The sequence below is a fragment of the Salvelinus alpinus genome, chromosome 4 (assembly GCF_045679555.1).
Source record: "Salvelinus alpinus chromosome 4, SLU_Salpinus.1, whole genome shotgun sequence".
NCBI lineage: Eukaryota > Metazoa > Chordata > Actinopteri > Salmoniformes > Salmonidae > Salvelinus > Salvelinus alpinus.
The window spans coordinates 72,884,197-72,956,285 of NC_092089.1; the positions used below are offsets into that span (position 1 = coordinate 72,884,197).

Below are 72,089 nucleotides of genomic sequence, written 5' to 3' on the forward strand. Positions count from 1 at the left end.
CTCAGTACTGCTTGTTTTAATTTCTCCTATATCATGAATGGGACAGAAAATCTCAATCCCTGAGTAGTGGGAAAGGATGCAAACCAGCAGCGCTGCAGACCGTGTGGCCCAAATGATTGTTACATAAATGAACATAATGCATTTCTAATTACTAGTAATACATTATTAATTACTGGTTAGTTTTTTGGCCAACATAGGTCTCCACCCGCACCTTTTTTGGCCTCTATTCAGATCCATTTTACAACTAGACTGTTTTACATATTCTCACCACTACTTAAACGACTTCTAGTCCTTTGTGCAATATGAGGAACCAGACTGGTGTCACATACCATGCAAACAATGGTAACATGGTGTGGTGGAGGACCAAGAGTTTATGCTCTTTGTATGAGGTCATCACTCCGCACCCAGAGAGAATGCACGAGGTCATCACTCCACACCGACACGCCGTGCTCTTTACTTGTGAACATACTTTGTCTCAAGTGACTCGCAAGCAAAGACGGTGGATAAATGAAGAGTTCACTCAGGCCGTTTTCCTTTTTATATGGTCAGTTCCTGTCTACGTAAGTGGGTGTCTCCCATAGACACCAATGCAATAGCAGCTGGGTCTAGTCTACTTAGATCATTGACTTTCATTGAACCAGAAAAAAACAGCGAGTGGGGCGTCTCGCTTCCTCTTCCGTCACTGTCAATAGTGCGCCATGATGAGTCATTGCACAACATATTTCTCCTCCACAGGCGCTCGTATCTCATAGTTTTGATAAGAGGGAAAGTGGGAAATAAAGAGAAGAGTGAAACTTGTAGCCTTGGATGAGCCAGTTACGTAAGCGAAACGCTGAGAGACAAAGCTGTTCTTTTTTCAAAGAGGTCCTTCAGAGACACATAGACACAGACATCTAATACTCTCATGAGTATCCTCTGCAGTCTGGGGGCTTATCACAAGTCCTTTGATTCCACCAAGACTTCATCAATTATTTAAGTCTGTATTGTTTTACAATGCTCACGATTCAATGTCCATGTCCTAGATTTCTGAAGATTACATGTTATTGTTTCATGTTTTATATTGTTATTTTAGAATTAATAATTCAGTAGTCAAGAGGTTATGAATTTACAATGAGAAGTTGGGTATGGAATTTGGGAACAGTGCTGCAATAGAATCTCAATAAAAAGTGGTTTTGCTTGTTATGAAGGTGCCTTCACATGTTGACTCATACAACCCTTGCTCTAAATTCAATGATATAGCCTATGTGAATACCATACTATCTGTCTCATAGGGAAATAGTAAGAATGACGGCAGACTGCATAAACTTGTAACAGTCCTTTTAAAACCACACATTAAAAGCATCCATTAAAAGCATTACCTCAGAGAATGAATCTTCTATACATTGTCCACTCTGGGATGCATTACATTTAATGCCCCCCTTAAATACTTTAAAATGTATCCTCCGTTGAAGTGCTCACTGATCTGTATGTGGATGGTTAGTGTAGTTTCGATTCTCTTTCTTTGACCAATCAAACCTTGTCAGATCAGTAATTACTCCAAGTAAGGGACGAAGAGTGGATGCATTTTGTATACAGTAAACAGGGCCTTTGTATGACAAATATAGCAATGCTGGGAAGTCACAGGATCTTTAGCATCGATAGTGGGAGATGTAGCCTGAAGGCACAGAGAGAGAGAGAAGACTTCCCCCTTTAGTAATGCATCAGTGTTGTGCCAGTTTTCCATCGACAGCCAACACACACTCTCACTCCAGGGATATTAATATTTCAGAGAGTAGTTGTTGTTAGTTCCAGTCTGCTGGACAACATTGTACAAAGAGTGTCAACTTGGCCCCAGAGCTGTGTGAATCTGTCTTATAAAGTGATTGACAGCATTATTCTCCAATCCACAACTTCTTTGGAGTAGGTGGTAGTTATATATTTTTGGAGGCCAGAAAACTGCAAAAAACTCAAGCTTATTTTCGATAAGAAAACTAAACCCACTCCAGGTAGACAGATGACAGATGACATTTACACTATTAGGTGTTGTTATTAATTGCCTGGCTCAACCTTGGTGTGATTTCTGACATCACGTCAAACCAATTCACATCATTTGAGATGAATTCACACAGAAGAAAAACCCAGCAGCAAAACTAAAAGTAGGTCTATTGTATTGTATTTCTCTGTCCTGAAGGCAGCAGACTCATTATGGTCCTCAAAACCCAATGATATGTCTTAACCTCAAACATAGTGGAGCTCAATGGCCTTGAAATTGCCAACTGCCCTCATTGTTTGAGGGGTCTTAGTACTCTGTTGAACCATGACACTTGAGTTTCTCTCAACTTGTTTCTGTAGCCCTGAAGACATTGTGCTATGAAGGATTTTTCTAACTGACAGTGAGAGGAAAGCGTGACATATGAAACATGTTGAGCTCCAATAATGGTCCAACAGCAAGGGAGTATTGTGTCTAACAGCAACATATCAAGCCTTAAGAAGATAAAATATTAGTCAACATACATGCTCGTATCGAAGTATTTTCCATATCTACAATTAGAGAAGATGTTGGGAGGGAGAAGGTCATGTCAGTGTCACCCCAAATGTCAATAGTCTCTAAATATGTCACTTTAATGGGATATTGATATTTAGACTATATGATTGCTAATTTATTACAGAAGGTGATTCATGCTTTGAGGCCATGATGCAGCAAGCCAAACAATTACTGCTATGCACAATAGTCATGCCCCTAAATTACTTCAATAACTATGCTGTGCCTATACACACACACACACACCTTAAAATACGTATTTGTTCTTGGAGCATACTCAAATCAAAGAGCCGCATTGAGTGATTGCTTAGTATTATTCACCTGCTGTCCTGCTGCTGGGATTTGTAAAGTACACTAAGTGCTATTGCATGTGAAGAAAAAAAAAGAATATGATGCCTCTTATTGTTCATCAATGTTACATTGTCTTCACTGTGGAATATATTGATTTGCATGTATGCTTTTATACAATACATGTTTGTTTTGGAAAGCATGCTGTAATATTTGTGAGGAATAAGCTTGCAGTGGATACACTCAAAATGTTGGATGCACATTGCAGTCCTCTGGGCTTTGTTTGCTGTCTGTAGTGTTGAAATAAATGATATATATTACAACTATTTTTTACCCCAGATCTGCAAAACACATCAGCAAATGGCCAATATTGTTTTGTTTTGATTGCCATTTTAAAGGTCCCATTCATTATCCTTAAATTGCAAGGCAGGAAGTTGCAATATGAAGAGCCAGCAGTAACACATTAACCTACATTCTCAGGCCCTGAAGAGCTACTGTATGTGTTTTAGATACCTATATACCAACAACCTTTTTACAGGGCAGTAGAGCATCTGCCAACATTTCAGCAAGAATACAAAATGGCAAAGCCATAGATACTCTCTCTACACTATTTTCCCCAAATAAATAACCTGCTGCCAACTTAATACACCAAATGTGTTAAACTGTTGATTTCAAATTGAGGCGTAATATATTGGACATATTTACAAAGGAGAATCATTATTACGGCACACAATGACCCCCCTAACCTGTGTCTTGTTCTGAAATTAACCAGTTGGTATTTAACTGGCACAGAGAGGGACAATTACCCAAATTCCGCAGATTGGCTTGAATGCATTGTTGGATACACCTATTGAGCAGTTTGTGCATGGTATAAACAGCAACATGCAGCTTTACCACAGCTTTAGGGAATGAGCTCGTAACACATCAACTCCAGCTGACATTAGAATCGGGTGCAGTGCACATTAACAACCACTCTCTTCTCACAAGAGTGCCATGCAAATGTTGACTGTATGAAGTGACTAGTACGTTGGAGGTGATTGTGTTTTGTTATTTTCATGTGAACAGCCAGATGGAACATAGATTCATACTTCTCTGTGGGTGGAGACCCTGCATGGCATACTGTATTAGTGAGAGGTAAATGTAGGAGGAGACAGAGAGGGGAGATGAGTGTGTATGTGTGTGTGATTACAGGAGAAGGGCTGGGTTCAATGTATAGATTTGCTTATCTCTCTCTGCCGTGTCCACTGGGGGCAGCTCTATAAGCATACCTTCCCCAGAGGGTAAGGGTCAGACAACACTTTTACAAGAAGGAAAGGTGTTTACTTTGAAATTAAAACACTAATTGACTTTGTGTGACCTGCAGGCACAAGCAACACTGTTTTTAATTACAACCTGTTACAACTGCAACACCATTCTTGTCATTCTTTCATCAAATAGTAAGTGATCTTAGGCAGTTAGTCTGGTAATTCCTGTATTCTGTTCTGAAAACACCCACGTGATCAACTAGTTGGAAAACAATGTGCCTTGAATGATTAATGGTACCTCAATGGTCATCAGTGATTATAAATTGTCTGGAACATTTTTTACTGTCACTTTTTCCTCTATGCAACATTGTCGTAATAACATTAGCACTGTTATACATCTATGTAAAGAAAGAAAACGGCTGGTTTTAACGCTAACACTTTTGACTAATTACTGTTGTTCTATAATGCAGAAATTGTGCGTTTATTAGGCCGTTATAATGGCGGCTTGGGGAGCCAAAACCCCAATTCCCATCAGACTTTGCGTCCATCCTGCGTGTCTGCTCTGTATGCAAGGAGGGATGGAATTTTGAAGAGCGTTTGGAGGAAGAGAATGGTTTACTGGTTACAGTGCTGTGTTGGATAGCAGGAACCGCCGCTGCTGAAATAAAGAATAATGCAAAGACGCGGATGGACGAAGTGGAAGATGGGGCTTGGAAATCGATTAAGGAAATCAATTATTGCTTTTAAAGCATAGCATTTGGTTAGACGACAGATGGTTTTACCACGGACACAGAAACCAAAAGAAAAGGGAGATTCAGCAAGAGGTGAGAAGCCGTAGGCTATACAAGACATTTGAAACTGTAACGTTAACATTGAAAAACGTTATACACATTTGCTTAAAGTTTAAAAAATAGTTGCATTGTATTTTACAAGATTAAGGGCAGCATTCAGTTAATTGACCTATTTGCTCTTTATGGGCATGACATTATCTTTACATAGTGTATGTTTTTAGATTGACTAAAGGTGTTCGATTGTATTCTATTTGAAATGGGTGAGGTTTTTTGTCATACAAAAGACGGTGTAGCCTAACCAGTCTTTGGTCCACGTTTCATCGACACCGATGACAGTTTACCCCTAATAGCGGTTGTCTACCTATTCGTAGGTTTTTTTTCTTGCCGTTGCATTTCGGTAATGAGTTAAAAACTACCTCTGTCATTTCTTTCTAAAATGAGAGCGCTGTAGCAGGCTATAATGTTTACGCGATAAAGTGTGTGCCTAGAAAACTGGAGAAAGGTGAATAATAACATTTACCGGACATAATACATGTGTTTTAAAGTGATATATCTATTACTGTTATGCAGTATAGCGCCCACCTGTATTACAGATATGAATAGAAACCGACACTTTAAGGTTATTGCTTTTAGTCATTATTGCATTGTGGGATAGGGAACATCGATGTAGTAGGAAGAGAAAGGGGGTCCTCTCATTTGGAGTTTTCCCCCGTTCAGGACGGATGTGAATTATTTGCGACACAGCCACATAGGAAGGAAGAAGGATCAGTGAGTAGGCTAGAGAAACTGAAGGAAACCATGCTCAGAATCCAAGTGTGAGGACCATCCGCAATGTCTTGTTAGTTACTGTGTTATAAACACACTCCCCATTCAGCAAACCAATGCTATGCATTTTCGAAATGGGAGTGAACTGTGTAGTTGTATTGCTAGATAGAAGTTGAACCTGTAATCTGATTTATTTTACACCAAACTGTTTATTCCAGGAAAGTGACCAGGCGCTCAATGTTTATGGACAGACCAACGCATCTCTGGCAAATGTAATGGAAACAATGTCTCTGCTCCAGTTTCTCTTTGAAATGTAGCAAGGGAAACAAATAACTGACTCTCAGGGCTAATCAAGCAGTGGTTGAGTTTGATAGTGGATGCACTCAAAGCACTGTGCCCTGTCATGCACAACACCATGTTAAAGCAACAAAACTGGAATAACACTGAGCATTCAGTCCAGCCAATGAGAAAGCCATGGAAAAAGTTAGTGGAAAATGTACAGTATAAGCCTCAATTGTGACTCTTTTTTGCCCCATATATTAAGCGACGTCTCAAAAACTGGTTTTCTTGTCCACAACCATTCTGTGTTTTCTCAGAAGGGAGCCTCAGTTTCACTTTGGCTTTATGACAACACTAAGGACAGCTGCAATCAACTTGGAAAAGCACATGTGGAGCCAACAAAATGGATATTCGATTTTACAGCTGGCCCACTCTGGGTTGAAAATGTGAGGGCAAGGAAAGCCCTATGAGGAATAGTCGGAATAGCAGTATCTCAAAATGGCCCAAACCAGTTTGCTGCAGGGTAAGCGTTTTTACTGCAGGGACTGGGTCTTCCACAAGATCCAGCACTGCATCCGGGAAAAAACGAATGGCCTGAGTGGTGTGACCACCACTCCCAGCAAGCAGTCCTCTGCCTCCGGTACTGGCGCACCCAACCCCAGCGGCAGTTCCGCAGCAGGCTCTGCGAAGGCCACCACCTGGGGGGTGTTGCTGGTGGGGGGGCCTGGGAGTGGGAAGACGGCCCTATGCACAGAGCTCCTGTGGCCCACCTCAGCCCAGGGTGCTCATCGGGGGCTGCAGCAGCAGAGTCTGGCCTTCCATTTTTGCCGTGCGGACGACTCGGACACACTCTGCCTTGGCGGCTTCATCCGAGGCCTGGTGGCCCAGATCTGCCAGAGCGGCCTGGTGCCGGATTACAAGGAGAAGGTGCATGAACCAGAGGTGCAGAGCGCCCTGCAGCCCGGGGAGTGTGAGAGAAACCCCACTGAGGCTTTCAAGAGGTAAGTGAAACCTGCTACGCACCCCCTTCCCTCCTCTCCCCTCCTTGCCTTACCCCCACCCTCCTCTGTCCCCCTACCCATTGATGAAGTGTTTGTGTTGTTCTTTTCCCCTTGTGTGGCATGCTGTGGGACTGTCCCCACTAGCCCTTGGTGGAGGAAAGGTCAGTTATTTTAAGTGGCACCAAAGCTCAGGTGGCCAAAGGGAAGAACATACAGCTTTGAAGTGTTTGACTGACTGCCCTATATCTTATACAAGTACAATTGGACATACAGGATTAAAAAAAATCTGTTAGACTGGGGCTTTAAAAGGGGTTTAAACCTGTATTTTTAAACAAACTGCTATGTGTGTATGTTACTTGCACGACTTGTCTACACGACGTGTTAGCCAGTCTATACTATTACACAGATGGGATGGGTCAGCCAGTCTATACAATTACACACATGGGATGGATTAGCCAGTCTATACTATTACACACATGTGATGGGTTAGCCAGTCTATACTATTACACCCATGGGATTGGTCAGCCAGTCTATATTATTACACACATGGGATGGGTCAGCCAGTCTATACTATTACACACATGGGATGGGTCAGCCAGTCTATACTATTACACACATGGGATGGATTAGCCAGTCTATACTATTACACACATGGGATGGGTTAGCCAGTCTATACTATTACACACATGGGATGGGTCAGCCAGTCTATATTATTACACACATGGGATTGGTCAGACAGTCTATATTATTACACACATGGGATGGGTCAGCCAGTCTATACTATTACACACATGGGATGGGTCAGCCAGTCTATACTATTACACACATGGGATGGATTAGCCAGTCTATACTATTACACACATGGGATGGATTAGCCAGTCTATACTATTACACACATGGGATGGGTTAGCCAGTCTATACTATTACACACATGGGATGGGTTAGCCAGTCTATACTATTACACACATGGGATGGGTTAGCCAGTCTATACTATTACACACATGGGATGGATTAGCCAGTCTATACTATTACACACATGGGATGGGTTAGCCAGTCTATACTATTACACACATGGGATGGGTCAGCCAGTCTATACTATTACACACATGGGATGGGTTAGCCAGTCTATACTATTACATACATGGGATGGGTCAGCCAGTCTATACTATTACACACATGGGATGGGTTAGCCAGTGTATACTATTACATACATGGGATGGGTCAGCCAGTCTATACTATTACACACATGGGATGGGTCAGCCAGTCTATACTATTACACACATGGGATGGGTTAGCCAGTCTATACAATTACACACATGGGATGGGTTAGCCAGTCTATACAATTACACACATGGGATGGGTCAGCCAGTCTATACTATTACACACATGGGATGGGTTAGCCAGTCTATACAATTACACACATGGGATGGGTCAGCCAGTCTATACTATTACATACATGGGATGGGTCAGCCAGTCTATACTATTACACACATGGGATCGGTCAGCCAGTCTATACTATTACACACATGGGATGGGTTAGCCAGTCTATACAATTACACACATGGGATGGGTTAGCCAGTCTATACAATTACACACATGGGATGGGTCAGCCAGTCTATACTATTACACACATGGGATGGGTTAGCCAGTCTATACAATTACACACATGGGATGGGTCAGCCAGTCTATACTATTACACACATGGGATGGGTTAGCCAGTCTATACTATTACACACATGGGATGGATTAGCCAGTCTATACTATTACACGCATGGGATGGGTTAGCCAGTCTATACAATTACACACATGGGATGGGTTAGCCAGTCTATACAATTACACACATGGGATGGGTTAGCCAGTCTATACAATTACACACATGGGATGGGTCAGCCAGTCTATACTATTACACACATGGGATGGGTTAGCCAGTCTATACAATTACACACATGGGATGGGTTAGCCAGTCTATACAATTACACACATGGGATGGGTCAGCCAGTCTATACTATTACACACATGGGATGGGTTAGCCAGTCTATACAATTACACACATGGGATGGGTTAGCCAGTCTATACTATTACACACATGGGATGGGTTAGCCAGTCTATACTATTACACACATGGGATGGGTCAGCCAGTCTATACTATTACACACATGGGATGGGTCAGCCAGTCTATACTATTACACACATGGGATGGGTTAGCCAGTCTATACTATTACACACATGTGATGGGTTAGCCAGTCTATACTATTACACACATGGGATGGGTCAGCCGGTCTATACTATTACACACATGGCATGGGTCAGCCGGTCTATACTATTACACACATGTGATGGGTTAGCCAGTCTATACTATTACACACATGGGATGGGTCAGCCGGTCTATACTATTACACACATGGGATGGAATGCAGTGTTGAACACACATGCCTCATGTCTGGCCATCTGGTGATGCTTATTGCACCATCTCTACATCACACACTGGGAAAGTAGGTCAAACGTTCAGCGAGGTAAATCATTTTTAAATGGTCAACAGACTCATTGATTTCCCTTGGGTTATACACCTTTCCCAACGGAAGTTGAGGAAGTAGCCCTGTGTCAGTTAGTATAGTAATAAGGCACTATTGATGCCTGGGACTTGACTGTGAACTTTGAGATTGAAGACAGGTTAACATGGGGACATGGACAACCTGTGGAAATACAGAGGTCCATTTCTGGTCAGTGTCAAAGGAATGGAATGCTTCTCACAGACTGCATCACCAACTAATCCTGGCCTAAACAAGGGTATTTCTTTACCACTTGAGGTTTGGTTTAGACTCGGTGGACAACATACAGAATTCTTATCCAATGGAGATCACAGCCTTTTGTTTGTGGAGTAAATATGAACTCTGAAGAATTTCTTATCACCATCTCAGGTGTAAAAGTGTCGTGGATGCTGTTGTACACAAATCATTTCACGGCCCCTTGGCCATCTACTAGATGTTGTCAGGTTGCAGAACGTTGGAATGTGGAAGATCTGTAGCCAAGATCCTACAGCTTTATTTTTGCAGACTGGCATTTAAGTTGGCAAAGCAAGTAATGGAGGAATATAAAAAAGTTTATTATTCTTTCAAAATGATGGTTCCCCTAATTGACTTTAGGGATATCATTGCACAGTGGGTGGAAAACTCATCTCAGGTGTTCCAATAACTAGGCTATATTCTCGATCAATAAATGAAAAAGAGTGTGTTCATTTGTTCCATTTTTGTCATTTAGCTGATGCTCTTATCCAGAGTGACTTACAGGAGCAAATAGGGTTAAGTGTCTTGCTCAAGGGCACGTCGACAGATTTTTGGGCCCCCACTCAGTTTTAAAACCTTACCGGCATGTGAATGCCAGAGAGTTTAACCAAATTCTTTGTCCTCGTCAAAGCCAAACAAGCGTGTCTGTTGACCGTAATCACCGGTTGTGTGTCAATACATTAAACCTGGTTCAGACGTTGGTTGACATCTCCATCCTATGCACTGCCTTCCTCTCCATTCACCATTGTGTGCTTTTCTAGTCACCAGAGTAAGCTTTATCTTGAATAGGATATCTTGGATAGGAACAACAGCAACATGAAAACCTGGGAGGGAGGGGATCTAACTACAATATGCTTTCCCTCTATTAATGGCCTCTACCATGTTTTGACTAGAGCACTAGCAGTGGAATTAAATTTGGCCTTGTTTGAAACTATCCAACAACATTCTCTCTCTCCCCAACATGTCTTTTTTTCCTCAGGACAAAAGAGCATACATAAATAGTTGGAATTAACTCAGTCATGTGGGCACTCTAAAAGCTGAAGGCACTGGGAAATGTGCTGAGAGGGCAGATTACTTTTTTGTTTAGGTGAGAGCTTTTGGGGTTTGTTTGTAAGTCTAATTTTCAAATGAGCGTGCAGTTGTTTGAATAACTGCCAGGCAAATCTGTACGTGGTAGCAAAGGGAGCTTGTAGAGTGTTCATGGCTTGAATCTGAAAACCAGGTTTGAGTTTCTTGGCAGAATTCTGTCTGCGTTCTTGCCTTTATGACCCTTTTGCTTCGAAAGTTGATTGAGGTTTTTCCAAATGGTCTATATTTGCTCCAAATCAACATTAGCCACTTAATTGAATTGACTCATGAATTAAAATAAAAAACATTGTTAAATACATAGGCCTACAGCTAGCATAACAAGCTAATGTGTCACGATCGTGTGGTTGAGAGACGGACCAAAACGCAGCATTTGGAAAATAAGCCATCTTCTTTTATTAACACCACGAAGATGAACACGACACCAAAACTCTATACAAACTAACAAAACAACAAAACGACCGTGAAGCTACAAACGTTGTGCACATACATACAGGCTACAAACGTTCTACATAGACAATTTCCCACAAATACCTAAAGCCTATGGCTCCCTTAAATATGGCTCCCAATCAGAGACAACTATGACCAGCTGTCTCTGATTGAGAACCAAATCAGGCAGCCATAGACTTTTCTAAACACCTACACTCAACCATAGACTATACTAGACACATACACTAAACCATAGACTATTCTAGACACATCCACTCAACACAAACCCATACACTCTAACAAATCCCCCTAGACACTCCAAACCACCCAAGACAATACAAAAACCCAAACCTAACCCCATGTCACACCCTGACCTAACTAAAATAATAAAGAAAACAAAGAATACTAAGGCCAGGGCGTGACATAACCCCCCCCTTAAGGTGCGAACTCCGGGCGCACCAGCACATAGTCTAGGGGAGGGTCTGGGTGGGCTTCCGTCCACGGCGGCGGCTCCGGCACTGGTCGTGGTCCCCACCCCACCATAGTCACTACCCGCTTTCTTAGCCCCACTGGAATAAGGGGCAGTACCAGACTAAGGGGCAGCACCGGACTAAGGGGCAGCACCAGGATAAGGGACAGTACCGGACTAAGGGACAGTACCGGACTAAGGGACAGTACCGGACTAAGGGACAGTACCGGACTAAGGGGCAGCCCCAGGATAAGGGGCAGCCCCAGGATAAGGGGCAGCTCCGGACTGAGGTACGGCAGCTCCGGACTGAAGGGCTGATCCTGGCTGGCCGGCACTGGCGGATCCTGGCTGGACGGCTCTGGCGGATCCTGGCTGGACGGCTCATGGCTGGCTGACGGATCTGGCTGCTCATGGCTGGCTGACGGATCTGGCTGCTCATGGCTGGCTGACGGATCTGGCTGCTCATGGCTGGCTGACGGATCTGGCTGCTCATGGCTGGCTGACGGATCTGGCTGCTCATGGCTGGCTGACGGATCTGGCTGCTCATGGCTGGCTGACGGATCTGGCTGCTCATGGCTGGCTGACGGATCTGGCTGCTCATGGCTGGCTGACGGATCTGGCTGCTCATGGCTGGCTGGCGGATCTGGCTGCTCATATCTGGTTGGCGGCCCTGGCAGATCCTGTCTGGTTGGCGGCCCTGGCAGATCCTGTCTGGTTGGCGGCCCTGGCAGATCCTGTCTGGTTGGCGGCTCTGGCAGATCCTGTCTGGTTGGCGGCTCTGGCAGATCCTGTCTGGTTGGCGGCTCTGGCAGATCCTGTCTGGTTGGCGGCTCTGGCAGATCCTGTCTGGTTGGCGGCTCTGGCAGATCCTGTCTGACGATCGGCTCTAGCGGCTCCTGACTGACGATCGGCTCTGACGGCTCGGGACAGACGGGCGGCTCTATTGGCACTGGGCAGACGGATGGCTCAGATGGCGCTGGGGAGACGGATGGCTCAGATGGCGCTGGGGAGACGGATGGCTCAGATGGCGCTGGGGAGACGGATGGCTCAGATGGCGCTGGAGAGACGGATGGCTCAGATGGCGCTGGAGAGACGGATGGCTCTGGCCGGCTGAGGCGCACTGTAGGCCTGGTGCGTGGTGCTGGAACTGGTGGTACCGGGCTGGGGACACGCATCTCAGGGCTAGTGCGGGGAGCAGGAACAGGGCATACTGGACCCTGGAAACGCACATTAGGCCTAGTGCGTGGTGCCGGAACTGGTGGTACCGGGCTGGGGACACGCATCTCAGGGCTAGTGCGGGGAGCAGCAACAGGACGCACAGGACTCTGGGAACACACAGGAGGCTTGGTGCGTGGTGTAGGCACTGGTGGTAATGGGCTGGAGACACGCACCATTGGACGAGTGCGTGGAGGAGGAACAGGGCTCTGGAGACACACTGGAAGCCTGGTGCGTGGTGTAGGCACTGGTGGAACAGGACTGGGGCGGGGAGGTGGCGCCGGAAATACCGGACCGTGCAGGCGTACTGGCTCCCTTGAGCATTGAGCCTGCCCAACCTTACCTGGTTGAATGCTCCCCGTCGCCCGACCAGTGCGGGGAGGTGGAATAACCCGCACCGGGCTATGTAGGCGAACCGGGGACACCATGCGTAAGGCTGGTGCCATGTAAGCCGGCCCGAGGAGATGTACTGGTGGCCAGATAGGTAGAGCCGGCTTCATGGCACTTGGCTCAATGCTCAATCTAGCCCTACCAGTGCGGGGAGGTGGAATAACCCGCACTGGGCTATGCACACGTACAGGAGACATCGTGCGCTCTACTGCGTAACACGGTGTCTGCCCGTACTACCGCTCTCCACGGTTAGCCTGGGAAGTGGGCGCAGGTCTCCTACCTGCCCTCGGCCCACTACCTCCTAGCCCCCCCCCCAAGAAATTTTGGGGTAGTACTCACGGGCTTCCAGCCTTGCCTCCGTGCTGCCTCCTCATATCGCCGCCTCTCTGCTTTCGCTGCCTCCAGCTCAGCTTTGGGACGGCGATATTCTCCAGGTTGAGCCCAAGGTCCCTTTCCATCCAATTCGTCCTTCCATCTCCAGAAATCCTGTGTAGGTGGGTCCTGTTGCCGTTTCACACGCTGCTTGGTCCTTTGGTGGGAAATTCTGTCACGATCGTGTGGTTGAGAGACGGACCAAAACGCAGCATTTGGAAAATAAGCCATCTTCTTTTATTAACACCACGAAGATGAACACGACACCAAAACTCTATACAAACTAACAAAACAACAAAACGACCGTGAAGCTACAAACGTTGTGCACATACATACAGGCTACAAACGTTCTACATAGACAATTTCCCACAAATACCTAAAGCCTATGGCTCCCTTAAATATGGCTCCCAATCAGAGACAACTATGACCAGCTGTCTCTGATTGAGAACCAAATCAGGCAGCCATAGACTTTTCTAAACACCTACACTCAACCATAGACTATACTAGACACATACACTAAACCATAGACTATTCTAGACACATCCACTCAACACAAACCCATACACTCTAACAAATCCCCCTAGACACTCCAAACCACCCAAGACAATACAAAAACACAAACCTAACCCCATGTCACACCCTGACCTAACTAAAATAATAAAGAAAACAAAGAATACTAAGGCCAGGGCGTGACATAATGTTCTAAAGCTTTTTACATGCAAGGACTGAAGGCGATGACAAGTTTGTTGCTAGCCTTTACAAATCACATTGACAGCAATATGCTCCTTTTCGTCTACTGTAGTTGGAGCTTCGGATGTTATTAATAACATCAACATTCATAAACTCCATAAATGATGGATAGTGATCTGGATGTATTGAAACTCTGCTGACACTTATGTTCATGGTATATGATTGTCCTAACTTCACAATCCTGTGTCATGATCATCTGATGCAATTCACTATAACATCGCTGGTATCCTGAAAATGCATCTCAACTCTGAGCTTATTTGCATGCCACAAACAGGTGCAACTATGCATCTGCCTACCATCCAAATACATTATTATAAAGGCACAGTTCTTGTAAAGTTAGATCAGTACCTGTACTCTGTTTTTGTACTTTGTAGTACTTATTGTACTTTGTAGTACTTGTTGTACTTTGCAGTACTTATTGTACTGTTGCTAGAAGGTTGGGGACTGCAGAGCGGCAGTCGGGGGGAAAGAAGAGGATGCTAATCGAAGATGAAAGCGCCGCGCGGCCTTCATGTGGTGCACGGCTGCGGAAGACTCACTGCAGATTAGGCCACGTTTTAAAGGATGCCGCTGTGGCGCGTCAGGCTCAGCCCCAGACAGCCAGAGAGATGGTCCCAGTGGCTGCAGCTATGACTCAGCATTCTGGAGCCAGCCCCTCTGTCCACGTCGCTTTAACTTGGCATACAGGGGCGGTGGGTATGGGAGTGGGTGTTATGACGCCAAACAGCCCAAACACGTTCATCGGATCCCCTTTGCGTGTTTGCATGACGAACATATTAAATGTTAACTGAGCTATTGGCTGCACACATTCGGAAACGGGGAGGTCGCTAAGTGATGTGAAATGAAAGCCCCGGCAGATTTTTTTTGTGCTTTCAGAGGATGTCAATTCGGCAATGCCGTGTGGGATATGCCTTCTTCTGTCTCGCGCTGACTGGAGTGAATGGGAGGGAAGGAAGTTGCGTATGCTTTGTCTGGCACATGATGTCTTCTTGTGTGTCCTCATCAGGATGAAATACAGGAGACGCTCTCATTGTCCCCACAGGCTGCTTCGTCAGACATTTACCATGCTGTGTGTGTACTGTGTAGCGTGTCCCAGAGTCCAATTTTAACAGGAGTATATACATAGGGGTAGGAGGTTAAGAAACTAAGATTTAAAGTGGGCTTTTTTTAACAGAAACAGATCTGGTCTCTCTCTTGTCAGCAGGAAGCAGATTTTGCAGTCAACCTTTCCACCTGTTCTTGGTTATGGTGATACTATTTATCAAAGTGAATCTGCCTCTACTATTAAACCCCTGGATGCCGTTTTATCACTGGTCACTGTATTCTTTACCAAAAGATTGTCTGGACCGCTTTGAAGTCACGTAGATCACATCATTACACTCTTTTTATTTACAAAGGCCTGCTCCACAAACTTCCGACTTACCTAACATCACTGTTAAGATTTAAAATGAAAAGTGATCAAACCCGTTCACAGGGTTGATTAACTCCGGAGACTCCTTTGACGTCTAGGGAGTTAGGTAGATCCGTTACGTGTTGAATTATCTACAATAATGATCTACAATAATGATCTACAATGCACTTTAACATTGAAGGAATTGGTGCCTCTAAGGCATTTCAGATGGATCTTAGGGAACTTTTTTACTGAAGAATGTGTCTGTTTTTTTATGATTTTGTTTAGCTTTTTGTGTGTTGTTGTGTATAATAACGTCTAGTTTCATGTGTATATGAATGTGTAGGTTCATGTGTTTATTGTATTTTGATGTGTATCGTGGTGCTGTATCTGGAAAAGAGACGTTGGGTCTCAGCATTGACTCCCTGTCAAAATAAAGGTTTAATCAAATTTTAAAAAATTGGTCTGGGAGTTGGCGGGATGAAATTTCAGATGCCACTGACATTGTTGAATCACTGGCAGCCTGGCCGGGAATGCACACCTTACCACTTAGAAAGTTATATCATTTCAGGGGTTAGTGTAGGGAATAAACCTGTTTGTGATCAATCAACTATCTTAAATAGCTTAAAAGCGCAACATTTAAATACATTTTCTGGTTATTCCAAATTGGACTCATGTTTAGTTTTTTTTGCTTTGTTTGAAATAGATGAATTCCAAAGCACAAAATAAGTTGTTTTTGTGTAGGTTATTGAATTGTATAGGCTAACCACTCCTGTCTTTACCTTGTATTGCATGAACTGTATATAGAGCACTGTTTATGACAGCTCTAGACCTCTCCCTTTTCTAGGATGTCTGCAGAAAATAGATTTTGCAACATCCATTACCTCATTACCAGATTCCCCTTTTGTCTGTCTGTAAGCCAACTAATTTGCCGTTTTCACCTTGAGTCAAGTTACTGCTAAGTTGTAGCCAACTAATTTGCCGTTTTCACCTTGAGTCAAGTTACTGCTAAGTTGTAGTAGCCATTTATACATACATTTAGTCTTCCTTCTTGAGGAAAACGCTTTGTTTAAAAGCCCACAGTCAGTAAATCCAGTCAACCAATCCATTACTCCTTGTTACTGCAGGGAGGAGGGGCGAATCCCACGGAGATATGAATTGTGGGCAGAATAGCTTTATGCCAAAAAAGATCTTGATAAACTGTGCAGTTTATCAGAAAATGTCAGAAATGGTTTTCTACTTGCAGAGGCTTGTGGGTTGTGGAGATGCAGTTGTTTGAGCTTTAGAAATGTTTGGACTTTGTTCTGCAGCACCAGTTGACATGTCTGACATCCCCATTGCTTTATACTATAAATGCTTTGCTGTACTTTCTTTACTCCTCTTCGACAAAATGCTAGTTTTGTTCATTCCAGCATAGTTACCAATTCACCTCTGTATACATACAGTGTGAAAAGTCCTTCATTTTCTTATGAAGCATTCAGCTGAAGTCTCCTAGGGAGCAATAGTAATGGTGTCTTTTTGTAGGCACCAATGGAGGCTCCGCCATGGCTCGTTGGCCAAAGCCTATGGGGGAAATAACGTTTTTGGGGGGAGTAAATGTAGAATCTAAGGTCTGCGGTAAACACAGGCTTAGGAGATCTTATACGTGTTATTCTATGAGATCATCTTCATCAGCTAACGTCATTCTTGTTGGTTTTGTTTTGTAGTCTTTGACCAATGACAAGCTGAGAAAACAAGTACAGTACCAGTCAAAAGTTTGGACACACCTACTCATTCAAGGGTTATTCTTTATATTTTTTAATATTTTCTACATTGTAAAATAACAGTGAAGACATCAAAACTATGTTATTTAAAAATATATATATATTTCACCTTTATTTAGCCAAGTAGGCCAGTTGAGAACAGGTTCTCATTTACAACTGCGACCTGGCCAAGATAGAGAAAAGCAGTGCGACAAAAACCACAACACAGAGTTACACATAAACAAATGTACAGTCAATAACACAATACCATTTTTGGGGGAAAAAATCTATGTACAGTGATCCCTCGCCACTTCGCGGTTCACTTATCGCGGATTCGCTATTTCGCGGATTTTCATAATGCATTTTTTTTTTTTTTTTGGTGCATTGTGCTCTGCATTCTGATTCGCTAAAAACTCACTCCCGCTTCTTGTATCAAAACATGCTACGAATTGTGCTATCATTTTGTCGTCTCGTGCAGTTATGTGTACGTACATAAAACAGCTTGGCAAATTTACATTAAATTGGCCAAATTATCTTGTAATTTCGAACATCTCCTAAACCCATAATGTCGACGAAACGGCCTACACGTGAGTCACTGTATTTGTATACATGTAATAGTTGCTAATTGTACAAAAAAAAAAGTTTTCTATTTCGCGGATTTCACTTATCGCGGGTCATTTTCGGAACGTAACCCCCGCGATAAACGAGGGATTACTGTACAGTGTGCGCAAATGTAGAAGAATAGGGAGGTAGGCAATACATAGGTCATAGAGGTGAAATTATTACAATTTAGCACTAACACTGGAGTGATAGATGTGCAGATGATGATGTGCAAGTAGAGATACTGGGGTGCAAAAAAGCAAGAGGGTAAGTAATAATATGGGGATGAGGTAGTTGGGTGTGGTATTTACAGATTGGCTGTGTACTGTACAGGTACAGTGATCGGTAAGCTGCTCTGACAGCTGATGCTTAAAGTTAGAGAGGGAGATATAAGACTCCAGCTTCCGTGATTTTTGCAATTCATTCCAGTCATTGGCAGCAGAGAACTGGAAGGAAAGGCAGCCAAAATAAGTGTTGGCTTTGGGGATGACCAGTGAAATACACCTGCTGGAGCGTGTGCTACGGGTGGGTGTTGCTATGGTGACCAGTGAGCTGAGATAAGGTGGGGCTTTACCTAGCAAAGACTTATAGATGACCTGGAGCCAGTGGGTTTGGCGATGAATATGTAGTGAGGGCCAGCCAATGAGAGAATACATGTCGCAGTGGTGGGTAGTATATGGGGCTTTGGTGACAAAATGGATGGCACTGTGATAGACTACATCCAGTTTGCTGAGTAGAGTGTTGGGGGCTATTTTGTAAATGACATCGCCGAAGTCAAGGATCGGTAGGATAGTCAGTTTTACGAGGGTATGTTTGGCAGCATGAGTGAAGGAGGCTTTGTTGCGAAATAGGAAGCCGATTCTAGATTTAATTTTGGATTGGAGATGCTTAATGTGAGTCTGGAAGGAGAGTTTACAGTCTAACCAGACACCTATGTATTTGTAGCTGTCCACATATTATAGGTCAGAACCGTTCAGGGTAGTGATGCTAGTCGGGCGGGAGGGTGCAGGCAGCAATCGGTTGAAGAGCATGCACTTAGTTTTACTAGCATTTAAAAGCAGTTTGAGTGTTATATGGCGTTGAAGCTCATTTGGAGGTTTGTTAGCACAGTGTCCAAAGAAGGACCAGATGTATACAGAATGGTGTCGTCTGCGTAGAGGTGGATCAGAGAATCACCAGCAGCAAGAGCGACATCATTGATATATACAGAAAAAAGAGTTGGCCCGAGAATTGAACCCTGTGGCACCCCCATAGAGACTTCCAGAGGTCCAGACAACAGGCCCTTCGATTTGACACACTAAACTCTATCTGAGAAGTAGTTGGTGAACCAGGCAAGGCAGTCATTTGAGAAGCCAAGGCTATTGAGTCTGCCGATAAGAATGCGGTGATTGACAGAGTCAAAAGCCTTGGCCAGGTCAATAAAGACGGCTGCACAGTACTGTCTTTTATCGATGGCGGTTATGATATTGTGTAGGACCTTGAGCGTGGCTGAGGTTCACCCATGACCAGCTCGGAAACCAGATTGCAAAGTGGAGAAGGTACCGTGGGACCGAAATGGTCGGTGATCTGTTTGTTAACTTGGCTTTCGAAGATTTTTAGAAAGGCAGGGCAGGATGGATCTCAGGATGGATCTCAAATCTTTGGGGATCTCAGACAATACGAAAGAGAGGTTGAACAGGCTAGTAATAGGGGTTGCAACAATTTCGTCTGATAATTTTAGAAAGAGAGAGTCCAGATTGTCTATTCCAGCTGATTTGTAGGGATCCAGATTTTACAGCTCTTTCAGAACATCAGCTGTCTGGATTTGGGTGAAGGAGAAGCGGGGCTATCTCTGCAGTAGATTGCAACTCCGCCCACTTTGGCAGTTATATCTTGTTGGAACATGTTATAGTTAGGGATGGAAATTTCAGGATTTTTGGTGGCCTTCCTAAGCCAGGATTCAGACACTGCTAGGACACCCGCGTTGGCGGAGTATGCTAAAGCAGTGAATAAAACAAAATTAGGGAGGAGGCTTCTAATGTTAACATGCATGAAACCAAGGATTTTACAGTTACAGAAGTAAACAAATGAGATCGCCTGGGGAATGGGAGTGATGCTGGGGGCTGCCGGGCCTGGGTTAACCTCTACATCACCAGAGGCCAGATGAGGAGTAGGATAAGAGTACGGCTAAAGGCTATAAGAAGTGGTCGCCTAGTGCATTCGGAACAGAGAGTAAAAAGAGCAGATTTCTGGGTGCGGAAGAATAGATTCAAGGCGTGATGTACAGACAAGGGTATGGTAGGATGTGAGTACAGTGGAGAAAACCTAGGCATTGAGTGACGATGAGAGAGGTTTTGTCTCTAGAGACACAATTTAAGCCAGGTGACGTCACCGCATATGTGGGGGGTGGAGCAAAAGGGCTAGCTAACGGATATTGAGCATGGCTGGAGGCTCTTCAGTGAAATAAGACAAAAATCACTAACCAAAACAGCAATAGACAAGGCATATTGACATTAGGGAGAGGCATGTGTAGCCGAGTGATCCGAGCTTGCGGTAGGAATCCGGAGATGTGGTAGAGAAAAAGCAGTCCGATATGCTCTGGGTTGATATCGCGCTGTGCAGACTGGCAGGAATTGACCTGGCTGAGGCTGGCTGATGTCCGCGTTAACGGTAAATACCGCTAGCAGTGGCTAACTGACTAGTAGCTAGTTAGCTGGCTAGCTTCTGATGGGGGTTCTGGTTCTAAAGTATAAAAAAATAGCAGATCCATACCACATTGGGTGAACAGTTTCATTTCATTCATATAACGTCTTCGTATCTCAAAATCATTGTCATGTGGTTAATAAAAATGATATCCAAATCTAAATGAAAATGGTAAACCTAAATAGTAACTTTTATTGCCATTGCCAACTATGTAGAAATACCCTATAAAGCCAAAAAATAAAAACATTGCAGCCTGCAGATAGAAAATATCCTGATAAAAATGAATATCCTATAAATCACATTTCCTATCATGGCCTGTCTGCAACTAACTTGAAACGTATCAACTATTAACTTGGGTCTGGCCCGAAGCTTGCACTAGCAAACTTGCAACATTGTATAAAGTTTGCCAAAAGGCACCTAAAGACTCGCAGTCCATGAGAAACAAGATTCTTTGGTCTGAATCCCAAGCGTAACGTAAGTGGTGGAAAAAGTACCCAAATGTCATGTTTGAATAAAAGTATACATACCTTAATAGAAAGTTACTCAAGTAAAAGTGAAAGTCACCCAGTAAAATACTACTTGAGTAAAAGTCTAAAAGTATTGGGTTGTAAATATACTAAAGTATCAAAAGTAAAAGTATAAATCATTTCAAATTCCTTATATTAAGCAAAGCAGACAGCACCATTTTCTTGTTAAAAATTTCTGGATAGCCAGGGGAACACTCCAACACTCAGAGATCATTTACAAAAGATGCATTTGTGTTTAGTGAGTCTGCCAGATCAGAGGCAGTAGGGATGACCATGTGTTCTCTTAATAAGTGCATGAATTGGATCATTTTCCTGTCCTGCTAAGCATTCAACATGTAATGAGTACTTTTGGTTGTCAGGGAAAATGTATGGAGAAAAAAGTACATAATTTTCTTTTGGAATGTAGTGAAGTAGGAGTACAAGTTGTCAAAAATATAAATAGTAAAGTAAAGATACCCCCAAAAACTACTTCAGTTGTACTTATTTATTTTTTTTACTTACGTGCTTTACACTACTGCGTAACATCTGGAGGAAACCTGGCACCATCCCTACGGTGAAGCATGGTGGTGGCAGCATCATGCTGTGGGGATGTCTTCAGTGGAAGGATCTGGGAGACTACATTTACATATTTTTTTCTTCTTCGTTTTAGTCATTTAGCAGACACTTTTATCCAGAGCAACTTACATGAGCAATTAGGGTTAAGTGCCTTGCACAAAGGCACATCGGCGGATTTTTCATCTAGTCGGCTCAGGGATTCAAACCAGAGACCTTTCGGGTTACTGGCCCAATGCTCTTACCCGCTAGGCTACCCACACAGTCCAGTCAGGATCGAGGGAAAGATGAACAGAGCAAAGTACAGAGAGATCCTTGATGAAAACTTGCTCCCTAGCACTCAGGAACTCAGACTGGGGCATAAATTCACCTTCCAACAGGACATCGACCCTAAGCACACAGCCAAGACAACGCAGGAGTGGCTTCGGGACAAGTCCTTGTGTGGCCCAGCCAAAGCCCGGACTTGAACCCGATCGAACATCTCAGGAGAGACCTGAAAATAGCTTTGCAGCAACACTGCCCATCCAACCTGACAAAGGTTGAGAGGATCTGCAGAGAAAAATGTGAGAAACTCACCAAATACAGGTGTGCCGAACTTGTAACTTCATACCCAAGAAGACTTGAGGCTGTAATCACTGCCAAAGGTGCTTGAACAAAGTACTGAGGAAAGGGTCTGAATAATTATGAAAAATTTGATATTCCATTTTTTATTTGTAATACATTTGGAACATTTAAAAAAAAACTGTTTTTGCTTTGTCATAATGGGGTAGTGTGCAGATTGATGAGATTGACTATTTAATCAATTTTAGAATAAGGCTGTAGCGTAATAAAATGTGGAAAAGTAAAGTGGTCTGAATTCTTTCTGAATGCACTGTGTGTGTATATGTATATATATATAGTGCTGCTTAAAAGTATGTGAATCCTACAGGGCTGGTCATTATTTTGCTATAAAATATTAAAATAAACATTAAATCCTTATCCAAACCCCAATTCGTAATACATTCCAAGTAAATGACAGAAACAATTTTTTAAAATACATTTTCATTGTTTATTTAACAAAATAGGTTTATTTAACAGAAACTCAGATTTGATATGTTCAAAAAATGTGAACCCCTTCAGTCAATAGCTTGTGGCACCTCCATTTAGCAGCGATAATTTAGAGTAAATGTCTCCTATAGCCAGCATTCGGTCTCTGACAAATGTTTTGAGGGATTTTTGCCCACTCCTCCTTATAGAACTCAGCCAATTGAGGTTTGAGGGGTGTCTCGCATGAACTGCCCTCTTCAGGTCCAGCCACAGCATCTTGATTGGATTTAGGTCAGGACTTTGACTTGGCCAATCCAAAACATCTTTCTCCAGAGACGTTCTTTGGTAGATTTGCTTGACAGCTTTGGGTCGTTGTCTTGTTGGAAAACCTTATTTTCAGCCCAGCTTTAGCTCCTTGACTGATGGCATGACGTTCTGTTCAAGAATATCCTGGTATACCTCAGAATTCATGGTTCCCTTAATGATGTGGAGTCATCCAGGTCCAGACGAGGAAAAGCAGCTGAGATCTTGATATTCCCACCACCATGCTTGACTGTTGGGGTAAGGTTATTTTGGTGGTAGGCAGTGTTGGGTTATCGCCAAACATAGCGATGTTGATTGTGACCAAAAAGGTCAGTTTTGGACTCATCGGTCCAGAGAATGGACTTTCAGAAACCTTCAGGTTTCTCCAGGTAGTCTCTGGCAAAGTTAAAATGGGCAGTTTGGTTCTTTTTTGACAGCAGAGGCTTTTTCCTAGCAACCCTCCCATGAATAGCATTTAGATTCACTGTTCTTATTGTTGAAGCACAGTTACCGGAGATGCAGCAAGGGAGGTCTGCAAATCTCTAGATGTTATGTTTGGGTTGGCTTTTACCTGATTTATTATTGTTCTTGAGGCTCTTGGGGATATTTTGGAAGGGTGTCCACTTCTAGGCTGAGTTTCTGTCATTGTAAATGCTCTATTTTCTATTTGTAAAAAGTGGACTGATGGAGCTCAAATCTTTTTGAGGTGATTTTATAGCCTTCCCCAGACTGATGTGACCTCACTACCCTCGTCCTGATGTCCTTTGAGATCTGCTTTCCTCTCGGCATGGTGTGCTTTGCATTCACCTGGATGGGTAGCGCCAAACTGACCAGGTTTCTTATCTCCCGCCCAAACTCTTTCCTAATGATCTCTCCTTTGATTGGTTCATTATTTACCCACCTGATTCTATTTACCTACTTGATTTAACCAATGCATCTTAGGGTTCACATGTTTTTGCACCTACACTAATGATTTTTTAATTGAGTATTTCTACTGCATGCATGATTTCCTCTCCACCAGAGTTTCCCTAACTTGGTCCTCGGGACCCCAAGGGGTGCACGTTTTTGTTTTTGACCTAGAACTACACAGCTGATTCACTAATCATCAAGCTTTGATCATTTGAATCAGTGGTGTAGTGTTAGCGCAAAAACCAAAACGTGAACCACTTGGGGTCCTGAGGATCGAGTTTGGGAAACGCTGCTCTACACCAACGTATGGTATTGGTAAATATAAACCTCTTATGTCAGATCAAAAAGACTGGTTATGATTAAATTAAGATTTCATGGTTAAGACAAAACAAATATGTAATTGCACAAGGGGTTCATATACTTTCAAGCAGCACTGTGTGTGTATATATATATATATATATATATTAGATCATTAGAAATAAATAGTTACATCAGTAGATAACGTGGCTAATAGGCTAGTTTATGACTGACTTGTGATCATTGCCCTTGCTAGTTGAATTGTATGGACATTAGTTTGTTTTCTTTCCAAAATATTGAGTCATTGAAACTGAATCCCGAATGGCTGGAGGCAGCATACAATGTACCAGGCCAGCTGTGATTTACAACCTGATAGCAATATTTGTTGAACTACCAAAACATTTATTGGTGAATTATGAGTCATGCATTGTACTGCATCCATCTATTCTGCAAACAATGCCTAACTCTACGCCATGGAATGCTGTGTCAAATAGAACCTCATTTTAAAACCGTTATAAAGTTGGTTTTGTAGCATAAACTGGGAATTGTATATTTTGGGCTGATATGATTGTCTGTTTGTTTCATATCTACAAAGTAGTTAAAATGCTGTCAGTTCCACTTTAAGGTATACATTAATAATATGCATTTTCCAAATTGGGGGCTGGTTGCTTTTTCTCTTTTTTTTTTTACCCCCCTGATGGGGCATGAGTCAACTGTTGTCATGCAATCTTTTTCTGCTAAGCTCTCCTGACTCTGCAAAGAAGCTGAGCAGGCTGAATGGACTCTCTAAAGGAAGAAATAAAGGTGTGTAACGGTCGTCGTATGAAGAAGGTGTGGACCAAAGCGCAGCGTGGGAAGTGTTCATGATATTTATTTAAAAAACTGAACACTGAGACAAAATAACAAAATGTAACAACACGAAACAGTTCTGTCTGGTGAAGACACAAAAACAGAAAACAACTACCCACAAAAACCACGTGGGAAAAAGATACCTAAGTATGGTTCTCAATCAGAGACAACGATAGACTGCCTCTGATTGAGAACCACACCCGGCCAAACAACAAACAAATACAAAACATAGAAAATGAACATAGAATGCCCACCCAAATCACACCCTGACCAAACCAAAATAGAGACCGGCTCTCTACGGTCAGGGAGTGACAAGGTGTTCCATTCAAATTGATTCTCCTAATGAAGAGTCGTTCGGTTTCTACTGTGGCACTGTGGAATGATAGTAGCTATTGCTTTTCAATGGGGACTCTGCAGTGAGTCGTAGACTCACCTGCAGCTCTACTCCATTAATAGAATGGTGTCATGGCCGGACATGTATATTGGACTTGAGCCAGTCTCCTGCGCCATTGCATGACGGGGGAAATTTCAGGCTCAGCGCCCACTCCATAAAAGCGACTCAGTAAATTTGTAAGACGCGGGCACGGTGCCCAGTGCTGCCTGTCGGCCCAGACATATTCACTAAACATTACAGTGAAACCCACTTTGCACAATGTGGCCGGGCCGTGGACGATGGGGACCGCAGCATAACAGATGGCTGGAGCATTAGGCTCGTTTCACGTTCTCTTTCTTTCTCAAAATGATAATGGGGCTCAGCTATTGGCATATTTTGAGGATGGAATACAAAAGCCCCAAATAGTTGGTGTTATGGTCTGAGGGACAGGATGCGTCACAAATACACTCATCATTCACTGAGGTACTTAGGAAGGTAGTATGGCACCCATCCCATTGTTGTGTTCATTTCAAGCCCCTGTCCCCTTCCTGCAGGAAAGTCAGTTGTCAACAGTTCTGAAAGCAGTTGATTTTTAGGGAAAGAATGGCTCTTTGTCTCGTAACAAGGCCTGCATTGCTGTCACTGTGAATTTGTTTGTCTCTGCAGTAGTTTGGAGCACACAAACTCTGCAGATGGACATTCCTCTTGGCTGGTTTCCCTGCCTGTACTGCAGATTCGATGTGGGGCTGCAGTCGTCAGAAAGAGCAATCAGCCATTTTTCTCTGAGATGGTGCGATGTAATGATTGAGCTTGCAGGTTGATGACTGCGCATTACCCTCCCTTTCTTGCACTTGAGAAAATGAGCTGCTGGAAAATAGAGGATTGGAGGGCAGGTTTGGCTGAAAAAGTGTTTGCTGAGCCGTTGGAATTGCATTCTGACTTAAAGTAACATTTAAAACGCCCTAATTTGGGGATCAGCGAGGGCATGCATAACTAAGGGCTGTTTTAGCGGTGGTGGGGAATTACAACAGCAAAATAACAGTTTCAACACAGGAATCAGGTTGGGGTAGCAGCTCTGTACACAGGCACTAAAGTCTTGCCAGCACAAACATGTGGTTGGAAAATAACGGGAACAAATACAGGGCTGGCATCATGGCATTTATGCACGTAGTCATACTAGGCATTATCATTCCAGCAAATGGGATCTTCACTTTTCCCTTTGGCTTGCACGCTTATGTTATGTCAATACAGCATTTAAACCCTTTGGGTTTGTGAGTATAGCTGAGTGTTGGTTGTTTAATGCTGTACATTATTCACAGTGCATCCAGGCTGTTTTAATGGGTGTGTGTAGGCTCAAATACTGACATGGATTTGTAACGACTCTTAAATTATTTCCCTGACTATTTCAGACAGTTGTCGTCCATGTAAGCATGGCTTGTCTTCATTTGATTCATGTGGACCTGCTCGGGTCTCTTTTCAATTGAAATTCAGTTATTTTCTCTCACATTTTCTCTCAGCATACGGCTAATAAACAATCGAGAGGATTGAGTCTATATGCAGTGTTATACAGTCTATATGCAGTGTTATACAGTCTATATGCAGTGTTATACAGTCTATATGCAGTGTTATACAGTCTATATGCAGTGGTATACAGTCTATATGCAGTGTTATACAGTCTATATGCAGTGTTATACAGTCTATATGCAGTGTTATACAGTCTATATGCAGTGTTATACAGTCTATATGCAGTGTTATACAGTCTATATGCAGTGTTATACAGTCTATATGCAGTGTTATACAGTCTATATGCAGTGTTATACAGTCTATATGCAGTGTTATACAGTCTATATGCAGTGTTATACCGTCTATATGCAGTGATATCTGTACTGCAGATTTCAATTCCCTAAAGAGGTTTCAGTTTTAGAGATTGCGTTTGCACTGCGAAGGCCTGTCAAGAGCCTGAAAGCTAAACTGTGGATGGAGAGAAAGTTTCTAAGATACAATCAAACGTTTGCTACAGACTGACATTAAATCTATTTTTGTTGTAGGTGGACTTTCATCCTCACCTCTCCTCAACAGTATCAACTTGCCGTGGGAAGCGTTAGGTGCACAGAGAGATTTCTAAATCGTTCCTCTTCTATGTTGCCCTACAGGTGTGTTCTCCTCCCACTCTTGAGCGCCAAGCCGCCTCAGCAGGCCCTCTTCCTCCTGGTAGACTCTATTGACGAAGGCTGTCAGCTGGGTGAGGGGGAACAGAGGTCTTCCGGTTCAGGCACCCCCAGAACCATCGCTGAGCTTCTGGCCAGCCACCATGAGTTCTTCCCACCCTGGCTCCTCCTCATCTGCTCAGCACGCCGACAGAACAAGGCCATCACCAAACTGTTCACAGGTCTGAGTACATTTGTTTGGGTACCTTTCGGGTCGGGTGATAGGGTTTTCATTTCTTTTGGGATCCATATGGTGAGGCTTATATACAGCAGTTGGTATATGTTGTTTAGTATATCCACGTAATGAGTCGTTTTTCACCAAATGGAAAGATGTATCGCAGAACACATTTTACTTCTCTTTAGACATCACACATTGCCACACAAACAAACAATTAATGGGAATGTCGCATCGTGTACTGACACTAGTCTGCCACTTGTGGCTCCTTGAAGAATACAACTTCCTCTTAACTGCTTTTGTTTGCATACATTAAGCATATGTTTCTCAAGAGATATATAGATTTCCTTTGGGTTTTCTGTAAGGCAATCATAGTAAAAGCCTTTTCAGTTATATTTAAACTCTTACTGAGCAGGTTATGCCATTTTCTTCTGGAGTACAGATGATTCTATTCCGTGTCGTGATAAATGTCAGCCTTTTCGGCAGCTATTAAACAAAGCACATGTCATGCTGTGCTTCCAGCCACGTCGGCTCAGCGAATGCTAATTCCATATAGATTTTAACATCATGAAATGCTAAAAAGATTAGGTCCTGCCACAGAACGCCTAAATATCACGGTGTCTTGCGAAAACGACTACTGCTCTATGTGCCATGACAAGCCGAACTAGCGGCCATTATCGAGCTGTCAGAATACCAGCCCACTATTGGGTGATGAGCAGAGAGGCTGGCGTAACATTAATCGAACCAGTAAGAGAGCGTGGGTGTAATACCCGCCGCAGAGCCTGCACTGTTGTGTCCCCTTTAGCTCTTCAAACACTATGTGGGGGATTCGGATGCCCTCCTGTTGCTGCTTGAAACATCATGTAAAACCCTATTTAAAACAGCCCTGTTTATTCTGTGCTCTATTCAGAAAGTGGTTGCCAATTGCAATTAGGGTTTCTGCTGAATAGAATTCCTATGCTATGCTAGTTTAGGTATTACTGCCTGTGGGCAGGGTTAACGCAGGGAAGCTGGCAGTTCTGAACAAGACGATATACTGATTCCTATTCTGCCACATAACTACAAATGTTAGTAAGATGGGCAAACAACTCAAGAAATGTCTAGAGAGATTCAACCATATTTACATGCGCTGTGTGAAAACACACATTTCTTTGAGCACAGTCAAGGACTTTTGGAATCGTGAAAGGACAGGGTTCTGGAAGCCTGCCTGAAGCTCTTCTATGGCAGTGTTTTGTTTTGTACGTCGATAACATGAGCAGGAATTTGAGAGAGGATTCTTCAATCAATATTTTGACCCTTGTGTGGACCAGCCATGCCAATTCCGATGGACATAAGATAGATATGAAATTGAAATGTAAGCGTTGCATCGAGACAATCGAAGGTAACAGTTGCTGGAAGGTCTGCAGAGGCATTCAGTTCCCATTACACCAGTGACCTGGACCCCCTGCCTAACAGTATTGATCTAACCGAACATAGCGGCCGATGAATCGTAGCTCTGTCATGTCTCCTTTCCGTACTGTCCTTAGCCCACAGAACACACAGCTGTAATTGCACACATTGACATGAGTGGAAGGCTTTGTCTGATTTGCATACGATTTTAAACGTTTTGGCTATTCCGTTCATCATGAGCGGAAAGGTATCAGAAATTTGTGATTGCCCCCATCCGTAGATCCGTATTTGTGGATTTCATGAGACATCAATTGTTGGGGATGGAATTACTGCTGGTATATGCCACCAATGTAAATCCTTCATGATGATCCTTATCAGAAAGCATTATCAGCAAGTTGCTTCCTGATAATTAATAGTGATATTAATGATTACTGGTATTTTTACTTACAGGCTTCTCTGTGCTTAAACAGACAGCCCTGTCTTTTGGTTGTTTTGATATGGTTTTATTGAGAGGAAGATTCACCATGGAGCAATCAGATAAATAACAGTTATCTCTTGTGTTTTCTGTTTGACTCCCCTCCTCTCAATCCCTTTAGTTGTCACTTTGATAAGGGCCAAGCCCATGTCATAGCTTACTGTCACTTTAAACGCCAGACAGAATAATAAAAACAGCGAGATACGTTTTACCTGTCTGTTGCAGATGGAAAATGAACATGTCAACATGTGTTTTGAAATGCTGCTAGCTGTTGTATCAGTCACAGAATCAAAAGTCTACACACCCGATAAAGTGGCTTGTGCTTCTGAGTAATAGGTTTAGCATTCACAGAAAGCAAAACTCAAGAGTTTCTTGATGTAGTCAAGCCATTCATTTTGGTTTAGTCTGTGTTCAGTGTCCTGTGTTTTCCACACCATCAGCAACCGTTCAGCTCTGCAGCCTCCCACACACATGCACGCTTACTTGATCGTCCATTAGACACACCCACTTATTTTAACCGCTGTGCGAATACTCACAATTCCCGTAGAGCTTGATGAAAATAGACCACAAGACTTAGGGTATCAAATTGAGTCCAAGCGTACACTAAAAATAGTCCTCTGTATTGTTTACGAGGCCAGTTTGTGTTGGCAGGGTGCAGTGTCACGCTCTCTGCAAAGCGACCGCATACGCCTATTGAAAATAACACGTTTGTCCTGAGCGGAGGAGGTGTTTGTAGCCCAGAACACGCTGTTTTGTGGTTGTGGGAACTTTGCGGTTGCATGAATATAGTGAAGATTGAGTTTGGAGAACGACTTCTGACCAAAAGGTCATTGGGTAGGCCACCATTCAGCTCAAATGTTCCTGGAGAATATTTTGGATGGTATCCCTAAAAATGTTCCCATGGAAATTGACGAATTTTATCTAAAAATTTGTGTGTGTGTGTCTCTCTCTCTCTCTGTCTCTCTCTCTCTCTTTTTCTCTCTCTCTCTCTCTCTGTCTCTCTCTCTCTCTGTCTCTCTCTCTTTGTCTCTCTCTCTCTGTCTCTCTCTCTCTGTCTCTCTGTCTCTCTGTCTCTCTCTGTCTCTGTCTCTCTCTCTCTCTCTCTCTCTCTCTCTCTCTCTCTCTCTCTCTCTCTCTCTCTGATTTGTCTTGAAGGTTAACATGATCAGGATTTAAGCTGAAAGAGCTTCTTCCCGGACTGTCTGATTGCCTTACTATGTTTGCCCTGCACTCTTTGTAAACAGCAGAGAGCGGCAGTGAAACATTGTAGTCTTGACTGAAAATGACTGACTACTCATGTGAAAACTCATTCGGAATGCATGATGAAGCCCTGTCTTGTCTCCCTGTCAGAGTACAGTAGAACTGTAGTGATGGATACCATCTGCCCAATAAAGTTTTAGGTGGAGTATTGGCTGACACACAGTATGGTGTTCTCTTTTTGGCCATGTATAGCAACAGGATTTTAAGACGGGCATATTTCAGTTTTTCACCCAGGAATGGTGTCTGGAAGCCTAAACCCTTCCAGGGGACATTCTTCTGCCCTCCATAGGGAAATAAGGGTTCACTTGTTCATTTCTTTATCGAGACAACATTTATCCATTGGGCTATTGAGCATAAATCTTTCCCATAACTAATGTCTACCACATACTGTACATACCTGTTACTCCCCCCATGCTTGTGTGTCACCATTTATGCTGCCCCCGTCCCTTGAAACGGTGGTTTTATCAGCAGCTTTTGTTTCCTTCTCACGTCTCTTCAGAGAGAGACTGTAGTCCACCCTAGTGAGGAGCTGTAGTCCACCCTAGTGAGGAGCTGTAGTCCACCCTAGTGAGGAGCTGTAGTCCACCCTAGTGAGGAGCTGTAGTCCACCCTAGTGAGGAGCTGTAGTCCACCCTAGTGAGGAGCTGTAGTCCACCCTAGTGAGGAGCTGTAGTCCACCCTAGTGAGGAGCTGTAGTCCACCCTAGTGAGGAGCTGTAGTCCACCCTAGTGAGGAGCTGTAGTCCACCCTAGTGAGGAGCTGTAGTCCACCCTAGTGAGGAGCTGTAGTCCACCCTAGTGAGGAGCTGTAGTCCACCCTAGTGAGGAGCTGTAGTCCACCCTAGTGAGGAGCTGTGCCTCCTCTGCTCCGGCTGTGAATGGACCATTCTTTGCACCAAAGCCAGGTGACAGGCCTGATTTAAAACCACTGACCAGAAATGAAAAAAGCAGGCCTTTCCTGCCCCCCCACCATAGCTCTCAGACCAGCCCTTGTCTGCAGACCCACGCTTGGTTACGAGGGGCCGCAGAGCATAGGGCCCCTCCGAAAGAAAGTCAAAGCACTCAAAGGTCTCCATCCTGGGAGTTGTTTTCTTCTTTTTCGTGCAAATGGAGAGGCCTCACTATATTCTGGCCTGCTGACAACACAAATATGGCTGTAAAGCATCGAGGACTGTTTATTTATTCTACACCAGGAGTGGAATGCTCCCCAAAGAGGGATGAAGATGGTGTTTGGATGGCCTATCATTAACCAGCAGGCTCCACTGTCATGACATATTGTCATAGATGTAGGAAGCGTGGACCTAGTACGGGTGATGTAAAATCATTAGAAATGGGAGGGATGTCAGTGGAAGTGACCATTCAAATAACTTTGTGCTAGATATGTGGATCACTTCTTTGTCAGGAAGGTATTGCTTACAGAATGCATAGCGTCAACGGACTAAAATATCCTTAAAATGATAGTATTTGGTTGTTCTATGGTTATTTTGATATGTTTGTTTTGGTTGCACAGTCTAATATATTTGAGGCAATCAAATTGTTAACCATCATTAGATATAGGTTATATTTATCTACTAACATCATAGTTGCCGTTAACTTCATAGTTGCTGAGTTGGTGTTTACAGATTGTGCATCAGGTTTGTATTCCTGTATGCTGGTTAGTGTCTGGGTCTGCGTGTTGAGCGCTACTTGGCTGTGCTGAAGACAACTATAATCCCCCTGAATGCTGTATTTACCACGAGCAGTCTGACAGCCAAGCAAATTACAGGTCTTCTGTGTCTGTGTATCTATGAGACCTTTGGTGCTGCACCGCAGAAACATGACTCAAGACATGGTTGAAGAACTCTGTCTCTTTGCCTTCTAGGTGATGGCCTTCTGGAATGCAGCATGGCCCTGCCAACAATCCCGGTTTCATATAACAAGATTAGTATTCTCTTTAGGTTTCTGTATAGGCATGTCGGTTCTCGTTTCGATACAGGGATCTTTAATTAGGTCTTAATTTGATTTGAGGAAAATAAATGCCCTATAATTTCTGGCAAGCCAATGGTTCGCCTTGCAACGCGGGGTAAAGTGTGCTAAAGACAGGGTGATATGCCAGACTGACTCCGACTATCATGCCAAGAAAAACTTTGCAAGTACCTGATTTTACAGCGAGCTCTGTGAACATTCCATGGGCTGAGCTTTAAATCTGGTGCGTGGACATGCTGAACAAAATGGTTCCAGACTCCCTGCTGCACACCGATAGCAGATAGAGGTTTATTTGAAGTGACGGCAAATAAAACATGATTGGCATCCAAGACTGGAAAAGACTGGAAAATCATAAAGAGTGGGTCAAAAAGGGCGGAAGATAACCTAGCGGTCAAGAGAATTGGGCCAGTAACTGAAAGGTCGCTGGTGCGAATCCCCGAGCCGACTGGGTGAAAAATCTGTTGATGTGCCCATGAGCAAGGCACTTAACCCTAAATTGCTCCTGTAAGTCACTCTGGATAAGAGAGTCTGCTAATGACAATGAATTTAAAACATATATATTAATTAGGTCATTAAGAGTTGAACCATGGCAAGATGCAACCAAAACAATACTGTTCTTTTAACTAACTATTTTTTACTTTTTAGGTCATGCGGTCTGGATAAATGGCTGGCCCTTGTTGTGAAACATAGTATCACCATCAGTTTAATGCAAGCTTTCAAAATGTCATCTGGAGAAAAAGGCTAGTCATTGGTGCAGCTGCATGCAAAAAGGAGGCTTCATGTCAATCCAGCTGAAGATATAGTGACCCGTTGTGGGTCAAAGACTGAGCATAGCCAGCCAGGTGTGCTGCCTTATGAATTCATCTCATACCACTATCCTGTAGTATCTCTGGAATACAACACAGCGTTTCATTGGCTGGATATTTCCCCTAATCAGTCTGCAGGTTCTGCAGTGTTTCACATATATCATCTTTGATAGATGTATTCCTGCAGCGTGTGATGCGTTTTCATGCAGGTGGCTTGATGGGACCATTAGATTGTAGACTGTCATACTAGGCTGTACTAAACGGACCGACGTGTATACCTTTCAGTGTGCCCCAGTCCACTCAGTTACCACAACAGGTCTAACTGGAAGGTGTCCTCTCCCGTTTTGAAATTCAGGAGAGGACACGTTCGGACAAGACCCGTTCTTGCTTGCGCCGCCAGGATTACTCTCTGCAAATTAATTGTTTGAATGTTTATGTAGTTGTTTCCAGTGGCACGTTTAATTCTGCTTCTCGTGTCAGGATGCCGTGTAAGGACAAAAATGGCACAGAAATAATTTACATGGTTATGTTTCTCCCAACAACTGAACTTGAGTACAGTTACAGTTTTCATTTCTTACTTCTTTTAAATGAGACTTTCATAAATACCAACTTCCATCTATATTTCATTTCTCAATAACAAATAGACTATGGCATCTTTTCAGCAGTTCACTAACATTTATCTAATGTAATCAGTGTTCGAGCGTGCAGCAAACATTTTTCAAAATGAAAAGACAACTGCAGCTTTTAAGACTTATTTTTCTACAGACGGTTTGAGCAGAGTCTCGTCCCACATACTTGTGTTTGGGAGGCTGCCGTTCTCGGTGTTGGAGCCAAGACCTCTGCAGCTGTTGGACAGGCGTTTGTCGGCAAGCTAGAGGAGAGGAGCTAGGGTTTCTGTTTACCTTTTGGATCTTATGACTTAATATGGTGGCTCGCGAAGAACGTGACAAATTACAGACGCTGTCGGTCAGAACCAGGTCCATGGGTCAGAACCTGGAACCACCCCCCACTCCATACACACACACCCTACCTCATTTGTCATCTGACAACGGTTCCTCATTTTGTATTGGACTGTGTCTCTCGTGGCTACTATCCAATTCCGTAACGAGCAGCAGCTGGCTCAGAGGCCTGTACTCGGCGCTGCATCCCCTACCTGATGAATGCGTCAGTTGTTGGTTGGTTAGCTGTCCCTCTCTGTTCAGACCCCTGCCATCTATGCTCGTACTGTTGCAGCCCCCCAGTTACAATTGACTGTGGTCCAGTTGACCTGGAAAAGTTTCAAGGCCTTGGCATCATGTCCTTGCCTGCAGTTAAAAGAAAACACGCTTCTTGAAAGGCCTGTGCAACATGAGTCATGCAGACCTCTGATAGCAGTTCATTGTGTTGCTAGTGATTACATCTGCTACTGCGATGAGCCGAAGTTGTTGCCTCAACTTTCTCTTGTGTTCATCTGTGCCACACGAGGAGAACAATGATATTGCCATGACTGCACAGCAGAGTTTCAGGCCATATGAAGTGATGTCTGTGATGACTCAAGTGGGAATTGTAGGTCAGATTCCTCCATTTATAGTCATTTAATGAAAAGACCTCTGGTGTGTTCAGATAGGGGGCCCATGCTTGTTCATTTCTTTCTTTTCCTTTCTCTGGGCCTCTGGAAATGTTTTCAGGGATAATGCTCTATTTCAAGATGGCTGTGGTTAACTTGCTTTCTCTTTTTTCCTCCTCTTGACTTTTCCACATCACCAGTGTTCATAATGTACATATGAACAACTATGTAGGAACTGGGGGAGGACAGTAGTCTCAAAACTGTAGGAGATAAGGAGTGCATTTGTTGTTAATCGTTGTCTAGAGAAATAAATAACTGCTACAGTGCAGTCTGATTCACTGATACTCTGATGGCGGGTTACACATGTCTAAATCAAACATTGAGACAACCTTTTAAAAGACAACATGCTGAGGCAAAGCTTCCGGCTGGCTAAAATGGACTTTTAGGTCATCTGTCATAGATATCGTTCAGTCCCCCCTCTTAATGGCCTCTTCCTCCTCTCGGGCAGTGGGTTTCCTGTCTCCGCTGGAGGGATCCCGAATGCTTAGCGAAGAATGAGACTGAGGTGGAGCAGGAGGCCACAGGGCCTGGGAGAGGCAGTGGAAAATACTCTGTTGCTAAAAACATTGACTGACACACAGAGGCTTTGGGTCATTGGGTTGTAAGTAATATTATGGTGATCCTACTGTACTCTGTTATTAGTGACTATATTATGTAGGACAGATTAGCTGCATAGTTTTTTGTCGTTTCCGTTATAGCATGGAATGGTAATATACCACAGATAGCCGTTTGTAATTATTAGGAATGGCGTTTTATAATGTAGAACATAATTAGCCGTAACTTGCATGGAACATTTTATATTCCTCAAGGATTGGTTATTCGCACATGTATGAGTACTGCCAGGTGCATGTATCGAAAGCTACAATGACAATGATTAGAGGGGTGTGCCTCATGTACCTACAGGTGTGGCTCCATTGCCCCTGTGTGGGATAAGGTTTCATAGTCTTCTTTCTGCATAGTCTTATTAATGGAGGGAACAATGCCACAGGCTTTGTGATACTTGTGCACAGACAATCAAACGAACCCAGTTTGTAGTATTAATGGCACTGATTGATTCTGAGCATGTTAATTGTGTCTAAATGTTGTCATTAGTCTCTGTCTAGAATCCTCTCAGATCCTTACTTTGTAATGTTTGTTTTATTTATCATATGGGTGTGTTTAAGGTACCTTCATTTAATTAACCCGGTTACCCTAACCCAGGCAGCAGGAAATGAGCTAATTTCTTCAGGAAACATTTAGAAGCGGCTTGTTTTTGATGATGTAGGCAATTAGATAAAAGAAAGGAATTTAACACCCGTTTCCCACAGCAGGAGGCTAGTTTAGAATTGAGAAATATGTCAACATTGAACAAGTCTCTTGTTTCCCGTCTGCCCCAGAAGGCCTGAGACCATGGGAACAGTAAATAAATCTATGCGGAAATGCTTCCCCTGCCCTTGGGTGTGTAGCCTGAGCTAACTGCTTCAACATGAAGGAAGTTTCCCCCTACATGTCTGTTAGCAGTCTGGCATGGAGCTGTTTTCCCCTATCTGGGAAAGGATTGCTACTGCACATTAGTGGGGTCATTCATTAAGACCCATGGAGATTTCTTTCTGAAGGTCTGGTCTGTGCATGTAGTCTGTTAATGAGTGAAGCAGTAGAGTTGTCTTATGGCCATCGGTGTACTATAAAATGAAAATGGCTCCCAGGTGTTACCTACTTTGTGGCTTTTCTCTCAAATATATTACAGTACAGGTCTCAATGCATGTTTCTGAGGTATGTGAGGAGAGGTCATTTTAATGAATTAGTTGGGCCCTGAGCTTTAATGAATTAGTTGGGACCCGAAGCTTTAATGAATTAGTTGGGCCCTGAGGTTCAATGAATTAGTTGGGCCCTGAGGTTCAATGAATTAGTTGGGCCCTGAGGTTTAATGAATTAGTTGGGCCCTGAGGTTCAATGAATTAGTTGGGCCCTGAGCTTTAATGAATTAGTTGGGCCCTGAGCTTTAATGGATTAGTTGGGCCCTGAGGTTTAATGAATTAGTTGGGCCCTGAGGTTCAATGAATTAGTTGGGCGCTGAGCTTTAATGAATTATTTGGGCCCTGAGGTTCAATGAATTAGTTGGGCCCTGAGCTTTAATGAATTAGTTGGGCCCTGAGCTTTAATGAATTAGTTGGGCCCTGAGGTTTAATGAATTAGTTGGGCCCTGAGCTTTAATGAATTAGTTGGGCCCTGAGCTTTAATGAATTAGTTGGGCCCTGAGCTTTAATGAATTAGTTGGGCCCTGAGCTTTAATGAATTAGTTGGGCCCTGAGCTTTAATGAATTAGTTGGGCCCTGAGCTTTAATGAATTAGTTGGGCCCTGAGGTTTAATGAATTAGTTGGGCCCTGAGCTTTAATGAATTAGTTGGGCCCTGAGCTTTAATGAATTAGTTGGGCCCTGAGCTTTAATTAATTAGTTGGGCCCTGAGCTTTAATTAATTAGTTGGGCCCTGAGCTTTAATTAATTAGTTGGGCCCTGAGCTTTAAGGATTTTGATGTGTATTGTATAAGAAAGTCTTTCTTGCATACTTTATTTTCCAAAACTACTTAGACTGAACAAAAATAGAAACGCAACATATAAAGTGTTGGTACCATGTTTCATGAGCTGAAATAGAAGATCCCAGAAATGTTCCATGCGCACAGTAATCGTATTTCTCTCAAAATATGTGCACAAATTCATTTACATCCCTGTTAGTGAGCATTTCTCCTTTGCCAAGATAATCCATCGACCGGACAGGTGTGGCATATCAAGAAGCTAGTTAAAAAGCATGATCATTACACAGGTACCTTGTGCTGGGGACAATAAAAGGCCACTCTAAAATGTGCAGATGTGCAAAATGTACAATGCCACAGATGTCTCAAGTTTTGAGGGACTGTGCAATTGGCATGCTGACTGCAGGAATGTCCACCAGAGATGTTGCCAGAGAATTGAATGTTACTTTCTCTACCATAAGCCGCCTCTAACATTGTTTTAGAGAATTTGACAATGCGTCCAACCGGCCTCACAACTGCACACCACATGAATGGCGTTGTGTGGGAGAGCCGAGAGCCGTTTGCTGATGTCAACATTGTGAACAGAGTGCCCCATGGTGGCGATGGGGTTTTGGTATGGACAGACATAAGCTACGAACACGATGGCAATTTGAATTCACAGAGCTACCGTGACGAGATCCTGAGGCCCATCGTTGTGCCATTCTTCCACCGCCATCACCTCATGTTTCAGTATGATTTCTGCCAATATCCAGCAACTTTTCACAGCCATTGAAGAGGACTGGGACAGCATTCCACAGGCCACAATCAACAGCCTGATCACTCTATGCGAAGGAGATGTGTCGCGCTGCATGAGGCAAATCGTGGTCACACCAGAAACTGACTGGTTTTCTTGTCCAAGCCCCTACTTATTTTTAAGGTATCTGTGGCCAACACAAATACCTTTTAAAAAATATATATCTGTATTCCCAGTCATGTGAAATCCATAGATTAGGGGCTAATTAACTTTTTACTGATTTCCTTATGAATTGCAAGTCAGTAAAATCTTTGAAATTGTTGCATGTTGCGTTTTATATTATTGTGCAGTATATTTTACAATCTTATTGATATGTCTTTGGTTAAATGTATTGGAATGATAATATATTGTGTTTTCTTAGGATAATCAAATGCCTTATGCATCAAATACCCCTTTGGAGCATCAATTACAGCGGCTTTGTTTTCCGTAGTCCTTCACAAAATATCTGCCATACTGATGCTGGACTGATTTCTCTGCCAGAGACCAGGGTCATGCTCTCAATTCCTTTGAAAGGTTTTATTTTAACAACATGGCTTTACCACTAATTAGTCTCTGCTTTAGGAAATGAAAGCTTGGTGTGATATAATTTTTCAAAGGTAAAAGATCAATGGGGAAAATGGAGTGACTATATTCTGAAGGTCAGACGTCTTTCTGAGAATTTAGGGTCACCATGGGAAAATGTATTACTTATCTTTGTATGAGTGCTGAAATTCAGTGGAAAGACTAATTATACCCGCTCTGTATTACTCTGATACACTGTAACACTGCCAAATTAATATTGGAAATGTGTGGGAAGAAGTTGGTGGAAATGAAAGTTGGTGGTAAACTAATCGTTTTTTTTCTTCTATTTTCTAGGATTCCGTAAAATCAGCCTGGATGACCTTCGTAAAGCCTACATCGTCAAGGACGTGCAGCAGTACATCCTCCACAGACTCGACCAGGAGGAGGCCCTTCGCCAGCATCTTACCAAGGAGACGGCCGAGATGCTAAACCAGCTGCACATCAAAAGCAGCGGCTGCTTCCTGTACCTGGAGCGAGTGCTGGATGGGGTGGTGGAGAACTTCATCATGCTGCGAGAGATCCGCGACATCCCCGGCACGCTCAACGGCCTCTACTTGTGGCTCTGCCAAAGGCTGTTTGTACGGAAGCAGTTTGCCAAAGTCCAGCCCATCCTCAACGTGATCCTCGCCACCTGCAGGCCGCTTACTGTCAAGGAGCTTTACTATGCTGTCTGGACCAAAAACATGGCCCTCACCATGGAGGACTTTCAGAAGAAGATGGACATCCTCTCCAAGTTGTTGATCGATGGCCTCAGAAGTACTAAGATCCTCTTTCACTACAGTTTTGCCGAGTGGCTCCTGGATGTTAAGCATTGTACCCAAAAGTACTTGTGTAATGAAGCGGAGGGACATAGAATGATGGCAATGAGTTACACTTGCAGGGCCAAGCAGCTCAAACCGCTGGAGGTGCAGGAGTTTGCCCTGCATCTGATCAAATCCAACCTGAAGATAGACTCTTTCAACCTGGCTCTTTGGATGGTGTGGAATGGCACACCCACTAAAGACTCTCTTTCCACCTCCATACCTAAAGAACAGGAGGTGCTGCAGCTTCTGGTCAAAGCTGGGGCTCATGTCAACAACGAGGACGACCATGCCTCCTGCATAGTGCAGCAGGCACTGGAGAGAGAGGATTCCATTCGGACATTGCTAGACAATGGGGCCTCTGTGAACCAATGTGACTCCAGTGGCAGAACTTTGCTGGCCAATGCTGCGTACAGTGGAAACCTGGATGTGGTGAACTTTCTCATATCCAGAAGAGCCAACATGGAGCTGGAGGACAGCCATGGACAAACGGCACTTACTCTTGCTGCAAGACAAGGGCACACTAAGGTGGTCAACTGCCTCATTGGCTGTGAGGCAAACATCAATCACACAGACCATGATGGGTGGACCGCCCTTAGGTCTGCGGCCTGGGGTGGGCATTCAGAGGTGGTGTCTGCTCTCCTCTACGCCGGTGCCAAAGTTGACTGTGCTGATGCCGACAGCAGAACCGCCTTGAGAGCCGCAGCTTGGGGAGGCCATGAAGACATCGTGCTGAACCTCCTCCAACACGGGGCAGAAGTCAACAAAGCAGACAATGAAGGAAGGACGGCTCTCATTGCAGCGGCATACATGGGGCACAGAGAAATCGTAGAGCACCTCTTGGAACATGGGGCAGAGGTGAACCATGAAGATGCGGACGGAAGGACAGCACTCTCAGTTGCTGCTCTCTGTGTGCCTGCCAGTAAAGGTCATGCCTCTGTCGTAAGCCTCCTCATTGACAGGGGTGCAGAGGTCGACCACTGCGACAAAGACTGCATGACACCCCTCCTTGTGGCTGCCTATGAAGGACATGTGGACGTAGTTGATCTGCTGCTGGAAGGTGGAGCTGATGTGGATCACACTGACAACAATGGCCGAACTCCTCTTCTTGCAGCAGCATCCATGGGCCATGCCTCTGTTGTCAATACCCTGCTTTTCTGGGGTGCAGCTGTAGACAGCATCGACAGTGAAGGAAGAACTGTTCTGAGCATAGCGTCTGCTCAAGGGAATGTAGAGGTGGTCCGAACTCTGCTGGACAGAGGGCTGGATGAAAATCACAGAGATGACTCAGGCTGGACCCCACTGCACATGGCCTCATTCGAGGGTCACCGGCAAGTATGCGATGCCCTCATTGAGCAAGGTGCCCGATGCACAGAGGTGGATAACGATGGTCGAATACCCCTGATATTGTCTGCGCAAGAGGGCCACTATGACTGTGTCCACATTCTTCTGGAAAACAAGTCTTGCATCGACCAGAGAGGTTACGATGGGAGGAATTCTCTCAGGGCGGCTGCACTGGAAGGCCACAGGGATATTGTTGAACTGTTGCTGAGTCATGATGCTGATATAGATTATAAAGACGCAGACGGACGCCCAACATTATACATATTGGCACTTGAGAATCAGCTAGCAATGGCGGAGTACTTCCTGGAAAATGGGGCAAATGTGGAAGTCAGCGACACAGAGGGAAGGACAGCCCTCCACGTGTCCTGCTGGCAAGGGCATGTAGAAATGGTCAGGATGCTGATCAACTATCATGCCGACGTGAACTCTTGTGACAACGAGAAGCGATCCGCCCTCCAGTCAGCAGCTTGGCAAGGCCATGCAAACGTTGTGCAGTTCTTGATTGACAATGGCACTCACGTGGATAATACATGTAATCAGGGGGCAACAGCGCTTGGCATTGCTGCCCAAGAGGGGCACAGAGATGTAGTGCAGATCCTTCTGGAGCATGGCGCTGACCCCAACCACGCAGACCAGTTTGGACGCACAGCCATGCGTGTGGCTGCAAAAGGGGGGCATTCAATGATCATCAAACTTCTTGAGAAGTATGGGGCCTCGAGTCTTAATGGCTGTAGTCCTTCGCCAGTACACACTATGGAACAGAAAATCCCACTCTCTGTATCTGGGAAAATGCACTCCCTCACAATCAAATCCAACAGCTCTGGCAGCACAGGAGCTGGAGATATGCAGTCATCTGGACGTGGTTTACAGAACGGTCCTGTCCACGCCTTCAGCTCCCCTTCGGAATCTCCTGACTCTACCGTGGACAGACAGAAGTTGTCTCTCTCAAATAATTCCCTCAAAAGTTCTAAGAACTCCTCACTGAGAACCACCTCGTCCACAGCGACTGCGCAGACTGTGCCGATAGATAGTTTCCACGGAATGACCTTCACAGAGCAAATCCAGCAACACTCTCTGCCTCGCAGTCGGAGCCGACAATCCATCGTCTCACCTTCCTCCACCACCAAGTCCATTGGACATCAGCCGGGGTCTCCAAGTGAATTTGACTGGGCTCAGGTTAAGCCAAGTCTCAAGTCGACCAAAGGGAGTAAGACCGAAAATACCACATCCAACAGCAAAGGGGGGTCTGGAGACAAGAAAAGGCTCAAGAGCATTGGCTCAACCCAGGGTCAGGTGTTAGAATATGAGATGACCCAGTTTGATAAGAGGATTGCGCTCAACAAGTCTGTAGCGAGCATTGCGGTGAAAGATCCTCATTGCAAGATCATGGTTGGTGGCTCCACCCAGACAGAAGTGGGACTGACCCAAGAGCAGTTGTTCATCCAACAGCAGAGCATTGCAGAGAAGAAGCGAAATGGCATTATGACCAACCCCAACTACCATCTTCAGGGCAATCAGGTTTTCCTCGGGAGGGTTTCTGTCCATAGGACTGTACAGAATAGAGGACACCAGGACGTTCTGGAGAACTACCCTATAGGGGAGACTGAATTAAGCCTTAAACAAGTCTTGAAACTGCAGATAGAAGGATCTGACCCTGGGTTTAACTACAAAAAGGAGACTCCATTATAGCTGGTAAGTGTTTAAACTAATCTGATGTCATGCTTTTTTCTAAGCATTAACCACCGACTCTAGAGTTCTTCTGGCGTTCAACAGTTGTTTTATTAATGATATAATAAGTAGATGATCAATTCAGACGTGCTTTATTTTCAGAATGGTTTCAAATGGTCTCATTACATCTTGAAGATAAAAGTACAAGTTAACAACATGCAGGGATGGGATGTAGGCTGAAGATCAGAATCCCTGTATACTAGTATACATGTCTGTATATTACTTGTATGATTGATTGCCACGTTGTTGATACAGTATGTTGTTATTAAAATACAATCTAATGACTCACTCACCACTACTGGAAACACTGTATGGAAATATCCTGTCAATATTTTATTATCATTAGTAGAACTTAAACAAACTTGAACATGACTGATGCATTTCAAAGAATGTCCTTCTCTGGCCAAGAAGACTACGATGTTTTCCAACTCAGCACTAACCCAAATCATTTTCATGACCGTTTCAGATGTCTTGAATGCCATTCGTCATGCAGACATCGGAGGGAATGTGCCAAAGCAACTATTTTCATCCGCATAAGAACCGATTGAATTGTTTTCCACTCTCAAGTGGAACACCTCAGAAAACCTAAGGGAAGAATGTTGATCGCTGCACAAGGCTTACACGAACTGATACTTCAATGTGCCTACATCTGTTACAGTCTTCTCAGTGTAATCATGCACACTATCATTTAATTTAATGTATTGATATTTATGCAGTGTATGCACTTTTTAAAAAGAGAATGACAAACATGCATTTGTTCAGTCTCCCGTTTATGCTCATGTGTTTCAAACTAATTGTTCAAAAGGATCATATATATATTTTTTTGTGTTGTTTTGTCCTGCAATCATACACACCAACAGCAATTTACCGCTGAGTACATTGTCACATCTGATCAGAGGGACATCAAGATAATCGATAACATGGGATAATGTTGCACGCGTTGATACTCTGTCTTTCTGAAAACCCCAAATAATTGGTGTTAACTTTGTTCAGTGTGCTAAGCATATACTATATATAAAAAAGTATGTGGACACCCCTTCAAATGAGTGGATTCTGCTATTTCAGCCACACCTGTTGCTTAGGGGTATAAAATCAAGCACGCAGAAATGCAATCTCCATAGACAAACATTGTCAGTAGAATGGCCTGAAGAGCACAGTGACTTTCAACATGGCACAGTCATATGATGCCACCTTTCCAACAAGTCAGTTCGTCAAATTTCAGCCCTGCTAGAGCTGCCCCGGTCAACTGTAAGTGCTATTATTGTGAAGTGGAAATGTCTAGGAGCAACAACGGCATGCCTTGAAGTGGTAGGCCACACAAGCTCAGAATAGGACCACCGAGTGCTGAAGCGCGTAAAAATCGTCTGTCCTCGGTTGCAACACTCACTACCGAGTTCCAAACTGCCTCTGGAAGCAACGTCAGCACAATAAGTGCTCCTCGGGAGTTTCATGAAATGGGTTTCCATGGCTGAGCAGCCGCACACAAGCCTAAGATCACCATGCGCAATGCCAAGTGTCGGAGTGGGTTGGAGTGGTATAAAGCTCGACGCCATTGTACTCTGCAGCAGTGGAAACGTGTTCTCTGGAGTGATTAATCACACTTCACCATCTGGCAGTCCGACGGAAGAATCTGGGTTTAGTGGATGCCAGGAGAACGCTACCTGCCCCAATGCATAGTGCCAACTAAAGTTTGGTGGAGGAGGAATAATGGTCTGGGGTTGGTAGCCTAGTGGTTAGGTAGCCTAGTGGTTAGAGCGTTGGACTTGTAACCGAAAGGTTGCTAGATCAAATCCCAGAGATGACAGGGTAAAAATCTGTTGTTCTGCCCCTGAACAAGGCAGTTAACCCAGGCTGTCATTGAAAATAAGAATTTGTTCTTAACTAACTTGCCTCATTAAATAGAAAATGGTTCAGGCTAGGCCCCTTAGTTCCAGTTAAGGGAAATCTTAATGCTGTGACATTCTAGACAATTCTGTGCTTCCTACCTGTTTCAGCATGTCAATGCCCCTGTGCACAAAGTGAGGTCCATACAGAAATCGTGTGGAAGAACTTGACTGGCCTGACCTCAGCACCTATGGGATGAATTGGAATGCCGACTGTGAGTCAGGCCTAATCGCCCAACATCAGTGTCCAACCTCACTAATGCTCTTGTGGCTGAATGGAAGCAAGAACCACAACAATGTTTCAACATCTAGTATAAAGCCTACGCAGAAGAGTGGAGGCTATTATAGCAGCAAAGGGGGGCCAACTCCATATTAATGCCTATGATTTTGGAATGAGATGTTTGACAGGCAGGTGTCCACATACTTCTGGTCATGTAGACTATGCTGTGTGTAATATGATAATAGTTAAGGCAATTTGCTATACAAGTATAATCAAGCATATTTATTTAGGAAAAAGCCACTTTCATTTGTATTGTAAGCTCTATCATGGTGCTGTGTTCAAAAAATTCCTGCAGTTATTTTGGACTCCATTTTGGTCGTCTTAATACTATTTTCTTTGCTGTGTGTATTGTAGTACTGCAGATACAGTAGCTAAGGGGGAGAGTTCGTTGAAAACGTTAAACCAATGTGATTTCATTTTGTCCCTGTGGGACTTTTCATTTGTTTCTGTGTGCATTTAAATGGATTAAAATAACCGTTAGTATACTGTCAACTACAGAGTTTGGTGCTGAATGCAAAGGTCTCAAGCTTAAACCGGGGTGAATGCATTCGTTGACAGAGTTCTATATATAACCTGCAATGCAAGAAACTAAATTCAAGCTTTGTTTCCCCTATTGTAGTGTGGCTATGTTCTGATAATTGCAGTATATTTTGTGGCAAGACAGAAAAAAGGCTCAAGGTTTACTTGTCACGACTTCACCTAGTAGTAGACTTCAATAATATGATGTTTTTAAGCCATTGTTTGAAATGTATGCTTATCATGCCAAAGTTGAAACAGCTTTTTTCTTCTTCGCCCGAGCGGCTGCAGATCAGTTACCCCAGCTCTAGCTCCGCTGGCAAGGGAGGGTCCTGGAGATGGTGCTTTGGGATTGGAAACATGTGTTTCTAATGGACTATGTGGAGCTGTGTGAGCATTTGCGTGTCATATTTTTGCAGGCTTTTCACAATGTTAACAGTGAGCAATTTTGTGCCAAGAGAAAAAAAACGTAAAGCTGTCGCATGCACACACACATACGGTATAAGCCCAAGTCAAAGCCCTCCGCTCTCCGGTACAGCTTGAAGGTGTGCTACAGTATGAAGGTATAAAGGAAGGTCTCATTTTAGGATCAATTCTGGACAAGTATTCAAACTTGTTTCGCCATCTATCAAACTGTCATTATTTGTCTTGCCTGTGTCGTCTGTAATATCGTTTTGAATTGACCCTAAACAATTTGATTGTAAATAGCTTACCATGTACATTGAACTTTTCATTTAAAAATGTATTTCCTGTACTCTATTAAGCCGAATTTTTTGATGTATATTAAAGTGCTTAATAAACATATTTGCTTTACTGCTGGAAGTTAGACTCTCTATTGTTACATTATTGTAATTTAATTATCACCATATTCTCAATTAATCCTTTTAACCACTGTACCAGACACTTAACAGAGATGCATACTACGCTATGTCTGTTCCCTATATGATAACCTTACGTGTCGAAGGCCATTACATGCATCCCTAAGCATTAGGCAACCGTTTCTTCTCTTGTCAAATAATTGCCTGTTTTGGCATTGTTGCCTGCCTTAATGCGTTGAATCTCATGAGGCCTACATATACACACAGATTGACTTGACCACTGTATCCTCTCGAGAAGTATGTCACGTTCTGGGATAGTCGTTTCCCAATGAACCTTGTGTCAATTGTGTTATCTAATAATAATACATGGCTTTCTACTGTTTACTTCAGCAATGACACATAGGTCAGCTATATGATGCAACATACAAAGGTCATCTGTTGATTCATTGGATAATGTCTTTTACTGACAAATTGACACTGAAATGTATCCAACTCCCATTTTTCAACGAGTCTCCATAGTGGATATCTGACTCAAATTAAAGATTGCATTGCAACCATAATTATTTATAGCCATCTTATCCGAGCATAGATGAAGTCAAATAAAAGCCTGATTCAGTAGCCCCCAGTGGGGTGGACATTTGGTCATAATGCAGAAGGTAGATAAAGAATAGGGTCTGATTTTCCTGTTATTAAAGCTATATAACCACAGGCTACACTGTCAATCTTTCCCCACCGTGCAGTTGATGGTGGAGGGCCTAACCAGGACATTGCATGCATCGCAGCACTTGGATCAAACTGAAGTGGAACAGAGGGCTGTGCCAAGCTCCATCACAGCTCTGCTTCACTCAGTTCACCACATAGGAAGAGATACATCAGAGGTCTGATCACAGGGATGGTATCGTACGATACAAGGGCGATTAACTGTTTAATCTACTTCCAAATAAATAAAGTGTTGATATTATGCTTGATTTTGAAGCAGATTGAAGCAAACATTTGTAATCAAAACAGTTATTAGCAGTTTATTTTTATAGGTTGGCAATTATAATGGGTATTTCTCTTTTCTGTTATCATGCTTTTGACAGTAAGTAACTTCGATCGTTGCACCCTTTTCATCCAGGCATTGACTGAACAGGAAAATGGTGTTATTTTGTGGTTTCGAATATACAAATCTAATTACTATAGGTTTAGTTGTTGTGGGTTGGGGGGTGGAGTTGTGCATTCGATGCGATTTTCAGGCTATTCTGTAATACAGAAATGAGCCCATCAAACCAAAGAGACTAATCTTGCTCTATGGACTTCAGAGCTTCCAACTACAAATAAGGGCGACATGGTCTTTGATATCTCCACCCTGCCAGTAATAAAGAAGTTCTGTTGTAGGTCCTCACATATAGAATGTGTTAAGGGGATTCAACCAGGGTGTTAATGAGCAAATCAGCTGGTGATGACATCATCAGGAGTGTCCATGGTTGGGTCTTTCTCTTGGACTCTGCCAGTGTCCACATCTGTTTCTCCTCCTTTTGGATTCTCACAATACAACCTCTGAACAGAGCACAATTGTTTTCCGTAGACCAATTTCAAGTAATATTGCATTCAAATGACTTGGTAAATGGACACATCTGGCACGTTTTGATGCCAGTCTGTTCATGAGTGATCTTTAGACATGTGATGGGACAATATGCTGCTGTGGTGTTTCAAAGCAAGCATATTTAATGGATGAGCTGGATTGGACTGAGGAAGTATACTGTACATTCTGTCAGCACAGACACTGTAGGAGCTGGTGAGGAGCAGCAAAGTACGGGCCGTGGAGAAATCTCTCAATGGGAAATATAAGTCCACTCATTCATTTATTTTATGACAAAAGTGCCGTGAGGCATAACACTTTATCCGTCTGGTTCGCAAATTGAAATCGCCAGAGGTTTCCATTGCTAGGGTTTTCTTAATAATCATAAATATTTTGAATTCTGCTGAACGTTCCTGCAATGAGATAATAACTTACTGGAGGAAAAGGTTATGATTTGCGTATGCTGGATGGAGATTTATTATGTTGCAGATGGAGGCGGAAAATGAACTTCAGAGCAGCATTAAATACATGCCCTGCTGCATATCTCATTACCTTGGGGGCTGGCACTGCACTCTCCTGAGTTATATGTTGGAGAAAGGGAACGTTTCTCTTCATATGAGGCAATGTTTTAAGGCAAAGGACATGACTGAACAGATAGTAAAAGAAGACGTTAAACAACCATTTGTTAAGACTGAAATCATAAAAGCAATGTGGAAAGTAGACTTGTGTTCTGAGATGATACCCTTCAGAGGAATTAATGAATTGGCCCTCATGAGTAACAATGAGTACAAAATAAACAGTTTCTAAGCGATACTTTTCAAAGTCTTTTTAGATGTGTTTTTCACTTGTTGCCCTCCTTTTTGACCAAAGGCAGAATCAAACCAAATATTGATATGCAATGATAAAAAAAATCCTTGTTCAATAAAGGTAGCTATCTATATGACTATATTTTGATAGCAGGTGCCTCAAGACAGATAATGCTAATATTTCACATAAAATAATAACAGTATATGCATATTCCGTATGCCTTTGTTGCTTAAGGTTACCTAATCCCTATGATCTATCAAGAAAAGTGGATAAAAAGCCTTAAAGGACTCTCCAAAGAAAATCTGTTCTCTTTGATGCTCGAAGCGATGGCCCAGTATGTACACAGGTGTCCTAGTTTCACTGTAGTCTGAATACCCCTCATGACTGAACATTCATATCTGGCATTTCTTCACAATAGTTTTAGAAGACACCTGAAACCCCACCTCTTTAAGGAATACCTAGGATAGGATAAAGTAATCCTCCTAACCCCCCCCTCCCCCTTAAAAGAGTTAGATGCACTATTGTAAAGTGGTTGTTCCACTGGATATCATAAGGTGAATGCACCAATTTGTAAGTCGCTCTGGATAAGAGCGTCTGCTAAATGACTTAAATGTAAATGTAAATGTAGAATATGTGTTGTCACTGAGGAGACATTTCCTTTGAAAGGCTGGCCTTTAGTATGTGAATCGCCCATATACTATACCTTTGTACCACACAGACGTAATTTCTCATTACAGATGAAGCCAAGGGAAATAAACAGCAGTTCAACAGCCTAACCATCCCAGTGGCCAAGACAGAGGACTACATTAAACTGCTGTTTGCAGCATTTGATACTGTAGCTTGTGATACCTTCTATGTTTCATGTCTGTGGGACACAAGGGAACTGGAATCTTGCAGAGACAGCTGGGAATAATCATCAACAGATTTGCCTTCCCCCTTTCGGCTATAAACATTGTGCACAACGGAATGAGATTGAATCTCTATCAAATACACCATTCGCTATCAAACCGTGAAACTGAGGAATACGAAAGTGCACGCATCTATGCATATTGATAAGCTACATGAACAGCTTATTGTGTTTGAGCTATTATAGTAGGGAGTTGGTGAATTTTAGCAGTGGCGACTTTCTTCAGCAAATACTCTTCGCTGACTGTTGCTTGGTTCAGCTCAGGACACCAGTGCTCTTCTCTGCTCTGCTTTCCACTGCGTCGAGCGAATGAAAATATTAGGTGTAGAAGGGCCCTGGGACAAATGTGGAGAAGAAACAAAAAACGATTACTGTGTATGAGGGAACTGAGAATGAGTATGGAAGGAGCCTGGAAATCAACATAGTGAAATGACAAGCAAGGCTAGATGTGAGTGCCAGACGATAGCATGAACTCCAGAGGGCGTTGTTGAATATTGTTGAATACAGTGTGGAGAAAGGGTCTGAAGACACCGGGGGAACACGAGATGGTTAGCTGCTGGACACCAATAAGAGTTACTTTAACCGAACAACTATGGCCATGACTCCAGGGCTAAGACAAACTGGCGAGGCAGAAAGGCTTAACTTGTGGGCAGCCAAAGTGTGCAGACTGACATGTTGCCTTACTAACTGATCATTCCGTCAAAACCTGCCGCTCCATCGGGCCATCGAAGTCATTGACCGACCCTTTGTGTTCGAGTGACCCTCAAAGTTAACCGCAATTCAGCACAATCAGTGCATGACCTTCCGACTCAGCACTCCCCAAATGCACATTCTCACTGGCCCCATGGCCCTTCACGTACCCCTCAACCCCTATTCCAGGTCAGTACCTTTGACTCCTCGTAAAGGGGCCCCTTTCTGCTGCTCTGGCCAGTCAAGCAGCACATATAGTCTAAACTCATTAACCACAGAGGCTGGGCTGTGGAAGAGGTAAGGGCTCTCAAGTGGTCTGTCATCTATTTGACCTACTGACTGTGTGTACACATACATGTGCCACAAATACCATTTGAATATTTGCAGTGCACATAAATACATTTATTACATTTTTTATTTAACTAGGCAAGTCAGTAATGAACAAATTCTTATTTACAATGGCGGCCTACACCGGCCAAACCTGGACAACGCTGGGCCAATTTTCCGCAGCCCTATGAGACTCTCAATCACGGCTGGTTGTGATACAGCCTGAATTCAAACCAGGGTGTCTGTAGTGACGTCTCTAGCACTGAGATGCATTCCTTAGACCACTGCGCCACTTGGGAGCCCAAACATGTAGCCTTGGGTAGTAGTTACTATCACCTAGAACGCGCCTCTGGCTAGGTCTGTGTACTTTTCTTGATAGCCATGTGAAACAATTTATTTTCGTCCCTTGGGTCGTGTCTGAAACTTCTTTAAAAACATATAATTTCACACTGGAATGAGTAACTGAGACAAATATGTTGGGTATGACGTGTCAAGCATCTGCTAATGTGGGCTATATGGAGTTGAGAAGGGATATCAAATCGAAGTTTATTGGTCGCGTACACAGATTTGCAGATGGTATGGCAGGGGCAGTGAAATGTGTTTCTAGCTCCAACAGTGCAGTAATAATACCTAGCAATACAAAACAATACACACAAATCCAAAAAGTACAAAATATAGAAATTAACACACACCCACCCACCAAGTGTAAAAAACATTAGGAACACAATCCTAATATTGAGTTGCAGAACAGCCTCAATTCGTCGGGCATCAACTCTACAAGGTGTCCAAAGTGTTCCACAGGGATGCTGGTCCATGTTGACTCCAATGCTTCTCACAGTTGTGTTAAGTTTTCTGGATGTCCTTTGGGTGGTGGACCATTCTTGATATACACGAGAAACTGTTGAGTGTGAAAAACCCAGCAGCGTTGCAGTTCTTGAGACACTCAAGAACTGCAACACCTGGTACCTACTATCATACCCCGTTCAAAGGCACATCAATATTTTGTCTTGCCCATTCACCCTCTGAATGGCACACATACACGATCCATGTCTCAATTGTCTCAAGGCTTAAAAATCCTTCTTTAACCTGTCTCCTCCCATTCATCTACACTTATTGAAGAGGATTTAACAGGTGACATCAATAAGGGAGTTTAGCTTTCACATGGTAAGTCTATGTCATGGAAAATGCAGGTGTTCCTAATGTTTTGTACACTTTGTGTGTGTGTGTGTATATATAGATATATTTTTACTATTTTCTACATTGTAGAATAATAGTGAAGACATCCAACCTAGGAAATAACACATGGAATCATATAGTAACCAAAAAAGTGTTAAACAAATCCAAATATAGTTTATGTTTGCGATTCCTCAAAGTAGCCACCCTTTGCCTTGATGACAGCTTTGCACATTCTTGGCATTCTCTCAACCAGCTTCACGAGATAGTCACCTGGGAATACATTTCAATTAACAGGTGTGCCTTCTTAAAATTTAATTTGTGGACTTTCTTTCCTTCTTTTGAGCCAATCAGTTGCCAATCAGTTGCGTTTGAGCCAATCATTTGTGTTGTGACAAGGTAGGGTTGGTATAGGGAAGATAGCCCTATTTGCTAAAATACCAAGTCCATATTATGGCAAGAACACCTCAAATAAGCAAAGAGAAATGACAGCCCATTTATACTTTAAGACATGAAGGTCAGTCAATGCAGAACATTTAAATCGTATCTGGGAGCGAGGCGTCGTGTCTGTTATGTGGCTGGATTTCCATTTATAAGCCATGATTGTCTGGAGTCCTTGCCACATACGTCTCGTGTCTGAGCCGTTTAATTTCAACTCCACTTTGTCCCTGTACTGTCGTTTTGTCTCTGATTGCCTTATTGAGGTCATAGCTGGTCTGTTTGTACATGTCTATGTTCCCAGTAACCTTGCCATGTTTAAATGTGGTGGTTCGCACTTTAAGTTTTGCATGAATGCTGTCATCCATCCACAGCTTTTGGTTTGGATAAGTTCTAATCATCACAGTGGGAACAACATTCTCTATGCACTTCCTGATGAACCCAGTCACCGAGTCGGTGTATACGTCATATTATTCTCAGAGGCGACCCGGAACATTTCCCAATCCACGTGATCAAAACAATCTTGAATCATAGATTCAAATTGGTCAGACCAACGTTGAACAGTCCTTACCATGGGTGCTTCCTGTTTAAGTTTCGTGATCCGATTTGCCGAAGGGGAGGTCGGGGGATGGCATTGTAGCCGTACCGGAAGGGAGAGTAGTACTGATCCAGGGTACATGACGTGTGTGTAGCTCAGGTGATGTGTTGAGAGAATTTCGGTAGCGTTTTCCTCAGATTTCCTGAGAGCCGTCACGGTGTCTGCTTGGGAGGGGGGGGGATATACATGACTGTGATGATGACTGAAAAGTCTCTTTGAGGTAATGTAGTCGGAATTTGATGGTGAGGTATTCCAGACCGGGAGAAAAAAATGACTTGATTTCCTGTACATTACCACAATCACACAATGAGTTGTTAATCATGAAAAATGCCTTTTTTCCCCGGAGAGTTCTTTCTTCCTGCCCGTGCGATGGATAGAGAACTCCGCTGGCTGATGGACGGGGACAATATATCCAGAGAGCCATGATTCTGTAAAACAGTCCCTGATGGCTCTCTGGAAGGAGATCCTCGCCCTGAGCTTGTCTACTTTATTGTCCAGGGACTGAACGTTAGCAAGTAATATACTCTGAAGCAGTCGATGTTATGCACGCCGCCTGAGTCTGACTATGGCCCCACTTCTTCCTTTTCTCCGGGCGTCAGTGTTTTGGTGCAGCCCCCGGGATGAATAGAGTTGCCTCATGAAGTTCAAACAAAGGATCCAGGTCAGGGAAGTTGAATTTCTGGTAGTGACCTCTGTTCTAATGTCCAAAGGTTATTTTTGCCTGTGTGAAACACTATAAGAAACTTTCTGAGCAAATAATGTAAGAAATGACACACAAAAAAATGAAACACTACAAAGTTGGCTAGGAGCTAGAAATAGGGTGACCGTGTCTGTTGATGCCATCTTGTCCTCACACACGATGAAGAATTCATGTCGTTACAGCCAAAACTCACAGGAGCGTTGAAATTCCATTAATGTACTGTGGTGTTTGAGGGGGTGAAACAGTGCAGGTCCAATGCTCCTTCACTTTGACAAAATGTACAATCCATCATGCAAATGGAGAGACTCAAGAGGTGAATTTTAGTTAGTAGTCCATAAAGAAGTCTTCTTCTTCTTCGTCTTCTTCTTCTTCTTCTTCTACATTTATTCTTCGCACTGGACAAAAGGCAAATGTATATGTTTTGTCCTCTAGAGTTACGATTACCTATGGTTACAAAGGTGATTTATATACACCAGCCATTTCACTACAAACCAGTTATCTTCTAAATAAATGGGACAATTACGGAGGCTTGAACCTAATGCATTGCAGGACCTACACAATGATGGATTGCCTCTGAGTTAAAAGGATGGGTAGGCTCTACATGACCAAGTTTCAAGTTTTAATGTCACGTACAGCAGAATATGTCCAGCTGAATTCATTACCTTGCCTTATACGAGAATCACTCAAAGCCCAAGACCAAGGCTGCAACAGATTAACATATAAATGGAACTACAGGCAAGCTCTTGCCCCTCATTTCCTATCTGTTTATTTAGACTTTCTGTGAGGTCAGTGGGATTTCAATGAGAGATGGGTGTCTTGTGAAATGGATTTACCACACAAGAGGAGACAACGTGGGTGGAAATGTTTTCTTCCCTTTTCCATCCCATAATGCATCCACTTTGTCAAGGTATCTTTGACACAAGTTCTCCACTACATAAAGCATTTTGTGTGACAAAATAAATAGGCCTAGGCACATAGTACATTCAATTAATGACCTCTCTGTTTGGTATGTTGAATGGATATTTCACATAAAAAGTATGGCATAAGTGGCAATAGTTACATAACACCACTCCAGTGGAGAATAATAATTCAAAAGCCACACTAATTATGGAGTGTTGCCTCGACAACAGCTTCTGAGCACCACAAACAGGTTTTAGCTAACCTGAGAACATTCCTCATTCATTCTCTGCTAAGGGTTTTCTCCTATGTTTATTTCAGCCCTCAAACATGCACTAAATTCAACTAAACCAACACATGTAGCACTGTAATTGCATGTTACGCTAGCTTTGTTATTTTGGGAGGTGCAGCTAGTTTTTATGCATGTGTGTGGGTTTGCTGTGTTTACCGCATTTGACGGAAATGATATATGTACAATAACACAATATTTCTGTTTTGTAATATGATATTTGTGAGTGATGGAGGGATGATTTCATAAAATTGCCAGTTTTCAGAGAGGGTTGATTTGAAAAGGGCATTTGATAGTCATAACTGGAGAATGTGTTAAACAGAATTGACCAACAGGTTTGACTACATTGTTAATAACTACCTTTAATATGTGCTGTACTGCATGAGAGACAAACACATAACAAAAGTGGGCTTTTATGAAAGCATGTGTTAACAGCACGCTTTATTGCCTTGAAACAGGGAACAGAACAGGAAGAGAGAGAAACCTGTATGCAGGCCAGCGCTGAATGCCTGAGTCATTGGTAGATGCTACCACCCTCAGAGTGCAGACCACCCCCTCACATGCCCATTAGGGTGATATGCAGTTCTCACTCATCAACGCCCCTGCAACAAATTACTGCTCAGGCACACAGAAAGTGACTGAACGGTGAAAGAAAGGGAATTTTTAATGAGGCACGGGTCAATTCTCAATCTACTTGTGTACCTTGGTTTTGTTCTTCTTTGGCTCATCATTTCGACTTTGGCCTCCAAAGATGTCTTCTGTTTTTCAAGATGTTGCTCATTAAATCTAAGCCTTTGGCCTTTTGGTGGTAATATACATATTTGGACAGTTTCTTCCAAACACAGTTTGGATGACCCAAGGTGTGCAGAGCTGTTTTCTTAAACTTTTTATCGATTTACTGAACAGCAACCGCGTTAAGATGGGCGTATTGTGTATATATTAAACACGGTAGGTGGTAATGGTCTTTCTTCATGAAACCAAGAATTGAGTATCATATAGTATCATTTTTCATGACCAATTTCAAAACGTGTAGAGACTGGATCGACGCACTCGGGGTGTTAAGTAGACATATGCATGTGATCGACAGTAAATTGTGCTCACTAACCTTGATATTTTCTGTTGTAGGAAATACATAGATAGACCCTGTTATGTAACTTTGGACCTGAATGTCACCCAACATCCTCTTCATAAATGCACATGTACAGATGAATGAGTTGCACTGTGTATCTCAGGGTCTGCTTTACAAGCTGTCAATGACACTTAGAATGACGTCAGCTCCAGTAAATTTGATTCAATATTTTTTTTATAGAAACATGCTACTCGGCTTCCTGTAATCATACTAATGTTTTACATGCACTTGACATGAAAAAACAAGATCCATTAAATGAAATGTAACGCAACTTTTCCCCTACGTTTGTCATGACACATTTCACCTGCCTGACCTGACACAACAGGAAGTGGAAACCGCCAATGGCAGGAGGAAACGAGATGACTCTAACAATGCGCCAAACATCCCACAGCCTTGGTGTCCACAATGAAATTCAATTCAGCGTGTCATGGCCTTGTTCTGCTCAGGAAGCTATTCTAAGATGGCTGCCTTGGAGCCTTTTCAGACTGGCACATCTTTTATACAGACACACCATCGAATGTCAAATATTCTATGAACTGTTGTCATCTATTTGAATCGTCATCCGGTTATATAAGCTTGGCGGAGTTCTTTAAAGGTAAGAGTAGAAGATTATTAAGAAGTTGTACTGTTAAGGTGAAGTGTGTACACTTAGCCTACGCATTCACACTTTTCCAATTAACCGACGTGGGAAACCAAGAGGAAACCTCCGATTCTTTTAAACTCCTGAGTCATTGATTTGTAAAATTTCTCAAGAGAGCATTCTTCATTTGTATACAGACATCAAACATTCAATAAGCTTTTTTTTTCTTTCAGCAGGGAGATCAAGATGAACGGCGCGGATGCAGTTGGCGACAGCCTTTAATTGGAGGAACACCAATAAACGGAGTGATTCAAGGCCTGCAATCAATTTGTAATCCAAAAGAGTTCTAGAGCATGCAGGACCAATTTGACCTACGCAGCAGATGGACACGCATTGTCAGGAGGGTAACCATTGTCCCATATCGTCAGAAACTGTCCAATAAATGTGATCACAATTACACAGTGTAACTGGCAAAAATAATATGACTGCTACATGTTGATGAGGATCATAACCATCATACTGTAGTATACCGGTACGCATTATCTAGTGCTGAACGATTTTAACCAACTTAGGTTCAATTATTTGAATTCCACTTCGTTCTGTTTTTTTTCTGTGAGCTCAATGTGCACATTGGGCAGTTTCTCTAGAGATAAATCAGATCAAGCCCGGACTATGCGATGTAGGCCTGTTGTTTCCAACAGGCCAATATTCGACATAGTTTTAAGCAGAAAACGTGTTAATGAACTACAATGACCATAATCCATTGCTTGCCTACTTGTCCGATCTGTGTTTCTTTTAAGACTGCTATTTAAAAGTGACAGAAGAATGCTCGATGAGAGGGATAGAGAGCAGTTGCTGCACGAGTTATCTCTACCTGAAAATACATGATCCAAATGATTGATAGTTGGTATTCAGCAGTTATAAAAGTATGCCTTACTTTGAACTACTAAAATAGTGATTTTGTCAGACAGCATAGGCAGCAGCTCTATAGAGATGAGATGGTGACTTGGAATTAAATAATAAAGTCATCAAATAAAGCAAATATAGTATACACAACTGAAACATTTTATTCAAGTAAAGTAATGTGAATAAATGATGGTTAATAAGTGATACGGAGTAATGTGCAGTCACTGCCGTCATGGGACTTGTATTAATTGTTTTATTGTGTTCCAGCATTCAGCCCACATAATGCATAGTGCATTTAATCCTTTAAAAAATGATGTGAAACTGAAATCTGGGATTATTTTCTAACAATCTAACTAAAACCGAACCGACCTCAAAAATCACTAATCGCTCAGCACTAGTATTATCATAACAGCCATAAAGTCTATGAAGACTCATATGTTTAGATTGATACTGATGGTAATTCTAGGGCTATAAACAGATGATTTTACCCCTATCAATGTGAAGGTAATCAATCTCTCTCAGTGGCTTTAAACCTTCTCTAAAAAGGCTTTCCAACCTACCACAATCCTTCCCTTCAAGGTGATTACTGCTCTGGAGTGACAGGCCTTGACATATGACACTGTATAGATAAGGAATTATTGAGTGTGGGGGAATGGGTCTCAAACTCTCAAAATCCACAGCCCTGTTCACCATATTGGTCTTCTCACCAGTCTCCTCAGATCTGTGATTACTTCAAGAAGGAACAAGGAAAGCAACAGAAGAGCTACAGTGCAGGACAAAGATATGCCTTTTCTTAGAACTCGCTCCACCTCTCAGCTGCAACCCATTGATTGTCTAAGTCCACGCAATCTGCAAGGGAATTCTCTCTAATTCACCTGTCCATGTGGATTATCGTCACATAACAACTGGGAATTGGGTTCACCAGTGGTACACACATCACAGGCCGTCCTCGTCCTGTCTTCTGGAACGTTTGTGCAATTACAATTCTCCTGATGATGATTATTAAGTCATTTAGCAGACCTCTTATTGAGGGGCAGCTAACAATTCATGAAATGAATTAGAATGTGGCGCCTGACATCTGCCAGGGGATTACATGTGGGCCTTTTCCTGTGTGCAAACAATGACACCAGATACTGGTCATTGCTATGGTGAAGAATAGCGCTGCTACCTGCGACTGTTATGAATGCATATTATGCATAGGATGGTTCATTCAGATGATTCTGCAGCTAGATAGGCTCTAGGCCATATTGTTTAGCACGATAGTCAGAATAAAGGCAGTAGCATAACTGCTATGCCTGTGCAAGATATAGCTCTTTTACCTATTTCTACATATTTAATCGATGAAACAATCATTGACTTCACACTATTCATATCGGTATTGCATGTGGAAGACTAAAGCCCTCCCTATGCAAACTACCTTAGTTTGCATAGGCCCAAGACACAGTGTGAGAGTGGCAGTAACTCATCAGGGGGTGTCTCCTTCCTCTCTCTGATCATCATGGAGGACTAATGGAGTGGAAGGGTCCACAGGTGCAGCCAAATAGGGGTGTGCCGTCATAATGGTGCCCTCTGATCAATTACGGCTGGCTGCTGCTCGGCAACCATACATATTTCATGACCGTCAATGGGTGTCGGCACTAGGCAGCCTACCCTCTCCTGTCCCTCCCCCCAACCCAGCCCAAGCCTTTTCTTTCATGGACAGATGAAAGGGAGGCTTGACTTGTTGGCGCTGTGCGTCAATTAGCTACCATTATGGAGGGAGTTACCACAGCAAGGTGCTAGCTGGTGCTAGCTAGTTCTTCCCCAGGCTATGGGGGTTCTCTTGCTAGCTATATTCTTGGTCTTGTCTTTGTGCGTCTGTGTGTGTACGGTGTAGGGTGTGTATATGTTGAGTGTATGTGCATTAATATGCTATGGGCCTGTGCTAACATATCGATCAATGGGAGGTCTAACAAGCTGCACTAATATTGTATGGTTAAGATGGATGTACAAATTTATTTTTGATGTTTTTCGCAACTAAAGGAAGTACTTGTTTTCCCACTTTGAATAGGATTATGATAAATCAGATGATCATTGTGAACGTATACAATCCGTATCTATGAATACAATGATTGGCAGCTATGCTATACTCCTTTCATATTAACATATCAATGTTACAATATCCAAAGAATGATAAAAAAAAAAAAGATTTATTTTCTCTCCATGTCAAAGTGAATGTTGGAGAATAGACGCACACAATTCCATGCATTGAGTAGCACACGGCCCACTTTCTTTGTCCCTAAATCACATACTGTACCTCAGTGGCAGGGAACAATTAACTCAATGAACGCTCCAATCGCTCTGTTGTGATTGGTCCAAGTTTCCATGGTGGAGGTCAGTCTATTTCCATTTTGAGCCTGGAAACAGAGCATCCTCCATTGAACAAACATAAGCCTTTTTTTCTTCTTCTGCCTCATGGGAATTATGTCTGATTCACTGCAGAAGCCTTTTTGGTTCAAGGGGTGCATTGACACTGCAATTATGGTGGTGGTGGGGGGAATGGGGGTGTGGTGTGTGCTGGAGGCACTTGGATGGAAGCCTATTTGAAAATGCTCTGTGGTGATATTCTGGCTCCGCCCAGTCTCTCTCTTTTTTTTGAAGGGATGCCAGACGTCTATTTCTGGGGTTAGATACAGAACAGTGATAGCAAATGGTTTGCTGAGACACACAGAGCAAAAATGATTTCAAGAAAGTCAACATGTGGATATGTCATGACTCTTAAAGTGTAATGTCATGGCAGCTTAACTCTATTCTACATCTGTAACTTGAAAAGGACAAAACTGGTGGATTCAAAAAAGGCCCCCCTGCAGGGCTCTAAATTAAAACATTTCATTGATAGCACTGGAGCTACAAACTTTTTTAAAAGTTAGGAGCACCACATGAAATGTAGGAGCACCAGAAAATGTCATGATTTTTTTTTTTGATTGAGATCCAGCCTATATTGGGCCGATGGGTCGTTCCATGTCATTTCAGCAAGCCATTTGGATATGAAGCGCGAAAATGCTAATATGTGTACCATTGACTTACATTGGATTTGTGCCACAAATGCTAAGCATTTGAAACAGTGGCCAGGTAAACAAAACCAAACCATGGGTTGCTGTCATTCCTGGTCCATAGACTGCTTACAGGATAAGAAAACAAATAAGTAATTTGTAATTTGGGTGAACTATCCCTTTAACTATGGGAGGGGGATTCTTTAAAAAACAATAATCTAATAGCAGGAAAAGCACCATGTAGTGGTCAGAACCTGGTTATATCAGGATATACGATGGGACATAAACCCAACAACTTCTATGACTAATTTCTCTGAACAGGAGAGAAAAAAAATGTATTACATAGGATGAAGAAACAATACTCCAAGCCGCAGCTCCATACTACTTGTCAAACATAGGGAACTGATACCTTAAACTCGTTGTTGGGGTGGGATTGGTGTAGTGTGTGGGGGGGTCCGTGGATGGCTTCTGACCAGTTCTTTGGATTCTTTACTCATTGTTAGAAAAAGGTTTGGTCCAAATTGGATGTTAGGTACTATAATTATTGATTATTATATGAACCCTATAAATTTAAAAGGCCAATTTGGGGGCAATCAATCAATTAGCTTAATTTCTCAGAGATCAAATTATAATTCAACAAAATAATGTTTCCGGAATGGTCACCATATCTGTTTCGAACTACAGAAACAATTTCAGAACAATTTGAGATGGTTGGTGTTGAAATCTTCTGCTTTTTGAGACGGAACAACCCCAATACGAAACCTATCTACTTTTGAAGCACATGTTGTGCCCTAGAAACAAATATGTAACACTGTAAAGACATTTGTTAATTAAAAAACCTAAAATGTTGATACGAATACCTGTTATTGAAATTACAAAGTAATTTGTGGAATATTAGGTTTCTAACATTGTGTAAAAGCACTATTTTCCTATTGAGATGCATTACGTTGAAAGTTGTACACAGTCTCTTTAAAAATGTCAGATCAGTGTGAATGACATGCAAGAGATCCATCTGTTCATAAGAGAGTCTGGTGCATGAAATCTGTAAATGTCAACCTCCTGAACAGAATGTAAAGGTCATAATATAGGCCTACAGTCATATGATCTTAATTGGATCACTTTTGTTGCTGAGAATTGTCAAACTTGTAGTATATTTAAGGTTTAAAAAGGCTTCTAAAATGTTTAATTCCACTTTAAAATTTCAGACTTGATTTGCCTTAACGAAAAATGTATCAACCCCTACAAAAATTGTCCATTAGTTATAATCCACATTACCTGATGCTGCAGAATTATGTTCCTGCGGTAGCAAACTGGCTCAAATGAAGATCCCACATCTGTATCCTCCTTTGTTCTCCAACATACACTATATACAGTGCATTCGGAAAGTATTTTTCCACATTTTATTACGTTACAGCCTTATTCTAAAATGGATTAAATGAAACAAAAATCCTCATCAATCTACTACACACAATACCCCATAATGACAAAACAAAAAAAAGGTTTAGACATTTTTTGCAAATGTATTAAAATAAAAAACTGAAATTACTTATTTACATGCTATGAGACTCGAAATTGAGCTCAGGTACATCCTGTTTCCATTGATCATCCTTGATGTTTCTACAACTTCATCAGAGTCTACCTGTGGTAAATTCAATTGATTGGACATGATTTGGAAAGGCAAACACCTGTCTATATAAGGTCTCACAGTTGTCAGTGCATATCAGAGCAAAAACCAAGCCATGAGGTTGAAGGAATTGTCTGTAGAGCTTTGTGTCGAGGCATAGTTCTGGAGAAGGGTACCAAAAAATGTCTGCAGAATTGAAGGTTTCCAAGAACACATTGGCCTCCATCATTCTTAAATGGAAGACGTTTGGAACCACCAAGACTCTTCCTAGAGCTGGCCGCCTGGCCAAACTGAGCAATTGGGGAAGGAGGGCCTTGGTCGGGGAGGTGAGCAAGAACCCGATGGTCACTCTGACAGAGCTGTAGAGTTCCTCTGTGGAGATGGGAGAACCTTCCAGAAGAACAACCATCTCTGCAGCACTCCACCAATCAGGCCTTCATGGTAGAGTGGCCAGATGGAAGCCACTCCTCAGTAAAAGGCACATGACAGCCCGCTTGGAGTTTGCGAAAATGCACCTAAAGACTCTCAGACCAGGAGAAAGAAGATTCTCTGGTCTGATGAAACCAAGATTGAACTCTTTGGACTGAATGCAAAGTGTCACGTCTGGAGGAAACCTGGCACCATGCCTACAATGAAGCATAGTGGTGGCAGCATTGTGCTGCGGGGGTGTTTTTTAGCAGCAGGGACTGGGAAACTAGTCAGGATCGGGGGAATGATAAACAGAGAAAAGTACAGAGAGATCCTTGATGAAAACCTGCTCCGGAGCGTTCAGGACCTCAGACTGGGTCGAAGGTTCACCTTCCAACAGGACAATGACCCTTACCACACAGTCAAGACAACGCAGGAGTGGCTTCGGGACAAGTCTCTGAATGTCCTTGAGTGGCCCAGCCAGAGCTCAGACTTGAACCCGATCGAACATCTCTGGAGAGACCTGAAAATAACTGTGCAACGACACTCCCCATCCAACCTGATAGCGCTTGAGAAGATCTGCAGAGAAGAATGGCGAAATGTGCAACGACACTCCCCATCCAACCTGATAGCGCTTGAGAAGATCTGCAGAGAAGAATGGGCGAAACTCCCCAAATACAGGTGTGCTAAGCTTGTAGCGTTATATCCAAGACGACTCGAGGCTGTAATCGCTGCCAAAGGTGCTTCAACAAAGTACTGAGTAAATGTGATATCAGTTTTATAATTTTTTTTTATACGTTTGCTAAAATTTCTAAAAACCTGTTTTTGCTTTGTCATAATGGAGTATTGTGTGTAAATTGGTGAGTAAAAAATACTAATTAATCCATTCCAAATGCACTCTATACAAAAGTATGTGGACACCCCTTTTGTGGGTTTCCGCTATTTGTGGGATTCCGCTATTTCAGCCACACCCGTTGCCGACAGGTGTATAAAATTGAGCACACAGTTCTCCATAAACAAACATTGGCAGTAGAATGGCTTTACTGAAGAGCTCAGACTTTCAACGTGGCACAGTCACAGGATGCCACCTTTCCAACAAGTCAGTTCTTTAAATTTCTGCCCTGCTAGAGCTGCCCCGGTGAACTGTTAAGTGCTGTTATTGTGAAGTGGAAACGTCTAGGAGCAACAACGGCTCAGCCGCGAAGTGGTAGGCCACAAAAGCTCTCAGAACGTGACTGCTGAGTAGAGCGTAAAAATCATCTGTCCTTGGTTGCAACACTCACTACCGAGACTGTTCGTCGGGAGCTTCATGAAATGGGTTTCCATGACTGAGCAGCCGCACACAATTCTAAGCTCACCATGCTCAATGCCAAGCGTCGGCTGGAGTGGTGTAAAGCTTGGACACTGGAACAGTTGAAACGCGTTCTCTGGAGTGCCGAATTACGCTTCACCATCTGGCAGTCCGACGGACGAATCTGGGTTTGGCGGATGCCAGGAGAACGATACCTACCCCAATGCATAGTGCCAACTATAACGTTTGGTGGAGGAGTAATAATGGTCTGGGGCTGTTTTTCATGGTTTGGGCTAGGCCACTTAGTTCCAGTGAAGAGAAATCTTAACGCTACAGCATACAATGACATTCTAGACAATTCTGTGCTTCCAACTTTGTGGCAACAGTTTGGGGAACGCCCTTTCCTGTTTCAGCATGACAATACCCCAGTTAACAAAGTGAGGATCTTACAGAAATGGTTTGTCAAGATCTGTGTGGAAGAACTTGACTGGCCTGCACAGAGCCCTGACCTCAACCCCATCGAAGACCTTTGGGATGAATTGGAACGCCAACTGCGAGCCAGGCCTAATTGCCCAACATCAATGCCCAACCTCACTAATGCTCTTGTGGCTGAATGGAATCAAGTCCCCGCAGCAATGTTTCAACATCTAGTGGAAATCCTTCCCAGAAGAGTGGAGGCTATTAAAGCAGCAAAGGAGGAACCAACTCCATATTAATGCCCATGATTTTTGGAATGAGATGTCCAATGAGCACGTGTCCACATACTTTTGGTCATGTAGTAAATATTGCTAGTGTTTTATTTCGCATATAGTATATTACTGTAATGTTATGCCGAAAGAGGGATGAATATAAAGTATACAATAGGCTTCCAAAGATGTAATCATCAACTGATTTATACTGAGACCAAGCCAACAACAACACAAGGGGTGTCCAGGACTGGAGAACTACGAAGACTCAATTAACTTATGAATGCTGACCGAACATTCTACACTCATTCGTCAGATGTAACACTTGGGCTACTTTTCACACGCTACAGCTAACAGAGTGTTCTTCATCGTTTCTACCCTCCCATAGACACTGACTGTGGTGCTAGGTCCTGATATTTAGGATGACACTTCAACACTATTAGCGTCTTACACTGGTAAAAAGTTCACTCTAGCAGCTACATACTATTCGCTGTGTTTTGAAACACAAAATCAATTTTTATTAGTTACATGCGCCGAATTCAACAGGTGTAGACCATACAGTGAAATGCTAACTTACGACGACGACGGGGGGGGGGGGGGGGGCAATGCAAATAGTATGGGTAGCCATTTGACTAGATGTTCAGGAGTCTTATGGCTTGGGGGTAGAAGATGTTTAGAAGCCTCTTGGACCTAGATTTGCGCTCCGGTACCGCTTGCTGTGTGGTAGCAGAGAGAACAGGGCGGCAGGTAGCCTAGTGGTTAGTGCGTTGGATTAGTAACCGATAGGTTGCAAGATTGAATCCTCGAGCAGAAAAGGTAAGAATTTGTCGTTCTGCCCCTGAACAAGGCAGTTAACCCACTGTTCCTAGGCCGTCATTGAAAATAAGAATTCGTTCTTAACTGACTTGCCTAGTTAAATAAAGGTAAAACCCCCCCAAAAAAAGTCTATGACTAGGGTGGCTGGAGTCTTCGACCATTTTTAGGGCCTTCCTCTGACAACGCCTGGTATAGAGGTCCTGGATGGCAGGAAGCTTGGCCCCAGTGATGTACTGGGCCGTTCGCACTACCCTCTGTCGTGCCTTGTGGTCGGAGGCCGAGCAGTTGCCATACCAGACAGTGATGCAACCAGTCAGGATGGTCTTGATGGTGCAGCTGTACAACCTTTTGAGGATCTGAGGACCCATGCCAAATCTTTTCAGTCTCCTGAGGGGGAATAGGTTTTGTTGTGCCCGCTTCACGACTGTCATGGTGTGCTTGGACCATGTTAGTTTGTTGGTGATGTGGACACCAAGGAACTTGAAGCTCTCAACCTGCTCCACTGCAGCCTCGTCGATGAGAATGGGGGAGTGCTTGGTCTTCTTTTTCCTGTAGTTCATAATCATCTCCTTCGTCTTGATCACATTGAGGGAGAGGTTGTTGTTCTTGCACCACACAGCCAGGTCTCTGACCTCCTCCCTATAGGCTGTCTCGTTGTTGTCGCTGATCAGGCCTACCACTATTGTGTCATCGGGAAATTTGATGATGGTGTTGGAATCATGCCTGGCCGTGCAGTCATGAGTGAGCAGGGAGTACAGGACGGGACTGAGCACGCACCCCTGAGGGACCCCTTTGTTCAGGATCAGCGTGGCGGATGTGTTGTTACCTACCCTTACTACCTGGAAGTCCAGGATCCAGTTGCAGAGGGAGGTGTTTAGTCCCAGGGTCCTTAGTCTATTGATGAGCTTTGAGGGCACTATGGTGTTGAAAGCTGAGCTGTAGTCAATGAATAGCATTCTCACATAGGTGTTCCTTTTGTCCAGGTGGGAAAGGGCAGTGTGGAGTGCAATAGAGACTGCATCATCTGTGGATCTGTTGGGGCGGTATGCAAATTGGAGTGCGTCTGGGGTTTCTGGGATGATGGTGTTGATGATTATATATTACCATTTATAGTTGACCAAAGGTTCAGTGAAAAAAAGTTACTACAGGTGTCAGAAGTTCTTATCTTAGAAACAGTAGATAGCGATGTACAGTACAGTATATAACACCATTAAGTTACCACGTTATCAAGCTACAGTATGAGTCATTAATGGCTGCTAATGCTTGCTACAGGACTTGATCATTAGCTTGGAAAAATAAATAGAGGGATCTAATACTGTATATTTCAGACAAAATCTATGACATTCTTTACCTAAATGACACCCTATTCCCTTTATGACAGGCCCATAGAGCAAAGGAAGTACACTATATAGGGAATAGGGTGGCCTTTGAGACACATCCTTTGTTGAAGACGACAGCCAGCTTGGTTTAGGCAATGAGAGGAAGTCTTCATCTAATCAAGAGAGGGAGGTTTTGGGATAGCTTTCACGTGAGGTAATGAGGAAGCCTGATGTGTTCAAGGATCCTTGATAAGTGCTATATTTAAAAGTAATTTCTCAGAAGGACATTGTCATAATACTGTTCAAGCAATACAGCTGTATCTTCCTCGTTATCAGTGGAATTCAGGGTTTATTCACTTGGTTGTTTCCCTCAGGAATAATCTACTGTGTGTGAATCAGTTTTAGAAATATGCTTTATAAAAAAAAAAGTGTTGATTAGCCACTGCTGTGGTAAGGAATGCAGAAAATGACTGTGTTGATCTAGTTTTAACAGAACATGTAAACTCACTAACAGCTGGCACACTGGGCATCCTCCACTGACTGGCCTCCACACATCTAGCTGTGAGGGAGTGAGTTAGTGAGTGTTTCAGGAGTTAGGGTTAAGTTTAAGGGTTAGGGAAAAGGAGAGTTTGAATTTTGAAAATAAATTGTACGTATGCTCTGTAGGATTGTGGGCTTGTATACCCAATCACTAGCAGCAATTGTTTTTCCACAACCATTGGCCACCTACGCCTTCTCCTTATCCGAATACGGTTAAAAAGCTAATCCAAAACAATAACAATTCTTAAATCCGATTTACAAGAGGAGCTGCATTACAGTAAGATTAACCCAAAATCCTTTCACACGTGGCATTAGCTCACTGTACTGCTGTTATACTGCTGTTATACTCAAAGGAACAGTCCCGCTAGGAATACTGTAGAGCAGTGTTTCCCAAACCAATCCTCAGGGACCTCCGGCCATTTCACATTTTGTTAGATTCGAGCACCAGCACATCTGATGATGTAAATGATCCAGCACCAGCACATCTGATGATGTAAATTATCCAGCACCAGCACATCTGATGATGTAAATGATCCAGCACCAGCACATCTGATGATGTAAATTATCCAGCACCAGCACATCTGATGATGTAAATGATCCAGCACCAGTACATCTGATGATGTGAATGATCCAGCACCAGCACATCTGATGATGTAAATTATCCAGCACCAGCACATCTGATGATGTAAATGATCCAGCACCAGCACATCTGATGATGTGAATGATCCAGCACCAGTACATCTGATGATGTAAATGATCCAGCACCAGCACATCTGATGATGTAAATGGTCCAGCACCAGTACATCTGATGATGTGAATGGTCCAGCACCAGCACATCTGATGATGTAACTGATCCAGCACCAGCACATCTGATGATGTAAATGATCCAGCACCAGCACATTTGATGAAGTAAATGGTTCAGCACCAGCACATCTGATGATGTAAATGATCCAGCACCAGTACATCTGATGATGTAAATGGTCCAGCACCAGCACATCTGATGATGTAAATGGTTCAGCACCAGCACATCTGATGATGTAAATGATCCAGCACCAGCACATCGGATGATGTGAATGATCCAGCACCAGTACATCTGATGATGTAAATGATCCAGCACCAGCACATCTGATGATGTAAATGATCCAGCACCAGCACATCGAATGATGTGAATGATCCAGCACCAGTACATCTGATGATGTAAATGATCCAGCACCAGCACATCTGATGATGTAAATGATCCAGCACCAGTACATCTGATGATGTAAATGGTTCAGCACGAGCACATCTGATTAGTTAAATGGTTCAGCACCAGCACATCTGATGATGTAAATGGTTCAGCATGAGCACATCTGATGATGTAAATGGTTCAGCACCAGCACATCTGATGATGTAAATGGTTCAGCACCAGCACATCTGATGTAAATGGTTCAGCACCAGCACATCTGATGATGTAAATGATCCAGCACCAGTACATCTGATGATGTAAATGGTCCAGCACCAGCACATCTGATGATGTAAATGATCCAGCACCAGCACATCTGATGATGTAAATGGTTCAGCACCAGCACATCTGATGATGTAAATGATCCAGCACCAGCACATCGGATGATGTGAATTATCCAGCACCAGTACATCTGATGATGTAAATGATCCAGCACCAGCACATCTGATGATGTAAATGATCCAGCACCAGCACATCGAATGATGTGAATGATCCAGCACCAGTACATCTGATGATGTAAATGACCCAGCACCAGTACATCTGATGATGTAAATGATCGAGCACGAGCACATCTGATGATGTAAATGGTTTAGCACCAGCACATCTGATGATGTAAATGGTTCAGCACCAGTACATCTGATGATGTAAATGATCCAGCACCAGTACATCTGATGATGTAAATGATCCAGCACCAGTACATCTGATGATGTAAATGATCCAGCACCAGTACATCTGATGATGTAAATGATCCAGCACCAGTACATCTGATGATGTAAATGATCCAGCACCAGCACATCTGATGATGTAAATGCACCAGCACATCTGATGATGTAAATGATCCAGCACCAGCACATCTGATGATGTAAATGATCCAGCACCAGTACATCTGATGATGTAAATGATCCAGCACCAGCACATCTGATGATGTAAATGCACCAGCACATCTGATGATGTAAATGATCCAGCACCAGCACATCTGATGATGTAAATGATCCAGCACCAGCACATCTGATGATGTAAATGCACCAGCACATCTGATGATGTAAATGATCCAGCACCAGCACATCTGATGATGTAAATGATCCAGCACCAGTACATCTGATGATGTAAATGATCCAGCACCAGTACATCTGATGATGTAAATGAACCAGCACCAGCACATCTGATGATGTAAATGAACCAGCACCAGCACATCTGATGATGTAAATGATCCAGCACCAGTACATCTGATGATGTAAATGATCCAGCACCAGCACATCTGATGATGTAAATGATCCAGCACCAGTACATCTGATGATGTAAATGATCCAGCACCAGCACATCTGATGATGTAAATGGTTCAGCACGAGCACATCTGATGATGTAAATGATCCAGCACCAGCACATCTGATGATGTAAATGATCCAGCACCAGCACATCTGATGATGTAAATGATCCAGCACCAGTACATCTGATGATGTAAATGATCCAGCACCAGTACATCTGATTATGTAAATGATCCAGCACCAGCACATCTGATGATGGAAGTGCTCCAGGTTATAAAAGGTACAAAAATGGGCATGGTGGCTTCTGTCCATTTCCATTAGGCAACAGAGGTGAACTTCGTTGGTCTTTTGGCCACTTTAGTATATCATTATCTGTCAGGCAATGTGCCTCAGGGAACCGACTGAATGTTCTAATCTCCTGAAAGTCTTACTTAGTCACTTAGTTGTGTTGCAGTGAAATTTCCCTACAGTGCCGCTAACGCCGGGACTGAGAGTGAATTTGCTGCGGGCGTCTCTTTAATGCAGCTTTATCGTGGGGAAGAAAAGCTGCTTGTTGAGACCAGAGTTAGGGCCAGAGAAAATGAGAGAGAGAGACAAAGAAAGAGAGAGAGAAAGACACAGAACAGAGAGGGAGAGAGAGTGAAAGATAGAGAGGTAGACAGAGATAGAGGCAGAGTTTGAAGTAGTTACAAAGATAGAAAGAAAGAGACTCAGAGGGGAAAAAAGGAGAACGAGCAGTAGCACTGCACTGCTGGAGCAGAGGATCAGGGCTCCACAGCCCTTGCAGGCGATCACAGTGTCCCCTGAGGAGAATGATTTACTGACCCAGTCACAGGCTCAGGCCCAGCAGTAGATTAGACAGACTCTGCACACTGTCAAACCATCAATACTGTGTAGGACAAAGGAGTGACCCGTTACCACTTGAGCGACTGGGGACACCTCCTCTGGAATTGATGACTTGTGTTACACTTTTATTTCTTGAGGCCACAGTGCAATGTGGAAGCAAAATGATGTGCCAGTCAGAAGAATACTAATCAGCTTAATTTAGCATCATTGAGATAACTCTTCATGGAAATGGATACTGGATACTGGTTGTTCATATTTGATATATTTTTTATGATGATTGTTACTCAAGTAGAAATGTATCAATGTTAATAATATATTGATAACCTGTTTCACATTATACCCGAGTCTCTCTAGCTTGAATCGTCTATCTGCAGCCTTTGAATTCTGCCTTGTCACATGTGTAAACAAAATGATATGTTTTCTGAACAAAACGTAACCAGAAACTGGAGACATAATTGGTAATACACAATATACACCACACTGGAGACCGCAACTCAAGGATGACTCATTCTGTTGTTGTGCTTGATTCCCTGTGTGCCATTCAACTGACAGTAAGTAGTCAGAACAGAGCTACACTTGTAATATGTTGGGAACAGTCCTCCAAAGACCAAATAACCAATAAAAGACCACGTCATTATGTTACGTAGGACAAATTCAATACCAGTAAAACCAATATTGCTGTCGACACAGCTTACTCACCGCTAACTTTAAAATGAAGTGGCAAAAAAACAGCTAAGCAAGGGGAACATCTAGTCTCTTTAGGATACAGGTTCAAATAACGCAGGTGGCCAACAAGAATATAGCTCTTTAATAGTTTTCTGAAAAGGAACAGGTAGAAGTTCATTCAGTATATAGTTTCACATGAATACAGTCTCCATAATGATGTAGGAGTAGAAATACAGTGCATCCAGAAAGTAAAAATACAGTGCATTCAGAAAGTATACAATTTTTTTTAAAAATCCACAATTTGTTACGTTACAGCCTTATTCTAAAATTGATAAAATAGTTAATTTCCCTCATCAATCTACACACAATACCTCATAAAGACAAAGCAAAAACAGGTTTCAGACTTTTGCAAATATCAGGGTTAGCGCGTTGGGCCAGTAACCGAAAGGTTGCTAGATCGAATCCCCAAGCTGACAAGGTAAAAATCTGTTGTTCTGCCCTTGAACAAGGCATTTAACCCACTGTTCCTAGGCCGTCATTGAAAATAAGAATTTGTTCTTAACACTTGCCTAGTTAAATAAAGGTGAAATAAATAAAAAATGTGAGAAAAAACATTACTGAGT

At 43.0% G+C, this 72,089-nt stretch overlaps 1 protein-coding gene across 3 annotated transcripts; it reads left to right on the forward strand.

The window, feature by feature from the left end:
• The first annotated feature begins 4,624 nt into the window (after positions 1-4,624).
• LOC139574401 (ankyrin repeat domain-containing protein 50-like) lies at positions 4,625-46,744 on the forward strand. Of its 3 annotated transcripts, none has more exons than XM_071398934.1 (5): positions 4,625-4,877; positions 5,828-6,889; positions 27,787-28,022; positions 39,675-43,216; positions 43,719-46,744. In XM_071398934.1, the coding sequence occupies exons 2-4, from the start codon at positions 6,387-6,389 to the stop codon at positions 43,211-43,213; spliced, it is 4,278 nt and encodes a 1,425-aa protein (XP_071255035.1). In that variant the 5' UTR covers positions 4,625-4,877; positions 5,828-6,386; the 3' UTR covers positions 43,214-43,216; positions 43,719-46,744. The 3 variants fall into 3 exon arrangements, with proteins under 3 accessions (XP_071255035.1, XP_071255036.1, XP_071255037.1); XM_071398935.1 differs by having other exon boundaries at positions 6,206-6,889; XM_071398936.1 differs by lacking the exons at positions 4,625-4,877; positions 27,787-28,022 and having other exon boundaries at positions 6,687-6,889.
• The last annotated feature ends 25,345 nt before the right edge of the window (positions 46,745-72,089 follow it).

Excerpts from the sequence above, each read along its gene's own strand:
- LOC139574401 (XM_071398934.1), top strand. The coding sequence starts at position 6,387 with ATGGCCCAAACCAGTTTGCTGCAGGGTAAGCGTTTTTACTGCAGGGAC. Across the intron at positions 6,890-27,786 it reads CCCACTGAGGCTTTCAAGAG|GTGTGTTCTCCTCCCACTCT; the intron begins GTAAGTGAAACC and ends GTTGCCCTACAG. Across the intron at positions 28,023-39,674 it reads CATCACCAAACTGTTCACAG|GATTCCGTAAAATCAGCCTG; the intron begins GTCTGAGTACAT and ends TCTATTTTCTAG.